Source organism: Furipterus horrens, unplaced genomic scaffold (genome assembly GCF_987537825.1).
Source record: "Furipterus horrens unplaced genomic scaffold, mFurHor1.1.pri manual_scaffold_8, whole genome shotgun sequence".
Lineage (NCBI taxonomy): Eukaryota > Metazoa > Chordata > Mammalia > Chiroptera > Furipteridae > Furipterus > Furipterus horrens.
In genome coordinates this window covers 108,731,056-108,797,932 of record NW_028327178.1, presented here as the reverse complement: position 1 = coordinate 108,797,932, position 66,877 = coordinate 108,731,056, and the positions used below count along the sequence as shown (strand labels likewise).

General features: G+C 57.5%; 5 protein-coding genes across 8 annotated transcripts; 3 read left to right on the top strand and 2 right to left on the bottom strand.

Annotated features, from left to right (window-relative positions):
• Positions 1-894: 894 nt before the first annotated feature.
• PRELID3B (PRELI domain containing 3B) lies at positions 895-8,115 on the top strand. Of its 2 annotated transcripts, none has more exons than XM_090286619.1 (6): positions 895-1,033; positions 4,216-4,384; positions 5,352-5,441; positions 5,790-5,860; positions 5,934-6,084; positions 7,317-8,115. In XM_090286619.1, the coding sequence occupies exons 1-6, from the start codon at positions 1,002-1,004 to the stop codon at positions 7,434-7,436; spliced, it is 633 nt and encodes a 210-aa protein (XP_090142745.1). In that variant the 5' UTR covers positions 895-1,001; the 3' UTR covers positions 7,437-8,115. The 2 variants fall into 2 exon arrangements, with proteins under 2 accessions (XP_090142745.1, XP_090142746.1); XM_090286620.1 differs by having other exon boundaries at positions 897-1,033; positions 5,982-6,084.
• A 1,748-nt stretch (positions 8,116-9,863) lies between these two features.
• ATP5F1E (ATP synthase F1 subunit epsilon) lies at positions 9,864-13,304 on the top strand. Its single transcript, XM_090286618.1, has 3 exons — positions 9,864-10,005; positions 11,693-11,819; positions 13,153-13,304. The coding sequence occupies exons 1-2, from the start codon at positions 9,974-9,976 to the stop codon at positions 11,814-11,816; spliced, it is 156 nt and encodes a 51-aa protein (XP_090142744.1). The 5' UTR covers positions 9,864-9,973; the 3' UTR covers positions 11,817-11,819; positions 13,153-13,304.
• Positions 13,305-16,504: 3,200 nt separating this feature from the next.
• TUBB1 (tubulin beta 1 class VI) lies at positions 16,505-21,289 on the bottom strand. Its single transcript, XM_090286617.1, has 4 exons — positions 21,065-21,289; positions 18,532-18,640; positions 17,964-18,074; positions 16,505-17,848 (listed from the first exon to the last, which is right to left on the bottom strand). Exons 1-4 carry the CDS (start codon positions 21,119-21,121, stop codon positions 16,770-16,772), a joined length of 1,356 nt encoding a protein of 451 aa, XP_090142743.1. The 5' UTR covers positions 21,122-21,289; the 3' UTR covers positions 16,505-16,769.
• A 10,332-nt stretch (positions 21,290-31,621) lies between these two features.
• Positions 31,622-38,958, top strand: CTSZ (cathepsin Z). Its single transcript, XM_090286616.1, has 6 exons — positions 31,622-31,913; positions 32,232-32,395; positions 35,241-35,420; positions 36,985-37,135; positions 37,415-37,577; positions 38,309-38,958. The coding sequence occupies exons 1-6, from the start codon at positions 31,768-31,770 to the stop codon at positions 38,417-38,419; spliced, it is 915 nt and encodes a 304-aa protein (XP_090142742.1). The 5' UTR covers positions 31,622-31,767; the 3' UTR covers positions 38,420-38,958.
• Positions 38,878-48,302, bottom strand: NELFCD (negative elongation factor complex member C/D). 3 transcript variants are annotated; one of them, XM_090286613.1, is made up of 15 exons: positions 48,175-48,302; positions 45,746-45,861; positions 45,425-45,534; positions 44,589-44,698; positions 43,562-43,669; positions 43,149-43,301; positions 42,675-42,805; positions 41,903-42,068; positions 41,514-41,648; positions 41,278-41,417; positions 40,531-40,645; positions 40,003-40,098; positions 39,791-39,931; positions 39,381-39,510; positions 38,878-39,288 (listed from the first exon to the last, which is right to left on the bottom strand). In XM_090286613.1, the coding sequence occupies exons 1-15, from the start codon at positions 48,259-48,261 to the stop codon at positions 39,254-39,256; spliced, it is 1,773 nt and encodes a 590-aa protein (XP_090142739.1). In that variant the 5' UTR covers positions 48,262-48,302; the 3' UTR covers positions 38,878-39,253. The 3 variants fall into 3 exon arrangements, with proteins under 3 accessions (XP_090142739.1, XP_090142740.1, XP_090142741.1); XM_090286614.1 differs by having other exon boundaries at positions 45,746-45,858; XM_090286615.1 differs by lacking the exon at positions 48,175-48,302 and adding an exon at positions 46,256-46,451.
• Positions 48,303-66,877: the final 18,575 nt, after the last annotated feature.

The window sequence follows — 66,877 nt, the reverse complement described above, 5'->3', positions numbered from 1 at the left end:
AAACTAGACGGCTCATTAATTCGCTCATTCCACAAGTAATCACTGATGATCAGCGAGGAACCCCGAGGAACCCCGGAGTCTCCTTATGCCCAAGGCACCGAGAGCCCTTTGTCAGCGCGACAGGCGAGGTCCTTGCCTTCAGGGGCTTCCACCGGGCGGCACTGGGGGCGGAAAGTCCGGGATGCCGAGGGAGAGCGAGCGCACGCGGCGACGGAGGAACGAGGCGCTGGGGGCCCTGCCGGGGAGGGCGTGGGGCAGGCCCCTAACACCCGGGGCCCCAAGGCTTGTCCTCCCGCCCACCTAGCACCCGCTCCCCGCGGCCACCCTTCCCGGGCGAAGAGCATTCTGTCCGATGCCGGTCTCTGTCTGACGTCAGTGTCTGTCTGTCCGTCTTCTCAGCCGGGGGTCGTCACCCCGGGAGGGCAGGTGGGATCAGCCTCCGGAGCCCCCGCCGCCCGGGGTGACACGGGAGGCCGCAGGGATGTTACTGGGGCGCCAGGAGCACCTGCCCAGGCGACCACTACGGGCGCCGTCCCCGCGATCGGGGTGACTGCAGCCGCCTACGGCCTCGCGGCGCAAGGCGAGCACGGACGGGGCGGGAACGGACCGGCCCGAGGGCGGGGCGGGGGCACCCGGGCGCGGGCTGGGCCGCGCCCAACTCTGCACAGAGGTCACCGCTCTCTGCGACGCCCGCGAGGGGGCGGGCCAGCGGCCGCGTGCCGCGCCTGCGCAGCACAACGCCCGCGCCGGCGGCGCCAGACGCTGCTCCCGGAACTGCGCCGCCGCGCTGCGCCCGGCGCTAAGGGGCGGGGCTTCGTTGCGCCGCGCGCAAACCCGGGCCGGGATAGGGCGCGGGGCAGTGCGTCGGGACGTCCCTGGCGTCGGGCCAGACGGCGCGTGCGCGCTGCGCGGCCGGCGGGGTGCCTTGGGGGCGGAGCGGGGCCCTCGGTGGCCTCTGTGCCTCTCTGCGCTGCCGGGACACCGCGGAGGGCGCCGGCACCATGAGGATCTGGACCTCGGAGCACGTCTTTGAGTAGGTGCCGGGCGTGGGGCGGGCCGGCGGGCACCTCGGGGCCCCCGCGGGCCGTAGACGGACGGGGCGGGCCCGGCGTGGGGGCGAGGTCGGGGCGCCCCTCAGGAGGCTTCCAGGCGTCGGGCCTAGTCGGGGAGCTGAGCCTGAGCCCCACGGGTGCTGTGTCCCCCGCGCCGCCCTGCGCCCCGGGACGGGGCCCCCAGCGGACATGGCCCTGACCTTGAAGCCGCCCCGGCCGGGAAGGGGCGCAGAGGCGGGGCACTCGCGGCCTGGGCCCCGCGGTGGTGGCAGCGTCGCAGGGCACGAGGTTTGGGACGACACTCGGGGTGCGAGCAGCCCTTCGTGGGCACGCCCGGCCTTCCGAGGACCCCGGCAGACGGGCGTTGCCGGCAGCCCCGCCGCCGTGTGGGCGGAGGCCCTGACCTCGGAATGGGGCCGGGCGGGTTCGGGCCACCAGGAAGCGAAACTGGCGGCGGCCCGTCGCGGGGCGGAGCGGAGCGCCTTGGAGGGGGCGCCCCAAGTTCAGCGCCGGCCGCAGAGGCCGCGCTCAGTGACGGCTCTGGGCGGAGCGGGGACTCAGTAACGGGAGGAGTGGGCCCGCAGCCCGTCGGATGCCGGGGATCGCACTCCTCTCTGGGCCCCCGAGGCCACGTCCGGACGAGCCACGGGTGTGAGCAGGTCTGTCGGTGACCAGCTCCCCTTCCCCGCGGGGCTTCGGGACGCCGCGCTTGCCCGGACCTGAGCCGCCTCGTCTGCACGTGGAGCCGGGCGCCGCACCGGGTCGGCTGTCGTAGCTCTGCGGTGTGTTTTAGTGCGGCCGTGCGGCTTCGTGAGACGGCGTCAGCCTTCCGCCGACGCGGTCCCGGGAACACACGCAGCATCCCCCGGGTCCTGGGCAGCGCTGCGTGGGGGACTCGGGGGGAGGGCCGCTTCCCGGGTCGTTACGGCTCTGCGGGGGAGACCTGAGTCTGTGCCCGCGTTGCGGCGGCGGGTTCTGCCGTGGGACCCACTTGTGGGCGTAAAGGCTCCGGCTGTTGGCATGGCGCTTCCTGGGCACGGCCCCCTGCCCGCCCCGGCCCCGGCCCCGCGCTTTGCCCTCCGCCCTCCGCCCTCCCCCTTCGGGGCACGTGCGGCTGGCCCTCCTGCCCAGCGCTCCATCGGCGCGTCCTAACCTCTGTGTCTCTCGTCGCCAGACTTCTCTGAGATCTGAGGGAGGCTCTGGGACTCGTCCCAGGAGACGGACAGGCTCGGACAGAAGCTGTGCGCGTGCGGGCCGAAGCAGGCCGGCCCCCGCCTCCCCCAGCATGCCGGCGCCGCTGGCACGGGCCCACGTGGGGCCCCAGAGTCTGGCCCTGGGCTCCAGCCCGTCTTGAACTTCACATCCTTCCTTTTGGGTCCTTCCAGGCCTCCTGCTCACACGCCCCGCGGGCGGTCCGCACTCGGCGCGCCTGAGACCGGAGTCTTGATCTCCCCTCCAACCCCCTAGACAGTGCCCCTCCGAGTGCCACCTCGAGGGGTCTCCTGTCCGACAGTAACCCCCACGCCGTCCTCCTGTGCTCGCGGCCCGGCGGTGGCCTCCAGGCCTGGCGTGCAGCTGGCGCCCGCTGCGGTCAGCCGCTGCTGCTCCAAGGGCCCAGGCTCTCGCTCCGGGCCCCGGCCTTTGGGTCGGCAGATCTGCTGCTTCGGGGGAGTCAGCAGGGTCCCCCCTAGTGTCACAGGGGAGGGACTCAGGCAGATCAGTGAGCCCCCACCAGGCTCTCCAGGCCCCCCTGGGTGCTGTCTTTGAACGTCTTCCGGTGGGAGGTCTTGTCGCCTAATTACACCGATAGTTAAAGTTAACTGCAGGAAGATTGTCCATCGCGATGGGCCGCCTTTGTAACGTTTGAGCTGGTTTTGGCGCCTAGAGCAGCCTTGGTTCGAGCCCCGTCATCCTCGGCGTTCTCAGGTTGGGGAGCAGAGAAGGACTGGATTACGGACGTGTGTGACCACCGCAGGCCATGCAGTTGCTCGTGTCTTCGAGGAGAGGGGGCAGAGCTACGTGCAGGGAAGCCAGCTGCCCCCGGGAGGGACGGGATGGAGGCGGGAAAGGGTCGGTCCTCCTGTTCGATCGTTGCCTTGGTAACAGGGCCCCGCGGGCCGCGCCCCTATCTGTAGGGTATGTAAAGGTTATAAAGGAGCTCTGCTTACATGGCTGCACTGATCGCTGAAGGGCCTGCGATTAAAAACAGAATGAGGTTCATTTATATAATGTGGCGAAAGGAAAACACTGAGTTATCGTCAGTGGTGTCGTCCAGGGTTCTGAGAAAGGAACGCCAGTGAGACCTGTCGGCGCGGAGGAGTTGTTAGGCTCCGTTCTCTGGAAAGTTGTCCCCTCTCCTGCTCGGTTTGGTCACTAGGGGCTCTTTCAGAAAAGGGGTCCTTTGTACGGCATCTTCTTCGTGTAAGGTGAACAAGCGTGCGTCACGTGGGAGGCCCCCAGGCCCGTGCGCTTCGTCAGAGCGACAGTTGCTGCGAGCTTCGTGTCAGTCCTGGGAAATAAGCAGGTGCTCATTAAGGAAGAATATTAGAAAATAGCATATTAGGAGCATCTTAAAGACATTGTACTGAGTGACCTTTTCAAAACAAACCAGAATCACTCTTTAAAGCAACGGATAAAGATTGGAAGGGGCCACCGTTATACCTTAATAGAGAGAAACACATTTTTAACATGGTGTTTAAGTAACGTTCTGAATCTTTGCAATCATTGTTAGAATTTACAGTGCATGTAAGCTACTGTGCTCCACACTTTATGGCTTCTTGGAATTGGGGTCAGGAGAATAAATGATGTAATAATGCTTCTGCCGCTTGTTTCTGTGGAATTGAATTTGGTTCTCAGAAACAATTTACCTGTGAACGTGGACGTCGTAAACAGGAAAGATGGTCTGAGAGATTGTGCTGTGATGCGCTGCAGGCCATTTCAGTCTTTATGGAAATTAATTGTACTGTTTAACCTGTGTGCTGAAAAAATACTGAAGCCTATGTATGTTTCAAATATAGATTGAACTCTCAAAATTACCTTTCAGTCAGGGTTTCCGAAAATAACTTGCCCCGAGCAAATGAAAGCACAGTTGTAAAGAATAATCCGATGGGTCATAAGGCGGGCCCCACATCTGCGCGCGGCTGACACTCGTGCTTTGCGGCAGGCACCCCTGGGAGACAGTGACCACGGCGGCCATGCAGAAGTACCCGAACCCTATGAACCCGAGCGTGGTGGGCGTTGACGTGTTGGACAGACATGTAGATCCTTCCGGAAAGCTGCACAGCCATCGACTTCTCAGCACAGAGTGGGGAATGCCTTCCATCGTGAAATCTGTAAGTACGTCTCATGCCCGCGGAAACGTGACTGCCGGGGAGCGGTTTTCTAAACCACACTGTCATTCAAATCGGCTGTGGGAGCAGATCCTGCATGTCATTTTTGCATCAGGTCAAACTGTATTATAATAAACTTAGTTATCTGAGTGTATGATGAGTTGGGAATATTATTACAGTCTTCGTGAAGGCACCGGTAAAGCCCCCTGAAGGAAGCCAGCTGGTGCTCTGTAAGCCAGGGGTCTGTTCTGCCCTCCCTGCCGTTGCCAGCGACCGGAGACCGGGGTGGGGTGCGGCCCGCACGGCCTGTGCCCGGGAAGGGGCAGCACGTTCCTGGGGCTTGGCCGCTGCCGCGTGTGTCCCGAAGTCTGGTGCTCCCCGTACACGTAAAACCTAGGTCTGTTCCGTCACAGTTCGGCAGGCTTTAGTGGCCTGGTTTGCCCGGCAGGAAACCGGGGTGCTTGGTATGCTAAGTGGGCCCGGTTTTCAGTTAGGGGCGCTCTTTCCAGAAGGCAGTCCGCTCAGGAGCCCAGAGGACACGGCCTCGGCAGGAGCGTACTGCCGGCTTCCTTCGGACAGGCCGCTGTCGCGGGGGCCGGGGTGCAGAAGTGAGCCAGGGGGCGCCGGGCAGTGGCCCTGGCCGGGCGTGACACCCTCCCTCACGCTCCGCTGCCTCCCTGCTCCCTCGCACGCTGCGGGCCCGGGCACTGCCGTCGCTGCGGCCGTTCCCAGCGGCCTGCGGGCTGCCTGCCTCTCGGGGGTGCTTGTGTAGGAGCCTCGGCCGTGGGCCGTGAATCCCGTGGCGCTCAGACGGGCCTCCTCTCTGTCCTGTCTGATGCCTCGTGTCCCTTGTTTTATACACAACAGGTGTTCGGTTCAGGGCCTGAACACGTTTTACTTTCAGGTGAAATATTGATATGCCTGTTAAATCCCTCCTCCTCTGAGTACTAACTGTGGCTGTTTTATTTAGCTGATCGGCGCGGCGAGAACCAAAACGTACGTGCAGGAACATTCTGTGGTTGATCCTGTAGAGAAAACGATGGAGCTTAAATCCACGAACGTAAGTTCCGGCTGCCTTCCGTTTTCATTTCAGACTCTTGGGCGGGAGCTTTCGGCTCTCGCCCTCCGGTGGGTTAGGCGGCCTTGGCCTGTTTGCGGCCTAGCGTCCTAGCCTCGCGCTCGCCGGGCGCTGGGTCAGGGGAGCTCGGCTTCTGTCGCGTCGGTGCTCTCGTCGCACTGCAGGGCTGTTCTTTTTAATGAGCGCAGAGTAGTGGGGTTTACACTGTTTATGCGGTCGCGGCAGGGTGGTCTGTCTGTTGTTTGTGTATTTAGCAAGATCTGGTCTTGTGAGTTAATTGTGAAAATGTTTCTAATCTTGGTTCCCAAAATGATTTTTTTAAATTTCTAGATCTCATTTACAAATATGGTTTCCGTAGATGAGAGACTTGTATATAAACCACATCCTCAGAACCCAGAAAAGTAAGTAAAAAATGTTTTAACCAACTTATTTTACAGTAGATGTTTTCATTCGTTTGCCAAATATTTCTTTAAGAAATGGAAGTGAGCTCACTCTGAAGCTGTGTGACTCTGCTTGTTCCAGAACCGTCCTGACGCAGGAAGCCATCATCACTGTGAAAGGAGTCAGTCTCAGCAGCTACCTGGAAGGGCTGATGGCCAGTACCATCTCGTCCAACGCCAGCAAGGTGTGTGGGGCTGACCCCAGCCGCGACACAGCGAGGGTCCCCGGGCGGGACCTGCACGGGCTCTCGGGCCCTGCACTCCCGAGCGTCCCGCGCAGGCTCTGACGCGCCCGCCTTCCCACCCTGGGCCATTCCGTTAGCCTTTCTGTGCTCAGCTGCCCGTCTGTGAGGTGCAGACCACTGCCCATCCTGCAGGGCTAGGCATGGAGAGAGAATGAGGTGACATGGGCAGGACGTGGCCCACGGCCCAGCACATGGGACGTGCTCGATGACGTTGCCGTGCTGTTATAAGGACCAGTTCTCAGCTTTTTCATTGTCACCTCACCCCCCATCCTAGATCCAGTGTAGACATTTTTTCCTAATTGCCCTACCTCCTACAGTTACGTAACAGGATAGATACGCTTTATACGTTAAAGGGGGGTTCCCCACCACCACCCCGCTAATTTTTGCCTCATTGAGCATGCGTTATTTAAACTAAGTTTATAGACAAAAGGCTGCTTAGTGCACTGTGTTAGAACACACTTAATGTCGTCACCCGGCAGTCAGAGACCCTCGTGGGTGGCTTCTCTGCGCCAGGCAGAGCACTAGGCTAGCCTGGCGCTGCCTCGGGAAATGCGGGGTGTGGGTCCTGCCCCGGGGGGGCCGCTCATCGGGCAGCGCACCGTGAGGCTGGGCAGGGCAGAGGGCCGTGAGCGCCCAGCGAGGGTTCGCCGCGTGGTGCTCCTGGGGGCTCTGAAGCGGGGGGTGCGGGGAGCAGGTTGTGGGGGTGCGCAGGGAGCATTTCAGGCAGGGACTGAGTGTGCAGAGGCCCTGAGACAGGGAAGTGGGGTGCTGCTTGTTCTTCTCCTCCGGGGACCCGGAGAGAGCCAGACAGAGGGGTCCGAGGGGGTGGGGGCCGGGTCTTCCAGGGTTCCGGTTTAAAATAAGGACATAAAAGAAAAAAAGGTTTGACCTCCCCCCCAGAAGGGGACGTGTCTAACCACTGTCCTTTAATGAGAGTCCTTTGAGAACATCTTCTGCATACAAAATAAAAGTGAGTTTATAGATAAAGCCAGTTGCTCAGGGCGTTTGGTGTTTGGTAAATAACAGCAGGGAGCAGCAGCGAGGACAGAAACGACCGGCCTGGTGAGGTTTCGTGACGCCTGCCAGGCTCCCGGCCGCCTCCTGCTGTGCTGGGGGTTTGGTACGTGCCTGCGCTCGCCCTCGGTAACAGTAAACGAACTGGGTTTTTCCAGGGCCGAGAAGCCATGGAGTGGGTGATACACAAGTTAAACGCTGAGATTGAAGAGTTGGCGGCCTCGGCCAGAGGCAGCATGAGGACCCCGATGGCGGCAGCGGCGTTTGCGGAGAAATGATGGAAGCTGGCACGCGACACCCGGTTCCCGACTAGCTGGCATTATATTTATTCGTTATTTAAAAAATACAACTGTATTTTAGGTAGAGTTTTTTTTAATAAGCTGCAGGAAGGCTATGTGACTTGATAAAAACAAAGCCACAGGGCTTCCAGAAAAAAGGGAGCACCTGAAGTTACTGGTGTTGTTTGAATGACTGGTTTTGAAGATGCCAGTATTTATGTGAAAATTTAACAATTTTTGAAAAGGCCGTAGAAATCGGTGTTTGCATATTAAATCTCCTCCAGGTGGAATTTTAAAGCTCTCCGTGCACCGGAGCTCTGCCTGACTTGGACCAACCCCGAACAAAGCCGAGCTGCGGCGCGGTGGTCTTCAGGGGGGTCACGCGGTCCGAGGACAGACGGCCTCGTTTTAGAAAAAACATTGAATTTGTATACAATAACTTGCCCTGCTATAAACCACATTAAAAACCAGTGTTCTAATTTCGTACTTAAATGACATTTTCAGAGTGAAAATCGTCACTCAAGTAATCTAGAACTGCAACGAAAGTATGACTTCATTCTCTAAAAGAGTACTGTATTGATTTGCCAAAGTTTTGTAACTTAGTGAAGGTGTTGCCGTCCTTGGATTTGCACTTGATGAGCTAGTGTGCTGTGTCGGGGGCTGGTTATGGCAGCTGAGAAGTTAAGTCATTGCCAGAGTTCTGCAGCACTCTGAACTTCAGGAGGAGAGCAGCTGTTCTCCTCTCTCGGCATTTCACCTTCGCCTAACTTCCAAATTGCCATGTGTCAAAATCATGGTTCTGTAATTGCTAAAGCATGATATGCCAGGTTATTTGAATATAATTACTTTCTGAAGTAATTGTGACCACAAAACATCTTTTACATGAGGAGCTGTACATCATTTGAAATTATTCACGTGATGTCTTGATCTGAGGCATAAATCCCAGGTACTTAATGTATTTAATAATCGTCTGCCGCTGCGGGGGAAGGGACGGTGGGGACAGAGAACAGCCCCGGGGAGGAAAGGCGCTGCCCTGCACCGGCCACTGTGTGAGCCGCTCTGCGGCCCCGACCCCCGGACGTCCTCGCTCTGGTGCCAAAGGGTGGCTGCCCTCTGAAATGCGCCCCCGCGCGTGTGCTTCGTTCATGTTCTGTAGCAGTTAATTATCACCCAGTAACAAATGTCTGATATTGCAGATGTTGCTTTGGAGTATTTTTGTTAAAAGGCGATTAGCTCTTGCATTTTATTTTACAGTGCTTATTGTGATAAAATTCTAGTCCGGTTTCCTATAAAAAGAAACTAGGTAACATGTATATAAACCACAAAAAGAGTATTTACCAAACTTGAAAAATTAGTGTTTTTCTACTTAAAATATTGTTTAGCTTAAAACTTATTTAGGGCATTTGTAAAAGCAAATGAAAATACGGTTTTTGATTATTTTTTGTAACCAGAGATGGTTCTTACAATTGAAATAACTTTTCAGCTAAACAGAACATTGCTAAATCCTGATATTTAATAAAAAGTTGCCTTGTATAATTTCTGTAAATTACACTTCTGAGAACGCTGTAATGTATGCCCTGACGATAAAAACATTTAACAAATTTTCTCTTTGACTTTTTTTTTTTTACTCTGATCTAATGATAAAATTCTCAATTTTTATTTCCCTATGTAGTTAAATTTCCCTTTTGGTTAAATAGCTGGTAGTTCATGGCTTTTACCGGCTGAAAGGTGAGCGCCCAGCGAGCACACCCGTGAGAAAGGACTGCAGTTGGAAGAGGGTTCCCGGGTCAGATTCTTGGGCCAGAGCATCTTGGCCTATTTAATATTAAAAGTGGATCCTACGCAAATTAAGAAGAAAAGTTCTTGTTAATAAAAACTCCCTTTAACTATGGTGTTTCATGATTATAATTTTTTAAATGTGAAGAGCAACGTGAATTTCTGTCCGGCGAAAAATATACTTCGTTGCCCCGGCTGGGACCCAGCGGCGCGGCCGCAACGTTCCCATGTTCCTCGGGGCCTCCCGAGCCTCCGGCCTGGTGGTCCCCATTTTTGTCCCCGCTTCCCTAACTGTGCCCCCGCCGTGCGGCCCAGGAAGGTGCCCGGCCCGTTCCCTCGTGCACTGTAACCCGGGTGTTCTCAGTAACACGTCCAGCCCCGAGGCGGGGTGCACCCCGACACTGTCCTCGGTCCTGGCTTCGCGCCTCGCGCCCCGATCCACGTGGCCTCGCGTCCCCTCCAGCTCTTGCCCCAGTTGCCCCTCCGGGATGCGGGGCTGGGGGTGGGGGGGGGCGGCACACGGGCGCCCGCCCAGCCAATCGGCAAGCATAGCCGGCCGGCCCGCCCGGGGATTGGCACTCGCGGCCCGGGCCGCGCTCCCCTATTGGCTCTCGGCGCCGTGGCGGCGGGATTGGCAGTGCGGGGCCCCGCCCCTTCCGCTTCTCAGCCTGACCTTCCGGTCGCTGGGTCGCGAGCTGAGGCGACATTGACGCGTCCTCGCGATTCGGTCGGACACCCCCCCCTCCACCTCTCGCGGCATCATGGTGGCCTACTGGCGACAGGCTGGACTCAGGTGGGCCCCCGGCCTCGGGAGGGGCGTGCGGGGAGGCGCGGGGCGGCCCGGGGTCGGAGGTCACGCTGGCGCGGCGGGGGCGGCGGGCGAGCGCACCAAGATGGCGGCCGTGGGGGCGGGGATGCCGGGCGCAGCCGGGGGTGCAGGCGCGTCTCGTGGGCCCTCTGCGCGCCCGCCCCGCGTGCCTGCCTCGGGGTGCTGCTGTGCACCTGGCGCGACGCTCTCCAGAGACGGCTGTTCCCAGGCGCGGGGCTGCTACCCTTTTCGTGACACTAGTGACACTCGTAAAAGTGACAGGGACGTAAAACTTGGGAACTGCGAGGACTGGGGAGCGTTCTCCTGAGGCGCCCACTGTCAGCGTCCCCAGGGGGCCCCGTTAAAGGTATCCCCTTCGTATTTCACCCCGAATTAACTTCTGTTGCTCATACCTGCAGAGAGCCCTGCGCGCAGGGGGCGTGGCTCCTGGGAGCTCGGGGCGGCACCCATTGGCGGACGGGGCACCCAGTGCATCGGGAGACCCAGGCGTCCCGGCCCCTGTGTCACCTGTCACACCCGCCCCCCAGGCGGGCAGCCGGGGTGCCTTGCGCCGGTGCTGCCCCTGGTCACCTGGTCACCTGCCTGAATCCAGTGTCCCCTCCTGGTGGCGGCTGCATGGGCGGGGACCTGGGAGACCCCCGAGGCCCCCCGCGTGCCTGACTTGGGGGGTCCCCCCGAGTTCCGCAGGGCTGGGAGAAGGCCCGCTCCGGGCCGGGTGCCACTTCCCAAGCGCCTACTGTGTGAGCCCCGCGGTGACTCACGCGTCTCCCGCTTCGGCTCCCCTCCTCCTGCCCCGCCGCTCGGCGGGTAATTACGCGTCTCTTTTATTCTATTGTTTCTCCGGGGAACAAACGAGCTGAAAAGATGGAACAGCCTGAAGGTCACCCAATTAGTAAGACTGGAAGCCGGCGCTGGAACGCCTACCTCTTGGCCAAAAAAAAAGAGCCCCGATCTGAGACACGGGAAAGCAGACAGGAGCGCCCACCCCCACCGCTTCCTGTTTTCAAAACGTGGAGAAAGCGAGCTGACATCTCCTGGAAAATAAGATGTTGACGGGAGGCCGTCCGCCAAACAGGAAGCGGGCGGTGGGGTGTTTGGCTGGAATTGATGATGTTCTCAAAGGGCGTCTCGGTCCAATTTGGAAACCTTGATTGGGAAGTGCTTTTAAATGGCAGGCTTGTGAGACAGGCCAGTGTTCTCAGAAACACCTTTAAATGCTTAATCTGAGGAAGAACTCTTCATTTAGAATCGTTTTTTCCTCTTAATTATATATGCTTATAAGAATAATAACAGGAAAAGTTTGAAGTAGAGAAATTGGGCGGCAATCCCTCATGTTATAGACTCCGTTAACATTTTGGTCGATTTCCTGCCCTCTCCTGAGGGATTTTTTTGAAACTAAGCATCTTTTACTTTAAACTAATATGTATGAGAGAGGAAAAGCAGTACAAAAGTAGAAAAACTAAAGACCACCCATCGTAACACCAGTGAAGACTCTGGTACATTTCATCCTAGTGTTTTTCTTGGTGGATTCTTTGTAGCACTAAGGCATTTCTCCATCCAGTTCTGTAACAGTGTAGCATCCACCCAGAACGCAAGCTACATGGCGGGGCCGTCAGTAACACAGTGTGTGTCGCCTGTCATGTCCCCCCAGCTACATCCGGTACTCGCAGATCTGTGCCAAGGCCGTGCGGGATGCGCTGAAAGCAGAGTTCAAGGCGAACGCCGAGAAGACCTCCGGCAGCAGCGTCAAGGTCGTGAGAGTGAAGAAGGAATAACGCGTAAGTGCTCGCTGCTGGACAGGCGCTGAAGCCTCACTATTCGGGGCACTTTCCAAAAAGACAGAGTAATTCGAGTTCTGAATGGTGTCCCTTGCTCGGTCAGTCAGTACACGGAGGAGTTGGCGGGGTGACACCTTCCGGCACGCGGGTTAGGCGCGTTCCGCGCGCGCCCCAGGGGCCGTGTGCAGGGCCCACGAGCGGGCGCCGCTGGTGTTCAGCCCGTTCAGCAGCGCCGTGGCGGAGGGCCGTCGTGTGCTCATTAAACTTGTTTCATCTGCACAGAGTCGTACCCTGGAGGCTCACCTCCCGTTCCCATAACTGCTGGTGGGGTTGCGTGACAGCTGAGGGGCACGAAATTACAGCCCTTTGTGTTTCTGGCCCCGCACCCCTGCTCCTGTTCTCACGGATCCCCGCCTGAAAGGGCGGGCCGCAGGGACAGGCCAGGGTCCTGCCGGCTGTCACGCAGGAGAATGGGCAAGACCCCACGGTGGGCCCGCCGTGTCCTCAGCGCGCGGCCCGTGGCCCTCCCTGAGGTGCTGGCCGTGGAGAGGGGCCTTCTCTGCAGTACCGGACGGCTGGGGGGTCGGCCTCTGGGCTCCGGCCTGCCGAAGGGGCTTGATGTCCAACCCACGTCTGTGACGTGGTTATTTCAAAGACAAGCGAGGCAGTTTACCAGAGACGTTTTTCAGATTTAGTTTCCTTGCTTTGCTGTTTAAAAAGCTTCCAATCTGCAGTAGCAGAGAAACGTAATAAATATTAATCCTTTGGCAGCTTGCGGTTATGAGCAATTTTACTTATTGGAACTGTGTCCCCGAAGCACTTTTCATTTTCATTTTGAATTAGTCAATATTTTATTACGAGCCGGAGCCGCGGTGTTCCGAATCCAGCCCTTGTCCTAGGGGCTCTGTGCTAAGCTCATAACTCTGAGTCATGGGACCCGCCTCTGCGTGAGCCAACAAAGCCACGGCCCTCCCTGCGGCCCCTGCTCGCTGGTCGCGCTCGCTCCCCTGACCTTGCGATCCCCTCGGGCCGGGAAGTGGTGTCCACTCCATGGATAAAGCCCTGCGTGCCCGCTGTGTGTCCTGCAGGGGATCCGGCCCCGCCCCAGCAGCTCAGGGTTTTAGTGTCTCAACAGCAAAGAAGACTTGCTGGGTGCGTGTTCGGTTTGACTCGGCAGGGAAGTAGGGGCCTGTTCAGCCAGGGTTCCCCCAGCCCCGGGCCCTGAAGCCGCACTCACAGAGCTCATTGTAAGGACTCTGTTCTCCCCCCTCACGGTGGGTTTGTAAGAAAACAGAGAGGACTAGAACTTTTGCATTTTCTTTTTCCCTCCTAGACCCTGGTTAGAGTTTGAAAGATGCTCTGTTGTCGAGGTGAAGATGTGTGGGCACACGCCATGGCGGACGGAGAGCAACCCCACCCTGCGGGGAGCAGGGCCTGTCCCTGATCGATCCACGGAGCCAATAAAGTGAAGTGTGGTTCCCTCGTGCTGTTGGTGCTGGTGTCCTTTGACCTTTGTCCTTTCCTGATAGGCATCGTGCCGCCCCAGGGTTATGACCGTGTGGACCAAGGTTTCTTACGTGGGCGAAGCAGGTTTAATATCTAGTGACCAAGGAGATACAGAAGACAGTTTGAAAATGTCTCAAAGTAGAAAGTTCTCTTTCTCATGACGTTGACTGACAGAGTGAGACTCCGTCACTGGGGCGCTTGCTGCCCCTTCTCTGGGTTGCAGAACCCAGGTTAGAGCCCCGTCGCTGCCCCCGGTCTCCCGAGGGGAGCGCTGGTTGGCCAGCAGCCTGAGTGAAAGTCACGGTGGGGACCCTCGGTCACAGGAACAGGGACTGAATTGCGGTAGTCGGTTTTTTCTTGCACACTTGAAACCTATAGGGAAAAACTGATGGGATTTATCAAAGCACGAGAAGCTTCTCGCTGTTTGACAAATGAATCTTTATATTCTGGGAACATTGCTCACAGGAAATGAGGCAAAGCTGTTCAATAACTGGCTTATCGCGTTGATGGCCAAGCTGAAATTAAAATACAGGGCTGTCGACTGCCGTCTTGGGGGCGATGATTAGGGCACTTGCGAGGTGATTCATTCAGTCATTAAATATTTACGGATGGAGGGCTGTTGCAAGTGTTTTGTTTTTATCTTCCTTTGAAACTTGGAAGCACTTGGCCAAGTAAAACTGCATTGCAAAGTTAACTACTTGATTTTAACTGTTTTTGGAGAGCAGAGAAATATATTTGAACAGGAAATTTTGAAACACTGTTTAGCTCCTGCACCAGGCCGGGGCCCAGTTCTCACCAGGTACTTAAGCTAATGAGCATTTATCAGGGCCACTTAGCAGAGCTCAGAAGGAGCCCAGAAAATGCCTTTGTTCTCTGCTGCAGAGGCGACTTCCTGCCCCTGGGCCACTTGACCTGCTGGTTTATTTAATCCTCAGCGCACGGCATGCTGGGAGAGCAGCAGCCTGAGTGGGAGAGCCGGCGCGGGCGCCCAGCTTCGCTTTGGGGGCCCTGGGCCGGGGGCTGTCGCCCTGCTGACCGGTCAGCGGGGAAGGCACAGGGGAGCTCCTCGTGCACGGAAGTCAGGGAACCACGGGCCGCTGGGCCTGCTGGGTAACCAGGCCGAGGAGCCGGTAGGCAAAGGGCTGCACTATTGCCAGCCAAGCAATGAGAGATAAGTCATGGATGAGGGAGGCAGACGTGATCATTAGAGGTGAGACTTGGGGACAGGGCTTGTGACGGGACGAGGATTCAAGGGCCTGAATACGAGACCAGTTTACTGCCAGCAAAGGTGCTCTGAGGCTCTTCCTCCGTGATTCAAAGATACCCGGCCTGATGGCTGATGAAATCAACTGCCCAGCCCTGCCAGGCAGCTGGCAGGACGCTCCACGTGACCAGGGACCCCAGTCATATTCCTTGTGGGTGTTGTCACTCGTTAGGGTGGTCGGGGGCTGTCAGTCCCTTGTTCTTGCAGGGTTCTCGGCGTAGAGGGAAGGAATCGGACAAGCGCTGACGTTCTGCTTTGGCCGGGTCAGTCTCAGAGAGACCAGGGTCCCCATAGCAACCAGAGTCAAAGAAGTCAGCTCTTCAAAATCAGAGGGCACAGGTTTCTTCCGGTTTCTAGATTTTGGGTTTTTGTTGGGGTTTTTTGTTTTTGTTCTTGTTTTTTTTTTTTTTTACTATTTCTACCATACAAAAGAGTAGGCTGGTAAGATGCACTTTGAAATACTTTTAACTAAATCAGTCTGGGTGATTAGACTCCAAGAAAAGGAATTTATTTCGTCTGAAATAAAGCAATTGAGCCATTTAAAATTGGATTTCTCTGTACTTTAACGATTACTATTGAGCAAACAAAAATCTGTACAGTAATATAAGTCAGCAGAAGTTTCCTTTTTTCTTTTTAATTTAGATTTATATCCTTCCTGCATCCAGTGAATTGCCTTTTTAGATTTGAGAAGGAAAGAGCTGGAGGAAGCACGCACATAAATCCTTACGCAGACACAGGCTGGAAGTCTCTGGCATCTGAGGAAGTTACAGACTTCAAAGTGAGAGCGGGCGGATGCAGTTTCTTCTTAACCCTGTTACTCTCTTTAGTGATTCTTGAACCACAAGTAGAAACTGTTTAAGCCTTTTATTTTGTACTTAAAGGCTTGTCCCGATGGCCGCCGCAGGGCTTTAATCTCCTGGCACTTTTAGTCCTTCTGCGTGAAGGGTGAGGGTGCCCAGGACGCACTCCGTCCACCTGCCTGTGCTGCCTCGTTGCAGGTTACGGGCGCAGACCTGCAAGTCAGCGTTTCCTGCGGGCGGGTGGGAGGGCCTTCCCGTTGCCGGCTGTGCGTGCACGCGACGGGGCAGAGCCAGGTGGTGACGGCAGAGGCCACTGAAGCCCTTGTGCCTGGGAGGAGGGCAGCGAGCTGTAACGGGACGTTACACATGATCTGATTACGCTCCCATGTCCTCAGCTCGGCTGTGAAGGGAGCAGATTAAAACCGTGTAATGGCTAAAGCAGTGTCATCGTGCACATATTTATGGCAACTTCTGTAAGTTAATTTGAACTGTGAAAGTTCCAGAGGCCACCACCGCCTAAGTTTTCTATCCGAGCAGTTTCCGGGTGTGCACTGCGCCCTTTCTGAGAGCGGAGGCCACAGAGTGGTGATGATTGTGGAACCAGAGGGTCCCTTGGAAGTAGCCCTTACGAGGATCACCAAGAGGAGGGCTCCTGCAGTCCCCAAGCGTGTCACTAATAACAAACTTAAAGCATAGAAGCGAGGCTGGTGAAACCCAGCTATTCAGAGTTTCTGGGGAGAGGGTGGGAGCACCCAAGTTTTGCTTGTCCCATTGGTGTGTGTTTGGGGCCAGGTATCGGTGTGGAGAGGGGAGCGCTTCTCTTCCCTCCTCCCCTTCCCAGTCTGGCCGCACTGTGACCTGGGGCTACTGGCTTCCTCAGGCCATCACCTCACCTTGGCCGCGAGGCTCCCCCACCTACCAGTCACCTGGCTGTTCTAGAAGCCAGCGAGCGTGGAAAGGTAGGGTGCTGGGCAGTCTTAGCAGCCCGGGACCCCAAGTCCGGAGTGCAGGCACGTCATGGTGCTGCTGTGCGCAAGGTGACACCCTCCCCACGCAGGCACGCGCTGTGTGTACAGTGAACGCCCAGTAAACGTGTACACACACACACGGAGTGCTTTGCCAGGAATTCACTTTACTGCTAACAGGCGTGCAGGTTGTGTGCATTAAACACGGTGCGGGCAGAGGACCCCAGTGCCCCTGTGGCGCCGCGGCCCCGCCCACGGCCCCGTGTCACCGCGGAGGCGCTGGCCATGCGGGTTCGGCGTGCTGTGCCGCGGGGAACCAACCAGCTGGGGCTGCTGCCGGAGGCACCCGTGTGCGGGGACACTGCGTGTGAGTGGCTGCGCCCGGCGGCTGGCGCGCGCTCAGCTCCCCTCGGGGTCAGTGTTCCTTATTTTCCGCTTCCGTCTCTGCCTCCCCCGCGACCTCTTCATCCTCCTCCAGCGCCGCTCGCGCGTCTTGAAACTGTTGGTACTCGGACACCAGGTCGTGGACGTTGCGCTCGGCCTCCACGAACTCGCCCACGTCCATGCCCTCGCCGGTGTACCAGTGCACGAAGGCCTTCCTCCGGAACATGGCCGAGAAGTGCTCGGACACGCGGGAGAAGAGCTCCTGGATGGCCGTGTTGTTGCCGATGAACGTGGCGGCCATGCTCAGCCCCCGCGGCGGGATGTCGCAGACGGCCACCTTCACGTTGTTGGGGATCCACTCCACGAAGCTGCCGCTGTCCCTGGTCTGCACGGTGAGCATCTGCTCGTCCACCTCCCTGGTGGACATCTTGCCCCGGAAGATGCAGGCCACCGTCAGGTAGCGGCCGCGCCGGGGGTCGCAGGCGGCCATGGTGTTGCGGGCGTCGAACATCTGCTGGGTGAGCTCCGCCACGGACAGCGCGCGGTACTGCTGGCTGCCCTGCGCCGTGAGCGGCGCGAAGCCGGGCATGAAGAAGTGCAGGCGGGGGAAGGGCACCATGTTCACGGCCAGCTTGCGCAGGTCGGCGTTCAGCTGGCCCGGGAAGCGCAGCGACGTGGTGACGCCGCTCATGGTCAGGGACACCAGGTGGTTGAGGTCGCCGTAGGCGGGCGTGGTCAGCCGGAGCGTGCGGAAGCAGATGTCATAGAGCGCCTCGTTGTCGATGCAGAAGCAGGCGTCCGCGTGCTCGATGAGCTGGTGCGCAGACAGCACCGCGTTGTAGGGCTCCACCACCGTGTCCGACACCTTGGGCGACGGCATGACGCTGAAGGAGTTGAGGATGCGGTCGGGGTACTCCTCGCGGATCTTGCTCAGGAGCAGCGTGCCCATCCCGGACCCGGTGCCCCCGCCCAGCGAGTGCACCAGCTGGAAGCCCTGCAGGCAGTCGCAGGCCTCGCTCTCGGCGCGCACCACGTCCAGCACGCTCTCCAGCAGCTCCGCGCCCTCCGTGTAGTGGCCCTTGGCCCAGTTGTTGCCGGCGCCCGAGTTCCCTGCGGCGGGGGCGGGCGGCCCGGTGAGCTCGCCCGTGCGCCCTGGGCGGGGCGGGGCGGGGCGGGCGAGGAAGGGGCGGCACCCCCGGGGGGCTGGGGGGGCAGGAAAACCTACCGTGGACGAAGCTGTCCGGCTGGAAGAGGGCTCCCAGCCTGCTGGACCGGATGCTGTCCATGGTGCCGGGCTCCAGGTCCACCAGGACGGCTCGGGGCACGTACTTCTTCCCTGCGTGGGAAAACGGAGAAGTCAGCAGACTGTTGTTTTTCTGAAAGTTAATGTTTCACCCAACTAGAGCCTTGGGATACTGGTCCAAAAAAAGGCGTCTTTGGTAGAAAGAGTTTGAACTTCCATCCTGATCGCAGAACAATCACACAAATCTATAAAATACCCTAGAAATTCTCCCGTTATTTTGTTTTGTGTGTTGCCCACGACACAGATGCTGCTCCTATCGGAAATGCTCCCGGTTTTCATTTAAAAACCAAAAAAGGAAGGTTCGTACTTCAGCTGCTCATGCTAAGACGCGCGCCCCCATTCAGTGACTCCTTTGAACAGGGCTTGGGGACCTGCTGCTGGGGAGTCTGCTGCTCTGCCTGGACATGACTTCGCTTGACAGCTTGGGGTCCCCCTCTGACCACGCGCCCAGGACTGGGGGTCGCTGCCTGCCCAGAGCGGGGCGTCCTACCGTGGGCCTCGTTGTAATACACGCTGATTCTCTCCAGCTGCAGGGCGCAGTCCCCGCCGTAGCTCCCCGCCGCGTCGATCCCATGCTCCTCACCAATCACCTCCCAGAACTGAAAGGAAGGGGGGTCGGTGTGCGGGGGGACCCTGAGAAAGGCCGTGTGGGCCCCGGCGCGCCAGGACAGGGGGGTGGCCCTGGGCCTGTCCTCCCAGTTCTGCACGGCCATCCCTTCCCCACACAGGCTTTCTGGACCCTGCCCTCCCCGAGCGTGCTGTTCGGTCCTTTTCATAACTGTCCCCTTCGCGACGTCATTCACTCTGTGCCTCTGCTGCTCCCAAGTCTGAAGGCTGCAGGCTGTGCCCACCTGAGCCCCCAGAGTGAGCTGTCAACACGAGTTATTAAACTGGATTTGGCTCTGATTAAATTCAGCCTGTTGTATACATTAACGCTATTGTTTTAGGGTTTCACATCAGACAATGTATCTGTGATCTCTCTCTATAGGGCTTCAGGCTCCTCAAGTCCAGGCTCCAGAATGAAAACAGACGGGCCTCTTAGCTGATTCCACAACGATACCTCATTTCACTTGGGAGGTTTGTTTTCATGCAGTTTACCCAAAACCCCGCAACCAGGACATGTATGTGCAGTTCAAGCCATGTGCATTTTCGATGATCAGGTGTGCACACAACTCAGGACCACGCACAGCTGATTCTGCTGTAACTGTCTGAAACATCACACTCCCAGTCACCTGCACAGCATTGAGTATCAGCGACAGAGCTGTGCGCCAAGCCCTTACGCTGGGGACGGTTACTGAGGCGGCTTCTCTTCCTTGCCCTGGAGAAGCGCATTTATGTGCAAGTCCTCCCGGGCTTTTTTCCCAGACATATCCTGTAAATACTGGCTCTGGTCTGGCCATGGTCTTCTTTGTGGTAAATTACCAGCACTATTCAGGGTGCAGAAGAGTAACTAAGTTTAAGTTCTGTGGCACCACAGACGCAAGTTCTTAGGGGCCCCGAGTGACGAGTAGCTGCCAGGGCTCTAATCGCTGGGCCACGCAGCGCTGGAGGGAGAGCGGGGACACTATCTAGGCCCGCACTCCTCCTCCTCGCAGGCCCCTGTCTCTGCTGTCTACCAGCCTCGAGGGAGCAGGGGCCCGGGCCTCCCACCTCGCCGTGTGTCTTCGGTTTGGACACCTTATCACTGCGGCACGGGGGGGCGCTGCCTCTCCCCCAGCAGCAGTATGCTTTGCCCCGGGTCTTCAGCCCCGGCGGTAAAAGACTCCTTTTGCCCAGGCGCGTCCTTCACAACAGCCAAAAGTGGGACAGAACCCAGGTGTCCGTGGGTGGTGCATGGGTGCAAGGCGGTCCATCTCTACAAGGGGATAGTCATTCCGCAGCCTTAAGGAAGGAAGGGCGTTCCGACACCTGCTACAGCGTGGAAGAACCTGGCGGGCATGCTCGGTGGCACAAGCCAGTCAGCAAAGGACAAACTGTGCGATCCCACTTCCAGGAGGGACCTAAAGGAGTCAGTCTGACAGAGGCAGAGTAGGAGGGGGAGCCAGGGGCTGCGGGAGGGAGGAAGGGGGGTTCGTGCTTACTGGGGACAGTTTCAGTTTCACAATGTACCCTGAGTAACATACTTTAAAATGGTTTTATGCTCTGTTTTACCACAATTTTTTAAAAATTTAAAGATCATTTTGATGCATTTCATACTTGTAAAATTCACTTTAAAATAGCAGTGAGAACAATCAGGTACTATAGAATTGGTCGTCTTAAAATTAGGGTTGGCGCCCTGGCTGGGGAGCTCGGTTGGTTAGCGCGTCGTCCCGATGCACCAAGGTGGTGAGTTCAGTCCCCGGCCCGGGCACCTACCGTGAATGCACAAATAAGTGGAACAACAAATCGAGGCTTCTCTCCTCTGCTCTCCTCGCCTCTTTCTTGTTCTCTCTTCCTCTCTCTCTCAAATCAATAAATAAAAGTTTCTAAAAGCTAGGGCTGGAGGCATTGGCTTCTGTCATCGGTTTTCTCAGTGTTAGCCAACCGAACCGGGCCCTTCATAGAAAAATTTAAGGGGGAAGGGGAAAAACTCCTGTATGTTCCAGAGGGGGTATTTTAACTCTTTTTGCTCCTGTGCACAAATCTTCTAGATTTTCCGCTTTACTCTTCTATTGCACGTTGAACGGAACAGCACGTAGGTGATCTTTTTTAACTTTAGAGCATAGACGCAGAAGAGAGGGGAAAGGTAGCTTACTGATACGGTGTCAGAAGTTACCCAGCAAACCTTGGGAAACTGGAGACAAACTACTGGTGTTGGATGGGAAACGTTCCCTGCTGAAGACGGTACAGGAAAAACGGGTGACGTGTCTGTCACCCACATGGGACCTGACAAATTAAATTAACCCTTTAAGCCTCCGCTGTTTCCTGAGTCTCTCTAATGAAAGGCATTAATAACCCAATTCTCAGCCAACCGCAGCCGCGTCGGGGCCGGCAGCACCTGGGGACCGCCGTGGCGCCGGCACTGGGAACGGGCGGCTCCTTACCTTGGCCCCGATCTGGTTGCCGCACTGGCCGATCTGGATGTGCACAATTTCCCGCATCCTCGCTGGCGCCCAAGCTCAAGACCTTCACGGGGCCCTCGGCCTCCGGGGGAGCCTCCTTCACCGCGTGAGCCCAGCACGACTCTGGCCCGAGCAGCGATGGGACCGCTGACCCAGCCACCCTCCCGGAGCAACCCAAGGGTGTGTCCAGCCCAGAGGCCCAGCCTCCACCCTCTGAGCTCCCTGTTATCATCCTAGCGAAGGGGGTGTTTTTTTCTCTCTCCCAACACAGAAGATCGCCCAGTCATTTCCTAGCGTTGGAGACCGAAGGCAGCCTTGGTGCACGGCGCCTGGAGTTCAGGCCCCCGGCGTGGGCCTGGCGCGGTGCACTCGGGGCACCAGTCAGTGAGGTCCCTGGGCGTCACAGCGAACCGGGGCTCCCCGCTCACTAGGTGACCAGAACCACCTCCAGCGAGCGGCCCCGCCCAAGCCCACTGCATTATTAGAAATCCTTTTGTCTAACTTGACAGATGAGACCGTGTATGATCTCCCAGAGCATGAAGTGACGTCCCCGCAGCCACACAACCGGCAAGGCGTCGCCCTGCCCTCGCATCCCAGCCCGCGTGGCTCCCGTTGTCTTCAGCCGTGTCTCCTAAGGAGGGGCCCGAGAGCTGACAGCAGCACTGGGAGTCTGGGGGACCCGAACCTCAGCCTGCCCCCGTCCCTCCCCAGCCCCTTCTCCAGGCCTGGGCCTGCCTGGCCCCCCCAGCACCCTTCTGGCCCTGCGCTCGTCGTCCCCCTCGCTCTTGTCTCACTGTCCCGGGGCGTAGGGCTGGCCCGCGGCCCCCTTGCGCAGACCGTGTGCCCTGAGGGCCCGGCAGACTCCCAGCCTCATTTCGCTACGGCCGGCCCGAGGGCTTCACTCGGGGGACTCAGAGGGAACCGCGCTTGCCAGGTCCTCAGCTTGCTTCCCTGGACTCCCAGCAAACAACCTGCAAAACCAGGCCCAGGCCCCCCATCTGCTCCCGCACCCAGCCCCGCCCAGCAGCACAGCGCTCTGGAGGTGCGGGGCCCTGGGCAGGCCGAGCCACGGCTCCATCCTGAAGCCCCCGACACCGGGGCCCACGTCCCCGGTAAGCACCTGCCAGGCACGCTGAGGTGGGCCCCATTCACAGAACAGCCCCCAACAGGGACCTGCCGTGTGCCGGGCGCACGCACGTGGGGGGCTGGGGGCTCGGGAATGGAGCAGGTGGGTGCACGCAGCCCCTGAGCTCAAGGACCTCTGCAAGGAGGTGACAGGTTTAGGAAGACACAACCCCCAGCCCGTGGACTGAACTGCACTCAGATCCAGAGTCCCCGGTCCCTGCCCTCCCTGCCTCTGACCGGATCAGTGACACCAGCTGAGGGGTCTGCCCTGCCTCCCAAGCCCTATCCTGACCCTCACCTCCTAAACCTGTGCACTGTCTGCGGGCCTGGGAGGCTCAGGACGTGAGGTCAGTGATGAGGGCAGGAAGGTTACTAACAGTGGACTTTCGGGGGGCAGTAGCCTCTACCTACTCCCACAGGCATTCATCCGCAGCATGCAGGAGCCTGGGCTGCACGCGGCAGAAAGGACTTTGTCCCCAGGGCCAGCGCGGGGCTGCGCTGGACCTCCGCTGTGCGCGGAGGACCAGAGGCCCCCGTGTCAGTCCTGGACCAGAGCAAAGCTGCTGTGAAGGGCACCGGCAGGACACCTCTGGGCATTTGCGTGCCCTGTGGATTGAGTGATAACACATCCCCCGCTAGAGTTCCTCCAGGTGACCAGGGCCTCGGGCTTATGCAAACGGAAATCCTTGTTTTCGGGAAATACTACGAGGCATTCAAGGCAGGCCTTCAGGCAGCTCAGTGACATGTGACACTCAGAGAGAGAGAAAGTTCACGTAGCAAAGTGTCAGCAACTGCTGTGACCGCCCCAGGTGGCCCAGGGTCAGTGCTCTCCTAACACTTCTGAGTCTGGAATTTCCTTCCACTCGAGTCTGAATGAGCCCAGGCATCCCAGACACTTGTGGTTCAAGCCCTGCCGCCCCCAGTGGGGAAGAGAAGAGTGTAAATTCAAGACGAAGGAATTCGCAGGTGCCGGCAGTACTTGTCACAATTTGCAAGATAAGCTTCAGCTTTCATAGAGTTCACCCCATCCCCCTTCCCTCAGGCCCCTGCTGCCCTCCCTGCCTTCCCCTGCTTCTCTGACTCCCACGAAGTCCCGGGCAGCTCCACTGCCACCCCCCTGGGGCTCCGTGACCTTCCCCATGACCTTGCCCGCAGCCCCTCCGTCATGGACGCCCCCCTCCTGGGGACCCAGCACTGCACTTCTCTCTGTTTGTGAGTTACTGCTAGGCCTGCCTTATCTGCCCCCAGCCTGGGAACTGCCGCTCTTGTCCCCTCCGAGTCCCCCGCCTGCCCGTTGGGGACAGGGCCTCAGCAAATGTTTGCCAAGCGAGCACACACCTGGCAAGGGTGAGCGGCAGGTGTTCCTAAGGGCAGTGATGTATTTATTCAGGGTCCGTCCTCACGGAGGGTGGGACTGAGAGCCGAGGGCTGTCTCCAGTGTCCTCTAAGAGGTGGTCTCAGCCGAAAGGACAAACTGTTTCAAGGACCCTGGATGCCAGGAGTGGCCTGTGGCCTGAGCAGCTGCACGTACACACTCCTCCGGGAAGCGGGGGCTGCGGGGGGCTGCTCAGGTGGGCCCCAGGGCCTGGGCCCGAGGGAGGGCGCTTCTGATCTCCCGGGTTCGTTCTTGGCCTTGTGAGCAGGAGCTCCCGTGGTCAGTCCCCGCCCAGGAGCACATTCCTCCTGGTCATCAGTTTGCTCAGGGGGGGCAGGCCAGGCTTCCAGAGAAGCGTTTAAAAGGTTTTTCTGTTAATGGGGCAGTTGGCAAAAAGGGGGAAAGAGAGGACCCCTGTTTGCTTTGACTCCCAGCCCACTGGCAGTGTTTACTCAGGCTCAGCGCTGCCCTGAGCTTTGGACGCTGCCGGCAGGGGGTTGGCAGGGCTGGGGGAGGGGCGGGGGCGGGCAGAGGCCACCTCCTCCCTGAACCCGCATTTTCTCAGTGGCCGTGCGGGATAGTGGCCCCGGGTGGCGGTGAGGGCTGCGTGCCTTCGCAGGCCGCGTTCCCAAGTCCGCTTCCCAGGGCGCTAGAGGCTGTGCTTCACTGTATCAGACGGCACCTTTGTTTCCAGGCACCGAGCACCTACTGGGTGCCAAGCTGAGCCGGCCGTGGGCACAGAGGCCTGGCTAGAATGGAGTGGCAGGCCCTGCATAGGTCTGAGAGCGTCCACTGTCTGCTTTCCTTTGTCCTTCCGACGGAGGCGGCTGTGTCCCCTGGGGAAAGGCTCTCCTCCGACGGCCCACTGCGGGAAGACAGGGCCGTGGGGAGTCCACAGGGCCTTCTCAGACCGACAGCCGTGGCCCTTCACCGGGACACAGGTGAACCGTGTCCCCTGAGCGACCAGCGTCAACCAAGCTCCGCTCCCCTGCTAGGATAAAGGTGACCCCGCCCAAGTCCTGAACCGCAGCGAGGAATTAAAAGTGGCTGTCTGAGATGAGGGACAGTCCTTTGTCCCCTGCAGGAGGGCTGTGGTCAAGGCAGGTCAGCAGTGACTGTGCTGGAGCTCCCAGCTTCAGCGAGCATCACCCCGGAGGGCAGAGGGCAGAGGGCAGAGGGCAGGAGCAACAGCACCCCTGAGCAGGCATGGCAGGGACATGGCCACACGACAAGAATGCCTGCTGCCTGAAGACACTGAGATGACCACGCAGGACCGGGCCGGCCCTGAGTGCAGACCCCCTCTCCTCCGACCACTGTCAAAGTCCATGGGGAGCTGCCGAGGTGGCCAGCCTTTTCCTGGACATCACTTAGGTCTGTTGTGGGCACAAAAGTCAGAGGATAAGAAAAAGCAAGTGTCATCCAGAAACCCCAAATCAGCCGCTCCCAGACTTCCTCCAGGAGCTGTCCCTGCTGCTCCCCGCCAACCCCCCCCCCCGCCGCTGCTTTGACAAATGAAATGTAATTAGGAAAAAAACAGGGCTCGCAGAGAATCCATTGATTCCGTCCGCCCCTGATCTTCCTCTGCTGAGCACATTGAAGTGCCTTGAATAACTCAGAGAAGGTTGTTGAATTATAGTGTTTGCTTGTGATTCAGAAGCAGAAATTTTTCCAAATGTCTTCGCAAGAAAATGACATCTGAGGAGCCATTATGAGTGACTCAGCGGGTGTGGGCAGACCATCAGATGAACTGGGAAGAAGAAAGTTCTGGGAAGAAGAATACGTAATTATAAGAGAAAAGGAACTAGAACATCGCTGTGTTTCCATAAGGCAGGCTGTCCAGCTTCACAGAAGTTTTAAACCTTGTTCCTCAACCCAAACGCCCCATGGCACCCGGGCCACGTGACTCCACAGGGACACAGTAACCTTCCCACCGCACCTCTCCCTCTCACAAGGTGCAGTGGCAGAAGCAGAGGGAAGCGCGATACGGTCAGCCCTGCAGCTGAAATCAAGCAAAAACATGTGTTTCTCCAAGCCCAGTGTTTGTCTAAGAAACCGCTGCTGTTCGCATCTCAGAAATCCACTTCTTTATCCAACGAACGATGGCTGCGTGCTCCCCGGGGGCTGGCGGGGCCTCAGAAGCAGGGAGACGGACAGCCCTGGTCCCCTTTCCACAGGCCGTGACCAGGTTCTCTGCCACCTCGTTTAGGAACCTGTGGCTCAGACAGGACATCAGCTTGCTCGAGTCCCAGGGGGCAGCAGGACCAGACCCAGGCCAGGTCTCCGCATCCAGTGCGAGGTGCTGAGAGGCAGCCACCAGCCACTCACCGCCCCTTCCTCCTCACGCCTGGCCCATCCCTGGGTCCTGCCAGCCCCCTCTCCAGACCGGGAGCCCCGTGTGTCTGCTGTCACCATCTCTCCAGGGGCATTGCCACCAGCTGTCCCATCGATGACCACAGCAGCCCCCATCACTCACCTCCTTCCCTTCCACCCTCCCCATGGCCACCAGAAGAATTTTTTTTAATTTTCATTTACTGATTTTAGAGAGAGGAGTGGGGGCGGGGCGGGGGAGAGAGGGGTGGGTTTTGTGGCTCCTCTCATGTTTGGGTTCACCGCTTGATTCCTCATGTGCCCTGACCGGGGATTGAACCCACAACCTCATAGCATCGGGATGATGCTCGAAGCAGCTGAGCCACCTGGCCAGGGTCACCACCGGAGGGACCTCGAAAACATAAATCTCTGACTTCCGGCCAAGATGCAGGTGTAGGTAGACACGCCGCGTCTCCCTCCACTACTAAGAAGGAACACAACTACCTCAGAGCTAGAGACAACCAGAAGTTCCAGAAAATCAAGCTGCATGGAAGTCCAGCAAACAAAGGTATAAAGAAGGAAGACTCATCCAGACAGGCGGGAGGGGTGGGGCGGGGGCAGAGAGGACGTGGTGTGACAGTGGCTGTGGCGACAGCAGCTGTGGCGGGCCAGCAGAAAGCACAGTCACGCATTATAAAAGTCAGGAGGGACACCTGGGGAGCGTTCCCAGCTCTTCACCAGACCACGCAGCTCATGGTCCCAGCGCCGGGGAAAATCAAGCCTCATTGCTTCTGACTGTGCAAACCAGCGGGGGTTGGGGTGGAGGCAGAAAGTGCCGGACTCTCAACAGAGTCTGCTTGTTTAAGGACCCGCACGGTCCTAGAATGTCCTCAGACCCACCCACTCTGGGAATGACAGCCAGGGCAATAGCTAGAGGAGTGCCAGTCCCATACAGAAGTGGAAGAAGTGCCTGGAAAAGGGGTGAGTGCTGAGCAAGTGGCATTGTCCCCTCTCAGACCCCTCCCCCACATACAGCTCCACAATGTGGTGAAACGGGTCACCCTGCACTGACAAATAACTAGGGCTCCGCCCCTTACAATGTAGCAGGTGCTACAGCTCTACCTAAGACACAGAGGCAAACAAACACAGGAGCCTGTCAAGATGAGGAGACAGAGAAGTATGGCCCAAAAGAGGGAACAGATCAAGGCTCCAGTGGGAGAACTAAGTGATGAGGAGATAGCCAACCTCACAGACTCAAAACACTGGTGATAAAGATGCTCACAGGCTTGACAGATATGCTTGAGTACGGCAAACGCGTAAGGGAAGAAGTCAAAGCTATGCCAAATGAAATGAAGGAAAATCCACACAAAATCAATGGTGAAGGGAAGGAAATGGGGGCTCACATCAATGACTTGGAACATAAGGAAGAAGAAAACAGTCAACCAGCACAGAATGAGGAAGCAAGAATTGAAAAAAGTGAGGAGAGGCTTAGGAACCTCTGGGACAACTTTAAACGTGCCAACATCCGAACCATAGGGGTGCCAGAAGGAGAAGAGGAAGAGCAAGAAATTGAAAACTTTCATGAAAAAATAAAGAAGAAAAACTTCCCTAATTTGGCAAAGGAAATTGACATACAAGTCTAGGAAGCACAGAGAGTCCCAAACAAGCTAGAGCCCAAGAGAACCACACCAAGCACATCATCATTAAAATGCCAAAGATTCAAGATAAAGACAGAATCTTAAAAGCAGCAAGAGAAAAGCAGAGAGTTACCTAAAAAGGGGTTCCTATAAGCCTATCAGCTGATTTCTCAAAAGAAACTTTGCAGGCAAGAAGGGGCTGGCAAGAAGTATTCAGTGTGATGAAAAGCAAGGACCTACAACCAGGATTACTCTACCCAGCAAAGCTAGCATTTGAAATGGAAGGGCAGACAAAGTGCTTCCCAGACAAGGTGAAGCTAAAGGAGTTCATCATCACCAAGCCATTATTATATGAAATGTTAAAGGGACACATTTAAGAAAAAGAAGATCATAACTATGAGCATTAGAATGACAACAAACTCACAACTATCAACTACAGAACCTAAAAAGCAAAAACAAACTAAGCAAACAACCAGAATAGGAGCAGAATCATAGGTATGGGGATCATTTGGAGGGTTATCAGCTGGGAGGGGGGAGGGGGAGAAATGGGGAAATGGTGCAGGGACTGAGAAGCATAACTGGTTGGTACAAAATAGGGGGGCGGGGGGGAGTTAAGAATAATACAGGAAAGGGTGAAGCCAAAGAACTTACATGGGCAACCCATGGACATGAACTAAGGGGGTGGGATTGCTGGAGGGAAGGGTTTCTGGGTGGAAGGTAGGAAAGAGAAACGAAATTGGGACTACTGTAACAGCATAATCAATAAAATATACTTTAAAAAATAAATAAAAATGTGAAAGTTAAAAACAACAAACACGAATCAGACCCTGCCTGCCACACTTCAGGAAGCTAGCTGCCACCAGGGTAAAACCGCCCCTTCCCACAGCTGGTGTGTGGTTCAGAGCCTCAGAGGAAAACGCCAGGGAGGGGCGGGAGGGAGCGTATGGAGCCTGAGATGCCCGGCAGGGGAGGCCTGCACCAGGGGGACCCGGCAGCCCGCGGGCAGCGTGGCCGGGATGGCCGCAGCACCCAGCAGCCGGCCGCCTGTTTGCAGCCACCTCTGCTGCCTGCTCCGCACCCGCTTCCCGCAGGTGAGCGCGCCCCCCAAGGACGTTTGCGCGCCAAGGGCTCTGCCTAGTCTCTTCCTTCTGCGGAAGAGGCCCGGCTCTGAGCCGGTGAACGACCACGGCCCCTCGGAAGGAGTTCAGGGGCCGCTCCCGGGCGGGCTGTTTGTCATGGGCCAGGCTGCGGCCGACGCCTTCTGCAGGCGATGCGGGCGGGACAGACTAGCCACCGGGCCCCTCGGGAGGCGCGTTCTCTCTCCAGCAAGTGTGTGCAGCCCGGAGAGGGGGGGACGGCGCCTTTTGGGGACAGTGCCCCACCCAGCAGGGGGTTTCCTCCGCTGCGGTGTCTGGGATTCAGGCTGAGCACCGCCCTCATGCCTCAGCCATGGATGGAGGGGACCCCGCAGCGGGCAAGAGCGCCACAGGGCCTGTGGGGGCCCACTCGCGGGCACCGCCAGCACCACCAGCGCCCCTCCAAACAAAGCCGGTCCCCAGGACACGGCCAGGCTCAGGGACCTGGGGGGACAGGAGCAGTCCGCAGCCTGCTGGCGGGAGCCACACGACAGGGCGTGAAGGAAGAGGGGATGAGGACTCTGAGGCCATTCCCCAGCAACCGAGTCTCAGCCGGCTGCTCTTCTCCTTCCGGCTGGGAGACGGGGCCCGCCCCGGCCCATCTGTAACGCATGTATGCTCTTCGTTGGGAGGAGGGCAAAAGTAACCTTATTTTTAGAAACAATCGGTTTTTGCGTTGCGGCCTTGGGTCCCGCGTGTCAAACTTTATGGGGTAAAAAGAAGGGGGGGGCACTAGATTCCAAGCTGCCTCCCAGGAGCCCCGTGTGAAGCACAGGCCTCCCGACTCTCTGCAGCCTCCGTCTCCCTGCTGTGAAATGGGGAGAGAGCCTCTGACCCCCCCTCGTAGGGCTGTGCTAACATCCAGAGGACAGACACTGCCCAGGCTGGAGACTCTTCCAGAATGGCACCGTCTCTGCCTGCAGCGCCCCAGGGAGCAGGTAAACCCAGTGGCACGCAGAAGGAAGAACTCGGGGCACGAGCCCGGCTTCCAGGGAGAGGACTTCGTCGTGATGTCAGGGGACCCCAGGGCTCCAGCACCTACTACGATACCCGCCTGACGGGACAGTGGGGGCACGCACAGCATCAGAGGGGGCGGCTGGAGCCCAGGTCAGGCAGGGAGGGCCCTGGAGGTGAGCGGCCGGGGTGCTGCCGGGGCCCCCCGATCTGAGCTGGGGGACACGTTGCACCAGGATCACAGGTGCCCGGTGTGCACAGGCCCCGAAGCGACGGCTCAGGTGCATTTATTTACTTTGAGGAGAGGCCGGCCCCCGGGGCAGCCGGTCCAGCAGGTTCCTCGGGGCCTCCGTCCTCTGCCCTCTCGCTGAGCCTGTCTGCGGCTGCCCCGGGGCTCCGGGCCGCAGCCTCCCCGACCAGGCACAGGACCGGGCCCTAACGCAGCTCCGGCTCCTGGCGGCGGGCAGGCCCTCGGCGTGGCTTGGCCCGCGGCCACCCCACTCACAGCCGTCAGCGCCCACTGGCCGCAGCCAGGCTCACGCATGAAGAGGAGGCCCTCGGTCCATGTGTCCTCCTCGTCACGGGGGCCAACGAGGCTGAACTGAGCACGTCGTCACACCTCGCTCCCTCACTGGCTTCCAAGTCACGGTTTCAAACGTCCGGGCTCCCTCCCCGTCCTGCTGACTGTTTCCCCAGCGTCTCCTGGGTGTGACCTGCTTCTCTGTCCGGGACAGCCTGGGGGGCCGTGGCCTGTCGACTCCGGAGGCTCTGCTCGTCCTACTCCTGAGCAGCCCAGATCTGTCCCCACCGCTCCCCCCAGGTAACCTGCATGACGGGGGGCCGCCAGAGGCCCCTCTGTGCCTTGCCTGCGGCCCCAGCCTCGGAGGTCGGGATCAGCCCGGCCTGCTACAGAATTTGTGGGGCCGCAGCGTGGCACCAGGCTGGGGCCTCGGAGCCCAGGGCCCTGTGTGATGGCAGGTCACCTGCTAATGACAACTGAGTGACGTAAGGGTTACCAGGCACCGACTTTCCAAGAAGAGAAAGAGCATGTAGCTCCGTGGCAGCTTTTCAGGAACAGGGACGGAAACTTCTGGGCAGACCCAGCAAGCAAGGCCCGGGCTTTCTCTGGGGCCTCGTGCTGCTCCGTCAGCCACTGCCCGCCCGGTGTCCCTGCCCTGCTGCGGTGCCAGGGTCACCTCCACGCTTCCAAGGGTGGCCACAGAGATCGCTGGAAGCCCAGGAGGCCGTGCGGGCACAGGTCCCACCGGGGGGGGGGGGTGGTCAGGGGACCATGGCAAGTGCCCACTCAGAAGGGGAAGAGCAGTAAAGGTCTCCGAGGACCCCTTTCTTCCCCAAGGAGGAGGCCGTCCTGCGGTTTGAGCAGCAGGAGGGAGGGGTGACTCCTCATCATGCCACCGCGGCCAGGGGTCCTCACTTCTGCTCTCGGTTCCCCATTTGACCACGAAGCGTTGTGTTAGCAGGAACCGTCTTCCAGCCTCTCTGGAAGTCAGAATGCGGAACTGAAGACTGCTGCGCCAAGTGGGTGCCCCCAGGGGCACGGCCACCCCTCTCCGCGAAGGGTGATCATCCCTCCGGAGGGCCCGCGCCTTTGGAAAGCCAGGCCAGGGCATAATTCTGAGGGCTCGTGACTCTTCTCCAGGATTTGGGGAGATCCTGCCCTTTCCCAGGGAGGCCTGGGCCCAGGTGGGATGGGAGGACAGGGGTCCCAAGAATCCAAGGCTGGAGGGGACCATTAGACCCTGCTGTCCCCACCCCCACCCCAGGGCCCTCGAAAGCCTGACAAGGATGTCTGTGCTCAGTCAAGCCACCAAGCCACGTGGCCAGTGGCCAGCGGTGGGGTCAGGCCCGGGGCCTGGCTGCCAGCCCAGCAACGTCACCCCAGCGCAGGCCCCGCCCCCGCCCGGGGCGCGCAGGCCGCCAAACGGGGCCAACTCCGCAGGGTGGCAGGGCGGGGCCGGGGTCACCGGGGGCAGAAACGGGCGCCCCGCCCCGGGGTGTGTCCGGGCACCCGCGCCACCACCTCAAGGGCCGGGTGGGGCCGGGGCCAGAGCGCGGGGACCGGCAGGGCGCGGGCGGAGGGGCCGAGCGCGGAATTGGAATCGGGACCCGGAGCGGGACAGGCGCGGAGTCATGGCGTCGTCCGGGCCGGCGGGGCCGCCGCTGCTGGTGCTTCTGGTGCTGCTGGCGGGCACGGCGCGGGCCGGCCTGCACTTCCGCCCGGGCCAGGGCTGCTACCGGCCCCTGCGCGGGGACCAGCTGTCCACCCTGGGGCGCAGGTCGGCGCCCGCGTGGGGGGCGGGCCCTTCCCCGGGGCTGCGCGCGCGCTCCCGCGCCTGCGGGACCCTGCCTCCTCCTCGGGGCGCCCTGCCTCCGTTGACCTTTGAGGGTCAAATCTAGTTTGGGGGTCTCTCTTCCCTTTCACACCCAGGGGAGCCCCGGTATTTGCGGGGCTGGACACGCGTGAGGCGCGCTCACATGGCCAGGGCGCTCACTCCCCCTCCGTCTCAATTTGGGGATGGGGGCGCCTAGGGAGTCCTGTCTGTGCCCGGGGCCTCACGCCCCAGTACTGACTGTTTGTGGCGGCCTCTCCCCAGGACATACCCGCGGCCTCACGAGTACCTGTCCCGTGCGGACCTGCCCGAGAGCTGGGACTGGCGCAACGTGAATGGGGTCAACTACGCCAGCGTCACCAGGAACCAGCACATTCCCCAGTACTGCGGGTCCTGCTGGGCGCACGGCAGCACCAGCGCCATGGCTGGTAAGTGGAGGCCCGCGCCCCCCGCCCGCTGCGGGCCAGGAAGGCCTGTCCGGGCTGCCTCGTCAGCACAGGGTGGCCCCAGTCCGGGGTCCCGGGGGCCGGCCCCTCCGTGCCAGGACTCGGCCTGGGATGGCGGTGTCTGAGCCCTCGGGCCGGGGAGAGCCAGCCTGTGCCCCCTGCTGCAGCCAGTGAGGAGGCCAACGTGGAGCAGGCTCCACTGGGCAGGGTGGGCCTGCCTGGGGCCTGCGGGGGGCCGGCCTCACCAGGACAGGAACCCAGTGACAAATGGCTCCCAGGTGCCTTCTGTCCCCAAGCTTGTGACCTCGGCCATTTGGGATGGAGCCAGAAATGCAAACTCGACCCCCACCCCACCCCACCCGCCTGTGTCTGGGGTGCAATGAAGCCACTTTCCGCCCCCAGTTAACAGTGGAGGTGACTGCCTGTCCTGGGGTTGGAGCGTTAAGCGAGACTGGTTCCCCTTTTCTCATCTGGGCCTTCTCCCTCCTGCCAGGGAGGAAGGCGGGTGCTGAGGTCCCAATCGCTGGAGGAGGCCGCTGGGCCTGCCCTTGGGAGAGAGACCAGCCTCGGGCCTTATTCAGCCCCAGGCCTCCCGCCCGGCTGTGCGCGGGAGGAGCTCCTTGTCCTCAGTGGCAGCCCGGGCTTCCAGGAGCCGGCCTCCCTCTGGAAGTCCCTTGAAGGAGGGACTCCCCCACTGGGAAGCTACCCCAGGGGCTGGGCACCGTCTCCCCCCTGACGTGGGGACCTCACTGGGCAGGCCAGCTGAAGGAGTGGCATCTGGTGGGGTCTCCCTGGTGGCCTGCCTGATCTCTTTTGGGGGACTGGTGAGGAGACGCCTCGGGGCTTCAGTAGATACCTGTCCCCGCAGGAAGGAGCAGGAAGGGGCAGATGGGCTGAAGCCCCGGGTGCCCCCTGCGGAGCCGGACCGACAGGGCCAGAGGGTCAACAGCTCCAAGCAATGCGAGAGGAGGCCCGCGCGGGCAGGCAGAGGGTCAGGGCCAAGGTGGGGCAGGAGGGCAGGGATGGCGCCTGACCCCACGCAGAGGAAGTGAAAGGGCCTGTGGTGGTGCCTGGTGAAGCCGTGAAGGAGCCGAGAGGAGTCACATGCCCATATTTGCATCTGTGCAAGGCTGGGGGGCTGGGGTGGGGATCTCTGGGCCAGGCTTTGACTGGTCCCTTTTCTAGCGGGTCACGCGGCCAGTTCCAGCGGGGAATTTCTCTCCGGGGTGGAGGACTGCTGCTCCTGCTTTCTCCTGAAACCTCTAACATTCCCCCCAGTGGCAACAAGGTTCTTCCTCTTTCGATGAGAAAAGAAAAGTCCCAGAAGGGGACTTCCATGGGCGCCTGGCCCCGCTGCCACCCAACGCAGCTGGCCATGGCTTTTGCCTTCCCTCCCGTCCCTAGCATGTGAGTGCCTGGCCTTGAACTTGGCCCTCAGTGTGAACAGATGAGCAAGGGTGTGACACCACCCGCTGCTCCCCGGAGAGGTGTCTGTCTGCGGTCGCTGCTTCCTCTTCTCCAGTCCTGAGCCCACTGCGGCCTCGCTCTCTGGGCACCAACCTCGCCAAGGTCACCGGCGAGAGGCTGCCGTGCAGGCAGGCCTGGGGGTCAGCCCGGGCCCCCGCCTCCTGTGCGGCGCTTCATCACCTCTCCCCCTAACGCTCTCAGCACCCGCCCGCCCCCTCTGCGTTCTCGGGGCTCCTCATTCTCCAGGTTCACTCATGAAGGTCAGGTTCACCAGGATGGTCCCTGGCTCCACTCAACCCTCCACCCACACTCCAGCTTTACCCCCAGCCGCCCACTCCCTGCTGGGACACCTGACCCCTCAAACCTTGTATGTTCAGGTCTGAACCAGCACCCCCACCCCTGTGGACAAAAGAACATTCCAACCGCTAGAGGATTTTAATGAGTTTATTTGGGCCAAAATTGAAGTTCCCAGGAAGCAAGATCTCAAGGGCTCTGAGGACAGTGTTACAGCTTCTTTCATGCATATGGAATTCAGGAGGGAACAGGCAGAAGATTCCAGGGGCGGGAATGCAGGTCGGAACTCTGCTGCAGGATGGTCAGCAAGGCCAGGGGCTCCCTCGTGGGCGGTTTCACATGAGGGCTCTGAAAAGAGACCTTTCAAAGGCGGGTTAACCTGGATGCATGGAAGCAAAGGGCAGGGCTGGCTCAAGGCACAGGTCAGTCCTTACCAAACAGAAGTTAGGCCCCTGGGGCTCGTGTACCCACCATCAGCTTCCCAGCTGGGAATTTATGATAAGCTCACCCGTGAGGTTACTTTCCACAGACCCCCTTTTTCGTCCACACCCCACACCCCGCTCTTCTCGCTCAATGCAAATGTCATCCTGGCCACCACTCATTTTGCCAAAGGCCTTGGTCACACCTGATACCTGTTTTATACCCTCACGTGATCCTGCCACAAACCTTAATTCACAATGTCTTGCAAACTCCTCTGCTTTATTTTTACTTTTATTTATTGAGCTTAAAGAAAGTGAGAAAGAGGAACACCGATACGTTGTTCCATTCATTTACACCTTCACTGGTTGATTCTTGCTTGTGCTCTGACTGGGGATCGAACCTGCAACCTTGAGCTACCCGGCCAGGGCATATCCTCGGGGCCCGGGGCCCTGCCAGCCTCCCCGCGGGAGCTGGGCGGCCTTCCGGCGCAGGTGGTCCTGGGCGGCACGTGCTGGCGGAGGGGCCGGCCTCTCTGTGCCGCTCAGCAGGCACGGGCCGCAGCTCTGCACCTCCGGGCCGGCGGAGTGGGCCGGCGTGGCCGTGCCGGGGAGGCCTGGGGCTCACTGCTGTGGGCGCTGCCTTGCAGACCGGATCAACATCAAGAGGAAGGGGGCGTGGCCCTCCACGCTGCTGTCGGTGCAGAACGTCCTGGACTGCGCGGAGGCCGGCTCCTGCGAGGGCGGCAACGACCTGGAGGTGTGGGCCTACGCGCACCGGCACGGCATCCCCGACGAGACCTGCAACAACTACCAGGCCAAGGACCAGGGTAGGCCCGCCCGCCTCCTCCCAGGCCTGGGTGCTGGGGGAGGCTCGAACCCCGTGGGTTTGGGGAGCGGAGAGCTGCAGCTCCCAGTCCCAGCTGAGGCCACCTGGGGAGGCGTGTCTCCAGCCTCGCGTCCCTGCAGCCGGGGCTGGCCGTGGTTCATGGTTCTGATGCGTTGGCTCCTTGGTGGTTTCGTGGGCCTCCGTGAGAGAGGCGCAGGTGGTCATTATCCAGGACCAGGTGCTTTTCCGGGAGCCGGGTGGGGAGCGCAGGCAGCCCAGCGGGAGGACCAGGTGTGGGCCTGGTTCCCACCCCACTGCCCGGGCCCAGCGTGCTCAGTGCCTCCGGAGCCCTGGGGCCCTGCTGGGACCGCAGCCCCAGGCTGGCCTGGAATCCCTGAGGTCGGCACATTCCTTCAGGCTGCCGCCCTTGGACCTGAAGGGAAAGAGAGTCCAAACCCCAAGCCCATAAGTGGCAGTTGGAAGTCACCTGCCTCTGCCAGGGCTCCCTCAGAGTTGGAGCAGAGAGCTGGGCCCACCCCAGGGTCAGGTGCTCTCCCACCCGCCCTCTCCCCCCCCACATACGATCACCCAGCCCTGGGCCCGCTCAGGGGGCTCGGGCGCCTTCCCACAGCCGCGGGCCCTGGCCTGCCTCCTGACCTCACTGCCCAAGCTCAGAGAGTTCCCCCAGGCTGCTCGGCCGGCAAGTCTGGTGGAGGTGGGGACCGCGGCCGGGGTCACAGAGCCCCGGAGAGAGGGGCCGATGAAGGGAGGAGGGCGGAGGGAAGGACGGCCAGCAACCAGGAACCAGGCAGGCGCTGGGGCCTCACCCCGCCGGGCTCAGGCCTGAACTGGCCTCCTCCGGCCTCAGCCTCAGCCCCTCTAACGCACCCGGTGGGCAGGGCGGGCCCATGGAGCTCAGGAGGAACCCGTTCGCCATGAACAGCCTGGGCCTTGCGTCAGCAAATGTGGCCCCAGACCCAGTACTTTGCAGCTGTGCTGGGCATCTGGTGACCAGAGGGACACACAGAGCTAACTGAACCTTCCAGGTCAGTGTCCCGGTGAGGGAACCGGACAGAGAAGAAACTGGAACAGCGGGGCGGAGGGGCTGGAGGGGCACAGGAGATGGGCGGTCTGGGCTCACAGAACTAAGGCTGCATTTTTATTTAAAAGCCTAATTCTTAGTATCAACTCAAAGCAAAATAATCAGAAAAATGTTATTTTTTCCAAATGATTGGTCTGTTCACCAGCCAGCAATGGAGTCATCTTACTAAGAACTAACCATTTAATTACACGGTTTTCCGCTGTGGAGTGTTGGGGAAGGGCCCTTCTCTGGGCTTTGTTCTCCCCTTTCGGGGCCTTTAGAGGAAGAGAAACAAGGCTGTCTCCTGAGTGCCTACTGCGCGCTGACGCACGGCCGCTCACGTCCCTTTGCGGCTGAAAGAGCAGCTGATTGAGCGGCAGGCGACGGCGCCGCGGCCCCGGGCACTGGTCAGCAGCGAGCCAGGCGCTCGGGGTCTGGGCGGTCCGCGGGGCAGGGACTCACGCCGACCCTGCACGCCCCGCAGCCTGTAACAAGTTCAACCAGTGCGGCACGTGCACCGAGTTCAAGGAGTGCCAGCCCATCCAGAACTACACGCTGTGGAAGGTGGGCGACTACGGCTCTGTGGCCGGGCGCGAGAAGATGATGGCGGAGATCTACGCCAACGGCCCCATCAGGTGAGCCGCTGGCGTGGGGGGCCGGCCGCAGCCACTGCACCCCTTTCCTGCCACCACCAGGCTCAAGGCACAGCTGCCGCGAGCTTTCCCCACGGGAAGCTGCCCTGAGTGGTGGGCCCCTGGGGGGCTGGGAGTGGAGCGCATGGTGGCGGGAAGGCCCCCGGGCTGCAGCGCGTGCGTGGGCGGCACGGGCAGGCCCTGGGCGGAATCAGCGGCCTGCGCCCCCTCCGCCGGCTCGCTCTGCCATTCACACCGCGTGCCTCCTTTGCCCGCCCCCAGCTGCGGCATCATGGCGACAGAGAAGATGGTGCGCTACACCGGGGGCATCTACGCCGAGTACCAGGAGAAGAGCTACATCAACCACGTGGTCTCCGTGGTGGGCTGGGGCGTCAGCGACGGGACCGAGCACTGGATTGTGCGGAACTCGTGGGGCGAGCCGTGGGTAAGCCGTCCCGCGGGCACCCTCCCGTCGGGGGCTCCGGGGGCCCCGGGTGAGCAGCAAGGGGTCGGGAGCCAGGCTGCCCCGCGCCTTGTAGTGGGGTTGGCAGCGCCTGGCTTCTGCCAGGTGCCAGCGAGTGCTCCTCCCTGTGCCCTGGGGTGACAACCCAAACCGCCTCCAGACACGCCAGGTCCCCTGGGGGAAACGGCCTGGTGGGGACCCGGCTCAGTGTTTCAGCTGCTTGATTCCTGCACTGCCACCTCATCTCTTCCCACCAGTCTTGGCTCAGTTCAGTGACCCTGTGTCGGTTTCCAAAACTCCTTGTGGTTTGGGCCCCAAGTCCCGGGGCGACGGACCGGGCGCCAGATTCAGTTGCAAAGACGTGGTGTGGACCACGAACAGTTTCACACATACACTCACTGTTACAAAACGGGGGAAAGTGATACATGGCGAAGTGACGAAATGTCAATATTTCCTATTAAATGACTATAAATGGAGATATTAACAGGCAATTAAGTCATCAGGTCTGAAGCAGCCACATTTTGATGGCAAGAATTAGCTCTTGGCATGCAGGGCATATGAACCAAATGAAATGGTTCACAAAAGGTGTTTGCAAGCAGGGGAGCCGCCCAGGAAAGGGAGGGGCGGCAGGCAGTGGCATCTGCACTGGGGAGGGGGCCGCATGTTGAGGGGCGGGGGGCCGACACGCTAACACAACCTCCTACTTCCCACAGGGCGAGCGAGGCTGGATGAGGATCGTGACCAGCACCTATAAAGGCGGGAAGGGTGCTGACTACAACCTTGCTGTCGAGGACAGCTGCACATTCGGGGACCCCATCGTGTAAGGCAGATGTCTCGGCGCCGCGACCAGAGGGGACCCTTTCGTTCTGGGCACGGGGTCGGCACTGCTGTGACCCGGAGGACCTGGGGACTGACATTCAACCTGCTTTGCTGTCTGACTGGTGAGGACACCAAGCACCCAGAGGGGCGCCACTCCAAACGCAGACCAGGCGGCCCTGGCTAAATGCGCGCCCAGAGCCAAGTCCCGGGACGGCGCCCCGCGGGGCTGCGGGGGACCATCTCCCTGCCAGGGAGGGGACTGTAAGACGTTAATTATGTGACTGCCATCTTCTCCGATTGATGATTTGGCATTTTCCCTTTGGCAACTGTGGTCTATAATGTGGCGTTTGTCATCACTCCTGTCACCATGCATGGAATGGGGGCGGGGGGGGGGTGATGAATAAACATGGGACTTCAGCAAGAACGGCGCCTGGGGCTCCCTCACACAGAGCAACACAGCAGCTGGGGCCAACCCAGAGGAAGAGCTTTGCTTTATTTGTTCTTGGGAAATTAGAACGATTAAATAAAACACCCGCTGACCTGGCTCCTGTGAGAAAGCTTGCGTCCCCCCGCAGCAGCTCACCCTGCGTTCCCACCACCGTCCTGAGCGGGAGCGCAGACCTGCTCCCTGCCTGGGGGACGCGTCCTGTGAACAGCAAGGGGCAGGGCCGCTCAGAAGAGCCGTGTGCGCTTCTCTTGCCAACAGGTTTCTCTCTAGAAAGTCCGTCCACCTCTTCCCCAGGCCACCCCTCCGAGGTGCTGCCTGAGCTCCATTCGGGAAAGGGCTGTCCCAGCCCTGGTCTGGAATGTTCCGCGTCGGCTCTGGTGGGCGCTGGGAATCAGTTCACCAGGATGAAGTTAGACTTGCAGTGAGCTTAACGGACAGGAGGAAGACAGTCCAGTTAGCCGCAGGCGGTACCACAGGGACACGAATGACTGCGGCAAAGGGACCCGCAAAGCCCCCACCTATGAACTCCGCCACAGGGTCGTGCTCGCCCTCAGTCTTAATGGTGCCGGCGATGCTGTCGTTCTCCAAGATGGGCAGGAAGAGCTGCACGAAGTCCGAGGTGTACGGGGGGGCTATGACATCCAGCACCTGCGGGCAGAGGACAGCAGCGTCGCTCACAGGCTGACGTGATGCCGGTCCACTGCAGAAAGCCCCCCCCCCCCACTTCCTGCCCCCTGGCGACAGCAGCCGTCCCCAACACCGAGACGCCCAGGTGGCAGGACGGGCTTGGAGGGCTGGTATCGGCGCCCCACCCTCCACGTGGTTACCAGAGAGCCGCTCCCAGGGCTGGGTACACACCACGCTGACGAAACCCAAAGGGTGCGACTGGCAGACAGTGGGAAACGGGAACCCCGGGCGGGCTGCTGACCTCCGTTACGAAGTAGCGAATGAGCGAGATGTCAGTGTCCAGCTTCTCCAGGCACTTCCGGACGTAGCTGACCACCGGGAGCACGTAACCACGGCTCAGCAGGTGGACCATCCTGTCCAGCAGGGTCTTCTTCAGCTCCAGCTGCAGGAGTGGACGCAGGGCCGTGTCAGGGGGGCACCCGCCCGGCACGCCTCGCCGCCCCGGCCACTCACCTGCTCCATCACGTCCAGCTGGGAGTGCTCGGTCTCGAAGAGCTTCACCAGCAGCTGGAGGACCTGGGGGTGCAGCAGCTGGTGGCAGGTGCTGATCTGAAACAGGCCAAAGGCAGCCCTGCTGGGCCCGGCGTGCAGCCCGGGGTCGCTGGCTCCTGAGCCACCCCTCATCCTTCCAGGGCCACCTGATCAACACCGACAGCTCCCCAGCCAGTGAAATGCGCCCCTTAGGAGGAACATCCTCGTTCAGAACAGAAACCGCCAGCCTCGAGGAGGAGACCTCCTGAGCGCACTGGACAGAGGTGCCAGGACTCGAGGCCCCTATGGCACAGGCACACGGGGACAGGGGGGCAGGAGCCCGAGGAACGTCCAGGCAGAGTCGCTTCCGTGTGACACCGACAGGGAGCTGCAGGCACCCCGCCCGGGTGCACACGCGTCAGCCTATGGCCAGGTCTGCTTCGTGGGGCTCGTTCCCCTGCGAGTTCCAGCACCCGCCCACGGCCGGCCTGCTGTGTGCTGCGCCCCTACCTCGTCCAGCAGCGCCAGGTGCACCGGGGTGTGGTCCGTCTGCAGCTGGAAGTATCGCGGCTCTGACACGGTCCAGTCCACCCACTTCAGCACACCCATCGCTACCACCGGAAACCTGCCGCGATAAGGCCCCGCGCTCCCTTTCAAACGCTTTCAAAAACAAACTCAAACTAAACAGGAAGGGTTAAAAGACGGGGATGAGCAGCCCAGTCCGTCCCATCAACTCTCTCAGACCTGCTCGGAGGCGCCTGCGCAAGCGCCCCCGCTACCGCCGCGAAGAGCCGCCCGCGGCCCCCGCTCCTCCCACCGCTCTGCCCCCGGGAGGGCCGCAGGCGGACGCTGCCGGGGGAGCTGGGGGACGGGCTCCATTCCCTGCTGCCCAGCAGGCCCTCCCCTTGTCCCTGTAGCAGTAGATTCAAAGGCCTAGAGAACGCCTCTTTGTAAGCCTTTCTAGTGAATTCCCTGCCGTAACTGGCATAATCGCTGGTCTTTTACTGTAAATATACAGATTATCCTGAATCGGTGTTTGCAGGTCCGGCTGCCCTCCCTTTCTGCTAGTCCGAGCCGTGAACAGACCTCTGCCCAGCCCCCCCTGAGCATCACCCACACTGCTCACACTGCTGCCAGCTCTACACGCTCCTGAATACAGTGACTTAAGTATCCCTGCAGCTCTGAGGGGCTTCCTCTGAACTTTCAGTGGGAAAGGCCAGCGACGCCCCCACGAGGCCCACCGCCCGCCCCGCTCACCGGATGCACTGGTACAGCGTGCTCAGCTCGGCCACCAGCTCCGAGGCCCCCTTGTTCTCATTGCAGCACAGGCCGTGCACGGTCTCCACCGCCTTCGAGGTCGACTTCAGCTCGTCCTTGTTGATGCTCACGCGCTTGTTCTGGAAAGCACACGCCGGTCGTCAGCCACACGGACGTCAGGGCGGAGGGGCCGCTTGTGCCCCCGAGTGCCCGTGCGCTCGCCGCGGGGCCGGCACCTTCTTCCAGGTCTCCACCACGCTGGCCGCGTAGGCCAGGATGTGGATGTACTTGTGCTTGTGGTCCTGGTTGATCCTGGCCCCCGGCTTGAAGAGCGACTGCATGAACAGGTCCAGGAAGGCGGGCACCCGGATCTGAAACACAACCCGATGCAGAGGCCGCCGGGGAGGAGGCGGGGCTCCACACGGCAGGGGGCGGGGGCGGGGCCGCGCCACGCCCGCAGGCACCGGACACACCCAGGCCCTCTGGGAGGGGCCAGACCAGGAGAGGCGCAGAAACGGTTCGGAGGTCTGCACGCACTGAGCTCAAGGGAAGCAACAGCAGCACAGGCTTCCCCAGACCCCCTTCCCGTGGGGGTCCTGCTTTGTACTAGGCAGGACGCACTCACGAGCTCCACGGGTGGCGGGTCCATGCTCGTGAACATCTTGAAGAGCACTGTGATGTCGGCGGGGTTCAGGGCGCCTTTGGACAGCATCGCCCCAAGGGCCTGGCAGGCCCGGGGGTAGGAGGCGGCCGTGCCCAGCGCCAGCGTGATCTGGCTGGCGTCGTGGCCTCTGGGGGAAAGGCCATGCGGCGCACTGTTAGGAAGGCGGGCAGGTCGTTAACAGCCCCTCCCTCCCCCCTGCTCCCTTTCTCCTCATTTGGTGCTGTGACTTGGAACCCCGGGGTTTCCTGTTTCTGCCCTCCTAGGCGCACTGACCGGCTGACCCGTGAGAACACCATTTGGAGCTACCTGGGGAGGGATTTCATACAGCCCGCAGCCTTTCTAAGAGGAACCACACACTTTAACTACCTTGTTAAGACCCCACTAGTGGAAAATAAAGACAAGAGCTCGTTTTGTTCTGCTGCACGGAGTACAACGAGACTGCTGAATAAACCATTCCAAAACCCCTGTTACTGGCTATCGATAAATCCCGACGCACGAAAACACACGCTCATAAACCCAGGGAGCTGAACAAGCGTCGAGAACGCCACAAGGGAGGCGTCAAAGCGACACTTCGGGGCGCAAGCTCTGCGCGCGCACGTGAAGCCCGCTGCGTGGGCGGCAGCCTGCCTGCGCGTCCAAACGAGGGGACCGGAAGCTTCGGCTGCGCACGCAGGGCCGCGGGGGTCTCTTGGGGGCCCGAGCGGGGGCAGGGTGAGCACGGGCGCCGCCTCACTTCTCCTGGGCGAAGCGCTGCACCTCCTGGGCGACCCTGCGCACGGCGGAGCCGCCCTGCTCCTCCTGGGCGAGCACGGACATCATGGCCTGGGCGAACAGGTACGTGTGCTCCCCGTGGCACACCATCTTCTGCAAACGGCAGGGGAGGGGCGGGGTCACGCCGCAGCCAGGGCCCGTGACGTCAGGGGAGAGGGCGGGCGTGACGTCAGGGGAGAGGGCGGGGTCACGCCGCAGCCAGGGCCCGTGACGTCAGGGGAGAGGGCGGGGTCACGCCGCAGCCAGGACCAGTGACGTCAGGGGAGGGGCGGGGTCACGCCGCAGCCAGGACCAGTGACGTCAGGGGAGGGGCGGGGTCACGCTGCAGCCAGGACAGCGTGGAGGAGCAAGCGCTCTCTAAAGGGAAGGGGCGCTTCACACTGACCCCGCGTGACCCAACTGCCTCCTGCCAACCTGAGACAGATGAAGAACTTACGGCAAACTCCGGGAGATTCTTTTCCAGGTTTTCTTCTCCCCCGTCCAGGATGGCGGCCAGAGAGGTGCGCAGCACTCTGGAGAACACCTCCAGCTGCTGGCAGGCGGTCGACACGCTGGTGATCTCCCCCTGGTAGCCGGCGTCAGAAATGAGCTGCGACACAGACAGTGCCACCGTGAGGGCCCGCACGTCCCTGCCAGACCCGAGCGGCACCCGACACAGCACTCCGAACCACAGACCCTATCACGTGCTTTTCCTCCTCAGTGTCGGACTTGCCAAGGTGACATGAAGCCTTTGCCAAAAAAGCAAAGGTGACCTTTCAAAGGAGAAAGACCACCCACCGCCCGACAGACGGGAATCACCCTGGCTCGTCGACGCTTTTGTCTCTTCTTTGCCGCCAGCCCCCCTCCTACCTTAACAGTGAAGTTGAGCATCAGACAGTCCGGGTGGGCCTCGGCCAGCTTGTAGAAGAGGTCTCTCCACGTGGTGTGTGCGATCATCTGCTCCAGCCAGGCTGGGGTCTGCCAACAAACAAACCAACGGCAAGGGAAGAGGCCACGCTCCAGCCTAAGTGACGGGCACGTTGTCTAAACAGTCACAGAAGCTCCTGCTGAAGAGCAGGGCCCTGTGAGCGCCCAGATGGTGGCCCCGCAGCCCCAGAGCTGCCAAGCACCAGGGCAGGCCGGGGCACTTCCTAGAGATTTCCGCGAGTCCCGGGGCAGCGTGCACACAGTGGGGTGATATCACACGCACAATGACCTCGTGTGAGATCAGCTGGGTGTGCGCAGACTAAATGGCGACGTCAGTCGTGATGGGGCCGTGAGACCAGCCTTCCCACTCCCACTGTGTGGCTGCCGGAGTGGGGCTGCAGTCTGAGCCTCCCTCCCCTGCGCCAAGGCCAGGGTCCCTGACGGAGGGGCAGGAACCGGGGTCAGACCTGCTCCCAGGACACACAGGCTCCAGCGACAGGTGACTATGGTTTAAAGACCCTGTGGTGACATGGCTGAAACTTCCTGACAGCTGCACTGTCGCCCGAGACCCCTCCTACCCACTGCCCTCCCATGTCTTGTCTTCAGGGTCCGACTCGCATCCCGGCTCCCCTCACAGGGGCGCCCTCCAGAGTCCCTGCACTAACCCTTCCCGCTCCCACTTCTCGGGCACCCGCCATGAGGACAACACGCCACCCGCGGAGCCCCCACCCGAGGCGGCAGGACCCGGGGGGGAGTCCGCTGCTCCTCTGCAGCTCGGGGCCTGTGAGCCTCTCCTCCAGACCAAGGGTGGCATTGAAAGGGCCACCCTGGCTTGATGCCACTTCTGTGTCACACCCTCATTTTATCCCCCAACTCTTACATTCCTTACAGAACGCGCCACACTCCACTGTCCACGTGGAATTAGCAAAAGGCTCTAGGAACTGGTACGAAAAAAAGCAAGACCGCTCACCTCTCCTTCTTCAGTAAAAATAGAGTCTGCTTTGCGGGGGTCAAAGTGTTTGATCAGTAGGCTCTTCAGGTGATTCTCCACGGTCTCCTGCACCTGCACGGGCTCCACGCCTGCAAGAAAAGGGCGCTCTCGCAACCGTGTCCCCCGTCTGAGAAAACAGGCGGGTCCGGGCCCACACGCGAGCCAAGCATGGCCTCGGGGTGGGACCACCTGTAAAAATTCGTATTAACCATGGTCAGTGGAGCAGAACACACGAGGCTGCTGTACCCTTGTCTACACAGACAAGCCAACATCTTGAAAACCTCACCAAGGACAAGGACAAATGGCCAGGACAGACAACAGGATGGAAAGGCACACCCCTACAGGGGAGCAGAGCGCAGATCCCAGCCCGGAGACGCCTGCGTCTAATCACTGTAGCGGCCACGAGAGCACTAGTTTCCGGGAAGTTCTCAGTGACGTCACCTGCACCCAGCTCAGCAAGTGACAGCGAGGCTCTGCTGTGCCCGTACCAGCCACAGGCCGCACGCAGGCTCAGCCCCGAACGGGCGCCCTTTGCCGCTTCCCACAGCGCACCTCTCCGAACGCGCCGCGTGGCCGGCCCACCACCCAGGCCCCTCGGCGTGGCCAGGAGAGCCGCTCCGCCGGAGCTCCGTCAGCGAGTCAAAGACGAGGATCAAGCAGATGAAGGCACTAAGAAGCTCAGTTCTGACTTACTTAAGTCTTCAAAGCCAGAAAAACAAAGCAGCTTTCCCACTTATCAGCATTGTAATGGCCCAAAGGTCTTAAAAAAGGGGGGGAAGGTTGATGACAGCCAGGACAGGGCCCCCACGAAGCACCTGTCTGAATGAGCCACTCGGCGAGCAGGTTGACGGTCTGGGCCACGGCTGTGTAGTTCTCCGACAGGAGCTGGATGACGTTCTCTGGGGACCCTCCTGCCTGGAAATACCTGGCCGGGAAACAGATACGCTCTTCCACCAAATGCACGGGGCCAGACACAGGGACAGGGGCAGCAGGGAGGTGGGTAAGGGGGAAGAGGGGCTATTAGATGTTGAAGCTGGAGGGGACCCTGGGACCCCCCATCCTGTCGCATGCCGTCCTCGGGGTGGGCCACACGGCTGTCTCCAAGCCACCCCCGCCTCCCGCCGCAGCGCCCTCACCGCTTCAGCGTGTTGAAGATGGAGGGCTCCATGATGTAGTCACGCGTGGAGAACGTGCGCAGGCACTCCTGCTGGACCTCGGCGTCGTCTTCGCCCTCCGCATACTCGTCCTCCTGCTGCGGGAGGCGCCACGGGCTAGGCTGCCGGTCCAGGGCCACCCCCACCCCCGCCTCCTCACTGCTTAGACCCCCACAACCCTGTCCTTCCGGAGGCACCCCGCCCACATCACCACTCGGGCGTCCCTGGGAACCTCAGGAAGCAGCTGAGCACGGCACCACCGTCCCCCACAGTGGGCCTGCCCTGCGCCTCCACCCTGGAGGACGCCCCCCCCCCCCCCCCCCCCGCGGTCACACAAGTTGCTGCAGCTCCGGGACACTCCCCGGGAGCAAGGGCCATCAGAGCCCCGACGCCCATGTGGCTGCGCTGAGCGCGGAGCCGAGCACAGTGCTGACATCTAGTAAGAGCTCGACAGGGGTTAGCTACTCCTGTGTCTGTCTCTGTGACTGTTACTTGTTTCTGTTACTGTTACGTCGTCCGAGCCGGTTCGCACTTTCCAAGCGAGTCAGCGGGTTCTTGGAGGCACACCCCACCCACCGGCTGTTAGAAAGGAAAGACCCCCGGCTGGCTTCCAACAAGCAGGCCTGGCTGGATCCCAGCCCCGGTCTGCATGGAGACCACTGTGAGCACGTCCCTGAGCCCACGAAGATGTGACACCGGGACCGAGTGGCCCGAGGGCCTGTCCAGCCTGAACGCTGTCGTCCTCACTCCCAAGCATGTGCTTCTGAACACTCGCGACGCGTTGAGCACTGTGCTCAGCACCAGGGAGCCGAGGAAACCACGGGACAAGATATGTCCCCTCCCACCAGGGGACCTACGGACTAGTGAGGATATGATTACTGAACCGAGAGAGAGAAACATCGATCGGTTGCCTCCTGTACGCGCCCCACCCGGGAACTGAACCTGCAGCCTTTTGGGCACAGGATGACCCTCCCACCAACTGAGCCACCAGGCCAGGGGACACCTCCGCTTTCTAAAAGCAGTCTCCATGGCTGCTTTCCCCTGCAACAGCAGAGCCTAAAAGATTGGCCATCTGGTCTTTACAGAGGCGGGCGACCGCCCCTGTGGACACCGGGCAGTCCCGAGCCCTCCGCCACCCTCTCTTGGGCTGTGCCACCTCCCTGCCATTGATCTAGGGCTGAGCCGGGTCCACCGATGGGTGGACGGGCGGGCGGACACCCACTGGCTGCCTCTCCAGCCTCAGGCAGTCAGCAGCCCTCGCTGCTTTCCATTCAGGTGCCCCACCGGTAACTCCAAGCTCACGGCATCCAGGACCCACCCGTGATTTCCATCCAAACACATCTTTCCCCCGCGGCCTGTGTTTCAGTAAAAACAAGTCCCCATCCCCTCGCTACCCCACGCCCGCGAGCCCAGGCGCCACTCCACGCCTCCTCGCTCACTGCGCGCCAAGCTGGCACAAGCCCACCCGTCCCGCTCCGCGTGTCCGTCCACAGGCACCTCCCGCCATCTTTCCCTCCTTATTTCACGCGAGCCTCTCCAGCACCTTCCGCATGGACGCCACCAAGCGCGCATCTCCCTCTCGCTCAGAAGACCTCCGAGCCCTGGCACAACGGCGACCTTCCACGTGCTCACCTGGCCGCTCCCGCCCTCGCCCCTGCGGCCAGACTGAAGTGTTGGCAGGCTCCCGGCTCCCGCCTCGGGGACATGCGCAGACTCGGCCCCCGCGGACAGGGTCTGGGCCACACCGATGCACCCGCCGCGGCCTCCCCAAACCCAGTTCGTGCCCACCCCCGGGCATCGTTCTTGCCGTCCCTCTCTCCCCTGGGCAGCCGCCGGCAGGAAGGCCGTGGAGGGCACGTCTGGTCCACCCGCCCACCCGTGAGAGCCCCTCGGGTCGTGACTGCAGCTCTCGGGCCCGCGTGTAGACCCACTGGGCCATGTCCTGCGCACGGGCGCGGGAGCTCAGTCTATCCGCGGGGCCGGCCAGGTGGCCCCGGCGGGCCCCGATCTGACACTCTGGGGCTCGAAGACGCCACGTGACAAGCGCTGTGGCATGGCGGGCAGCACGCTCCACACACCCACACCCACACGTGTCCTGTGTACCACGTGGGTGGGCCGCCGTTGGACACCGTGGCAACAGAAGCTAGGGCACGGGGTCCCTGAGTCTGGCCCGGGTCAGAGGTCAGCTGGTGACCCCGCGTCACGGCCGGCCCCGCCTCTCGCCCCGACGCCGGCTCGTCGCAAGTGCTGGAGCGGGGCCCGGACGCCGCGTGCGTGACCCCGGCGGGCAGGGGGCGGGCCCCACCGGCCGCGGGCGGCGGGCGGCAGGCGGCAGGCGGCGGGCAGGGCGGCGCGCTGTGCCTGCACCGCAGGGTGACGGCGGCTGGCGCGGCCGCCCGGTGCCCTCTCACCTGGCCGCCGTCGGCCTCGTCGCCCCACTCGGCCGCGCTCCCGAAGTAGTCTTCCTCCATGATGGCGCCCGGCCCGGCGCCCGCCATCCTGTCCCGCCAGCAAGCGCGCCAGCACGGCGCATGCGCACGGGCGGACGGTAGAGCGCACGCGCGGCCCCGCAGCCGGATCCCCTGCGGCCGCGCGCCTCAGCCAGAGCAGGAGGCTGGGGCGGGGCGGGGCCAGTGGCGGGGCGGGGCCAGTGGCGGGGCGGGGCCAGTGGCGGGGCGGGGCGGGGCCAGAGAAGTGCCCGCGGCGCGCTGATCCAGGTGCCCGGGGCCGGGTCGGAGTCGGGCGGGGTGCGGCCGGATGGAACTTCCTGTGTTGGCCCAGGAGCGCAGCCTGGTTGGGAGGTTTGAGCTGGACTTCTGCTTGGCCCGGGTTCCCGTCTCTTCCCCGTCCTCCCTGCGACTTTCAGCCCCGAAATCATCAGTTTCCTGATGGGACAGCTGGCCACACAGCAGGGCTGATGATCAGACAGTGTCCAGGGCCCACGAAATGTTTTATTTTTTAATCAGAAGAAAAATATTACAATGAGTGCAGCCTGGATTATATTAATACAGAGTACGTGCAAAACTGGCATAAAGAACCGGTGGAGTGTATGTATAATTTAACTTTCCGTGTGAAAGAAGGGCCCACAAGCGTCACCACGCAGCCTGCAGAAGGGGGCCCGCCCCAGCCGTGGCAGCTGCGAGGAGCTGCGGTGACGCTTTTCCAGTCCACGGCGCGGCTCCCAGCACACAGTAGGTCCAAAAGCAAGAGCCTGACGGCCATCACGGGAGACTTTTGTTTTTTGGATCACGAAGGGTGTTGAGCAGAGACCTGAACGGCACCTGCCCTGGGTGGTCTCAGAGCGTGGGAGACGAGAGCCCTCGTTCCTGACCAGAGCGGCGATCTGCCGGCGGGCGCTGTGCTTTTGCTCGTTCCTCCTCCATCCCCGCGCCCCTGTTGGCGAGGGCCCCTGAGCGCCTGCCTCTGTGCCACGCCGGGCGCCCACTGGTGAACAAGATGGACGGGGTCCTTACCTGGGGGAGCTGAATAAGGGGAACAAATAAAATAATGACAGATGAAAATGCTAGTGTTCTAAGAAGGCTTCTCTGAGTCACATGACCAAAGGAGTCAAGCAAGCCATGACCAGTAGGGGACATTTTAGAACAGAGCTGCCTGCCGTGAGTCCTTGGAACCCAAAGGCCGTGGAAGCTGGGCCCTGGCTGTCCAGGGAGAAGCCCAGGTGAAGTGGACGAGGCAGGCAGGGCCAGGTCCCGGCAGTGAGTTAGGTTTTAACTGAGGGCTTGTAGAAAGTATTTAGAGCCTGGAGCATGGGGCTTGCACACAGTAGGTGCGCAGTCTTAGTCACTGTGATGGGGGCCTGGGTTTGCATGCTTTGAGGGAGTGACAGGACCACGCTGGGCTTCTGATGCTCTGTCCCACAGCTGACGGGGCCCGCCTGACGCTGGGGAGCTTGGAGGCGGGCAACGGTGTGAGGAGGCTGCAGTGAGCATAGCAGGCGGGGAGGGCAGCTGGTGACCAGTGGCTGCTGTGAGACTGGGGTTCAGCCCAGAGACAGGCAGCCTTTGCGGGGGCTGCACAGAGCCTGCCGGGGCGCCGCAGAGGCGGGAAGCCCAGGAGAAGGGCAGGGGTCTGCAAGGGGCCATCACGAGCTCAGCCAGGGATGCGCAGAATTGGAGGTGCCGGGGCCGTCCGAACCCCGCCCTCGGAGATGCCTTGCAGGTGGCTGGAGGGGCAAGTCTATGGCTCCAGGTTCAGTGACTGAGTTTCGGCTTCTGTTCGCAAAAGGAGAGTGTGCTCCGTTAATGAAGCCCTGCTGATGGCGTGTTTCAGGTTCACCCGCACGTGCGTTGTGGGGTGTTGCAGAGAGCGGGTGGCTGCTGAACTCCCTCCTCCTCTCCTGTTGGATTTTCTTTTTTAAACTAGTGCCCGAGTTGAAAGCAGGCAAATGAATATCTGTATAACTAATTGCTCGTATTGAAGCAGGGATTACTTAACCCGCCTCTCCCTCAAAGACAGTTACTCATTACATGGGTTAACAAACAACTCCTAATGAAAGCATTACCTTCGGAAGTTGCAGTAATTTAGCATAATTGTGTCTGCGGGTCTTGCCTTCTGAGATATTGTTGACTTGTTTCCGAAAAGCCTATCTAAAATGTCCAAATTAGCTTGCATTACTTTAACATAAATACTCTAACGTCATTTAAGATGTTTTCCTGTTTAAGAAAAACTCTGGTGGAAAATTCCCGCTGAGATGAGCTCGTTTCACCTAACCTGTCCGAGGGACATTTACGGGGCGCCTTCTCAGGGCCGTGGGCTGGGATGTAGCTGTAACCAGGGACACACGTTAGCGCTCAGGTCAGGAAAGAGAACAGCTGTCTCTCAGGACAGGAGAAGCGCAGAAGGGAGGGGGCCAGAGCGCCCGGAGCACCCAGGAATACCTTTCTCGGGGGATGATATTCAAGCTGAGGCTTCAGGCTCGAATCTGGAGAACAAGGAACAGAAGGCACAGGAGAGAAAGTAAAGGTGACGCAGAGAGGAAGTGGCCTGAGTGCAGACCTGAAGAGGGAGGAGAGAGAGAGATGGCAGAGAGGAAGGCAGAGCCGATGACCTAGCCGCACGCAGGAGGTGTGGCTCCCCTGTCCGCCCCTCGCGCCCCGCCATGGGCCTAGGTGGCCGCCGGGAGCTTTCAAACACGAGAGGGGCAGGATCAGGTGGAGGGCTTTGAGACGGGCATCTGGCTGCCATGGAGAGGGGTCCGAGGGGAGCAAAGCAGAGGTTGGCAGCCCGGTTGGGAGGCTGTTGACAAGACGTCCGAGTGAGGCATTGGTAACCGGGGTCACGGCAGGCTCGAGGTGAGATGAACACTTTTGGGCAAGGCTCAGGAGGCCAGCGGACAGGGTCTGAAGGGTCTCACCTGGTGAGTGCGTAATAAACACCCAAACGTGTAAGTCTTCCGTCTCCTGTTCAGGCACCCGCCCACTCCCCTCTTCTGTTCCCTTCATGCCACCGGACAGCACCTGCCAGTGCCAGCCTTTTTGCCACATTCAGTGACCACGTGTCTTTGTTCTAATGGACCTTCCAACACTCACTGGCGCAGACAGCTGTGACCCTCCCGTGTCCGCAGCACTGCACCTGCCTGCTGGGCCTCCCACCTCCACAGCTGTTCCTTCTCCAGCATCTTCCCCTGGGGTCCCCGTACATGCCTGCTAAGGGCTTTCGTTTCTCGGGACCTGGGCTTGGAGTCCTCCTCTCTCCTCCTAGGGCATCTCATCCCTCACACGTCTTCAAAACCATCTATGTGCTGAGAACTCTCAGGTCCGTACCTCCAACCCTGGGTCTTCTCTGATCCCCGGACTTGTGTAGCTAAGGGACCTAACTGCCCTGGACTTCACCACCGGGACCCCAACACGGTCCTTCTGCAGGAAGTGGGGCCGCCGGCTCCACAGTTACCAATACCGTTGGCCTGGAAGTCACCCTTCACTTCTGTCCCCCGTGCAGTCCAAGGGCCCTTCCCGGGTCAGTTCTGCGTTAAAAGCGCGCCTCCCATCTCCCCACGTCTCTCCTCTGCTGCCTCCTTAGCCCGGGTTTGCACCGCGTCTCACCGAGTCCACGGCAACAGCCCGGAACTCACCTGACCACGTCCATCCTCACTCTGTTACAGTCCATTCCCCGTACACCCACCAAGTTTTGCCTTTTTTCATTTTGCTAAATCACTTTATCATTAAAAAAACCGTCAAAGATTGCAACACTCCCCCAAACTCCTCCTGCTTTTTGCTACAATTTCTGTCCCTACGATGCAAGTACTGTAAACTGGACAGATACTTATGGAAGTTCTAGATGAAGCGGGAACCGGGAGGCCGAGGTGAGTATGAACAATGCCATCAAAGAGCTGCAAACCCAGTGGGTCGTATAAATCGTTGAAATGTGCAGATAAAAATGACATACTGCCAGAGATGTGCTGGTAATGTTTCCCGGAAATCTGGAAGAGGAAGATCTTATTTCCGGCTGAGATGGTAGGGATGTGTCTGGGAAGAAGTGGCTTTTTGAGCAGGTACTTAGAAGGGAGGCAGGATTTGAGCACGTTGAGGTTAGAGAGAAGGGCATTTAGGGGGAAGGGACAGGAAGCCAAGGGCATTTGGGGAATAAGGAACGACTCAGTTGATCCCTAGGAAAGGGAAAAGGGCCACGAAAGAAAATCTGAAAGTCATGTTGAGATCTTGAAATGCCTTCGGTCACGTGCTGGAGACGACAGCCTCTTGTGCTATGGACGCAGGCAGCGGAGAGCGTGGGAAGTTTGAGCAGGAGAATCACACGCACAGACTCACCGACGAGAATAATTCAGTGACTGTGCATAGGATGGTTTAGAGGGTGTGCACGTCCCGTCCCTAAATTTCCGATCTGCTGCCCCAAAGGTGTTCACGACTCCCCTTGTCAAGAAGTAGAGCTCAAGCATGAGACATCACAGGCTAGGCCGTAAAAAGACCCCGTGACTTCCGTCTTGGTCCCACTGTCCTCGGATCACTCGCTTTGGAGGCAGACAGACGCCAAGTCATGGGCAACCTTACGGACAGAAGCACGTGGTGAGGACTGAGTCCTGGGCCAGCCAAGGAAGAGCGGCTGGATCCGTGGGGATGTCCCAGCTGACATCGGGAAGGTGAACTCAGGCGAGACCGTGACACAGAGCCTCCCAGCTAAGACGCAGCTTTCTGACTGACAGGGACAATGAAATAATGGGGGGGGGGGGGGAGCGGTGTTTTAAGCCAATACGGTTGGAGTAATTTCTTCTGCAGCGATGATTAACTTATACAAGTTTCAAGACTATTATTTGAAAATGTTAATCAGATTAAGTCCCTCCTCTGTCTGATACCCTCAGTGGCTTCCCATTTCAACTGAAAAATAAAATCCAATATTTTCTCCTCTGTGGCCTGATGACAGAGCGAGGTCAACAAATCCTGCCCCCCCAAAAACTGGACAAAACTGAAAACAGCCAGTGCAGCCTTCTGGAAATTGATCAAAGACTTACAACTAACCGAGAAGTGTTTGTAAGGACAATGACTAAACTTCAGGTGCAAACAGCGGGAATCCGTGACGCTCTCACCTGTGTGCGCTCCTGTCCTTGAAAGCAGCTAGGAAAATACAATTCACAGCTAACCTCTCCTAGGAAATGATGGCGACCCAAGGCAGGGCTGTGACACGCTCAGTGTGCTGACATTAAACATTGTCCGGCAAGATTCTATATCCGGCAAATATAAGAAATGAAGGGAAGTAAGGACATTCTCAGGTGAACTAAGTTAGACTGGAAGAACGTGCTGCTGGCAGACCTGCCTTACAAGAAGCAAGAAAGGACGTTCTTGAAGCTGAAATTAATACTAGACATGACTTGAATTCACAAGAAGAAATGAAGATGACCAGAAATGGTAAATATTTAAAAAATTCTATAAATAGATTCTATTTCTTCTGTTGCCCTTTAAAAATATATAAGTTTGGGGGACGGTGAAGGAGGGTGTGGGTGGAAAATAGTGACGGATGGAGACCTGACTTTGGGCAGCGAACACACAGTACAGTGGACAGATGACGTGCTGTGGAATCGTGTACCTGAAACCTGTATAATTTTGTTAACCAGCATCACCCCAATAAATTCAATAAAAAGGATATGTATGTATAAAATAAATCATTGGACCACTGTATGGTTGGGTTTATTACAGCCAAAAGTAGAGGGGAGAAAAAAATGAGACATGTTGGAGCACAGCTCCTATATTTTACTGAAATTAAAGTAGTAGTATTCTGAAGTAGATTTTGCTAAATTCAGATGCGTATTATAATCCTGAGGGCCATCACTGATAACGTAACTCGAAAAATAGTACAAAGAAGAGGTCAACAGATAGATCGAAGGGGCTCATGAAGACAGTCACCATAAAGGAAGGCAGTAAAGGAGGAGAGAAGAGACGTAGACAGCCGGGGGACAAATAGCCAGGTGACAGGCACAGACCCCGCTGTGTCGGGAATGTAAGGAACGGAGAGCAGATTAGCCACCTCGGAGGCAGAGACCGTCAGACTGGATGGAAACGCGAGACCCGGCGACCTGCTGTCTGCAGGTGGAAGCACCACGGCTTCAAAGGCGCGCGGGGGCGGGACACGAGGGGGTAGGGAGGAGGCGCACGTGCAGCCGGTAGCCCTAAGGGAGCTGGAGTTTTTAGGTTCCTCTCAGACAAATAGACGTGAAGACTTAAAAACAAAGCATCATGATAAATGGGCCAATACCGGAGGTAGATAACAACAATTATAAATGTATATGCACGTATCAACCTCTGCTGGTTAACCTGAAGTAAGTGAAGGGAAGGGTGACTGAATCGAAAGGAAAAGCAGACAATTCAACAATCATACCTGGGTACCTCCCTGTCAACAATTAATAAACAGCGGGACAAAAAAACGTCAGCAAGGGTAGGACTAAAAAATGGTGCAATAGCTATGGAAAACAGTGTGATAGGTCCTCAAACAATTAAAACTATAATTACCATATGATTTCGCTTCTGGGTACATAACCCAGAGAATTGAACACAGGGTTGCCAAGACTATATTTGCACACTGATGTTCAGAGCAGCACTATTCACAAGAGTCAAGACGTAGAAGAAACCCAAATGTCCATTGATAGATGACTGGATAAACAGTGTGGAATATTACTCGGCCCTCAAAAGCGAGGAAACCCTATCACCTGCTATAACACGGGGGAGCCCTGAGGACACTGTGTTAAGTGAAATAAGCCAGTCGCAAAAAGACGAGCACTGTGAGGGAGCATCCCACTTATAGCGGTACCTAAGCAATCAGATTTGCAGAAGCAGAAAGGAGAATAGTGGTCACCAGGCGCTAAGGAGAGTGGGGAAAGGGGAGTTATTGTTTAAATAGGTAGAAGGCTTCAGTTCTACAAGGTGAAAAAGGTCTGGAGATCTGTATCCCAGCAATGCGAATATACCTAATGCTACTGAACTGTGCGCATAAAAATGGTTAAGGTGGTAAATTTCATGTTCTGTGTTTTAACCACAATTAAAAAAAAAAAAAAATCAACAAGGGGTAGGAGACTTGCGCAGCATTGCCAACCAACTTGACCTGACATTTACGGAAAACACCCAAAGGCTAAAGACTACGCATTCTTTCAAGAGCACAGGCAAAAACATTTTTCATAAATGAGGTCAGAATTTTAAAGGTTAAAATGATACAAAGTCCATTCTCTGGTCAAGACAGAAGGAAGATGGAGGCCCACAACAGAAAGAGGCTTAGGGAAACCTCACGATTTCCCGAATTAAGCAACACGTCTAACTGACTCCCGAGTCAAAGAAGAAAGCAGTCACAAGGGGGGGAAAGACAGTCTTTGATGAGGATTCAGACAAAACCGCGACATAAGGAGGTGTCTGAGCTGTGGCCGGAGCGGGGCGTAAATGCCCGTGTTGGAAAAGAAGGTCTCAGACCGATAACCTAAGCCCCCCCCTTCAACGAAGTAGGAAAAGAACCAATTACACCTAACCCGGCAACGGGAGGAAAGCACTGTAGACCTTTTCTGACCAGAGGGAATGCTCGTGTCCTGTGCTTTTTCAGCCTCCGTGTCAGAAAGCGTGGCCACCAAAACCTCCCCACTATTCAACAAACTGTCCAGGTGAAGACTGCGACACCATAGCGTTAAGTCCAATTTCGCGAGTGGGAGACTCTGATAGCTAACACGGCCTGGATGAGGGGTCCATCCCTGAATCAAGAAAATGTGACTTTGCCACGGCTGGGTAGCTCAGTTGATTAGAGCATCCTCCAGATAACCCAAGGTTGTGGGTTCGATCCCCGGTCAGGGCACATACAAGAAGCAACCAATGAATGCGTGAATAAGTGGAACAACAAACAAGTCAATGTCTGTCTGTCTGTCTCTCTCTCTCTCTCTCTCTCTCTCACAAGTCAATAAATAAAAATATTTTTTAAATGTGACCTGGAGCCAGAGAGTGCTATCACATGATGCAACATGGCTGCCAGAGGTTTTGTGATGAATGGGTATTAGATTTTGTCAGACTTTTCTTCTGTCTCTATTAATATGATCCTGTGATTTTTCTTTGTTTTTTTTTTTAGACTGTTGATGTGCTGGGTCACATTAATTGATTTTTGAATGTTGAACCAGCTTCGCCTACCCGGGATAAATCTGGTATGTGATTCTTTTTGAATTTCCATTTGCTAATATTCTGTTGAGAATTGTTGGGTCTCTCTTTGTCCCTGAGAGATAGGGGCCTGCAGTTTTCCTGTCCTGTCTTCCTCTGGTTTGGGGGTGACTGTGACGCCGGCCTCACAGTGTGAGTTAGGATGTGTTTCCTGTGCTTCGAGCCTCTGAAAGAGATGGGAGAGAGTTGGCATCATTTCTCTCTTAAAGGCTTTGTAGAACTCACCATTGAGCTATCCGGGACTGCTGTTTTCTATTCGGGAAGGTTATTAATTATTGGTTCAATTTTTCAAATAGATACAGGCCCATTCGGGTCTATTTCTTCTTGTGGAGGTTTGGCAGATGGTATCTTTCAAGGAATTGGTCCATTTCATCTAGATCATTATGAATTTGTGGGCATAGAGCTGCACATAACACTCCTTCCTCACATTTCACTTCCTCTATTATAGCATTAATTCCGTGGTATCTGTAGTGAGGTCTTCTCTTTCTTTCCTGATAGTAGTCTCTCCTTTTTTCCTGGTCAGGCTGGCTAAAGACGTATCAATTTTATTAATCTTTTCAAATGATCAACTTTTGGTTTTGTGGATTTTATCTATTGATTTCCTGTTTTCAGTTTCATTGATTTCTGCACTCGTTTTTACTATGATCCTTCCCACTCTGATTTAATTTGCTCTTCGTTCTCTAGGTCCTAAAGTTGAAGCTTCGATCATCGGTTTCTCATCTCTCTTCTCTTTAAATACAGGTATCTGATGCTGGAAACCTTACTCTACGCTCTGCCTTCACTGCATCCACACATTTTGAAAACTTATATTTTCGTTTAGTTCAAAATATTTTTAAATTTCTCTTGAAAAATTTTGTGACCTCTGTATTATTTACAAGTATGTTGTTTCACCTCCACATATTTGGGAATTTTCCAGCTATCTTTCTGTTAGCAATTTCTATTTTAAGTCCATTGTGGCCTGGGAGAAGACATTGTGTGGTTTTTATTTTTTAATGTCTGTTTTATGGCCCAGAACATGGCTTGTTTTGTAAGTTGGTGCTTGTTTTTTTTTTTTTCCCAGCACAACACTAAAGACTTGGGTCCACTCCCTTCTTGTTTGCGTGACTTCCGAGAAGCTGACAGAGTTCTTATCTTTGCTCCTCTCAAGGGAAGATGTGTCATTCCTCTGCCATCTTTCAACATCTTTCTTTATCTTTGATGTTCTTAAGTTGGGACCTGCCAGGCCTGGGCTTAGTTCAGGGCGTGTATCCTGTCTGGTGTTCCCTGTGCCCCCCGGACCTGTGGTTTGATGTCTCACATGAATTTGAGGAAACCCTTGGATACGCTTGTTTCAAATATTTTTATGTCCCTTTTCTTCTTGCTTTCCTTTCTAGAATTCCCATCACAGGGACGTTATGCCTTTTGTGGGGGCTGCGCCCCCTCCCTCCAGCATTTTCTTTCTCTTTGCTTTTCAGCTGGGGACGTTTCTGGGGCCACATGCCCAAACTCAGGGACTCCCTCCTCGGCTGCGGCCAGGCCAGGGCCGGGCAGACCTCAGAGGTGGTGCTGGCTTGGCTCTAGAACACGGGGAGCTGGTCCTAAGCTGACGGGGGCAGAGTCTTGCCTTCAGTTTGTAAAAAAAAAAACGCAACATCTTTGAAACGTAGTAACACGAGGACTGCCCGTGCCGAGCCTGTCAGAGGCCTTCTTTCTCGACCCTCCAGCATTCTTCTGTTCTCTCAGAATTCCCTTATCTCTGCTTGCATCATCCCTGTGCTCTTGCGTGCTGTCTGCCTTTGCCTTTAAACCTGTTAGCTTATTCATCATAATTTTAAAAGCCCCTCGTCTGATCATTCCGACCTGGTTCTGGTGTTTGCTGTCTCTTTAACTTGTATTTTCTTGCCGTTTACTGTGCCTTTCAGGGCCTTTTAAAAAGACTTTATTTATTTATAGAGAGAAGGGAAGGGAGGGAGAAAGAGAAGAAGAGAAACATTGATGTGAGAGAGAGACCAGGATCAGGTGCCTCTCATATGCCCCCAACTGGGGGCCTGGCCCACAACCCAGGCACGTGCCTGGGCCAGGAAGGGACCCAGTGACCTTCCCGTTCGCAGGAAGACCCCCAACCAACTGAGCCGCACCAGCCAGGGCCCCGCTTTTCCGTTTTCTGTTGGAAGGTGGGCACGGTGTGCGGGGGAGTGGGAACTGCGGGCTCCGTGCCGTTGGGGAACACTGCAGTGCACCGTGGAGGGGTGGGGACTTCTCCAGCCCCAAGATCGGGTCCCAGCCTTGGGGAGTCTGCGCCCATGGACCAGGAACCTGGCCGCATGTCTGTTTTGTCCTTCCTCCTCTCAGGTGGGACGGGGTGGCTTGGGGGCTGTAGTGGGGTGTCCCTCTCTTCCCACTGGCAGGCCCATGCCCGCAGAGTTGGGTGCTTCCCACGCCCCGTGGAGGGCAGGCTGGATGGGGGAGCAGCTGCTTCGGGGCCGGGCCTGCCTGGGAGCCGGAGAGCACTGTCCTCAGATCCTTCCTGGAGGACCTGGTAAAGCTCCTGGAGGCCAAACCCCAGAAGCAGGAGGGCTGGAGCAGGGCTGGCTCCGTAGGAGGTGTCTGCACCGAAAGTCGTCACAGACCAGTCAGCCTGCGCGTCTCTCTAACTCGGGGTGGCAGCCATTTGTCCTGTGATCCACCCTGTGGTCTAAGAGTGGTTGATCTTTTCGTTTGTCCAGTTCTTTCCCTGTTTGGAGATGTCTAAGCTCCTTCCACACCAGACGGGACACCAGAATAATAAAAATAAAATAATAAAAATAAAAATTTTTATTTTTAAACTGTATTTTGCACTTTTCATATACATTTTATTTTATTATTTTTATTTATTAACTTAGGGAGAGAGAGAAAAACGTAGATTTTGTTGTCCCACGTATCAGTGCATTCATTGGTTGCTTCTCGTACGTGCCCTGACCGGGGACCGAACCCGGCGGCCTCGGTCTAGCGGGACGACGCTTCAACCAACTGAGCGGCCCGGCCAGGGCCTCGCGTGCGCTTCAGAGTCAGCGTGTCTGCTTTCACATCAGCCTTCCCAGGATTTTGGTTGGTATCGTACCGAACTTACAGCTCGGCATAAGTGGTATTTCCATCTGGAGAACACGGAGGGTCCCCCTCACAGAAACGGGGCCTCTCTCGGGTTCCTGAGGCCGGTTGGCTCCCTTTCACTGCTGGTGGCTCGTCTTCAGCCTGCGGGGCCTGGACACGTGTGGTTAGACTTCAGCCTGCAGGCTCCGTGACTGCCCGTGCGCTTGTCAACGGTACTTCTGCATTTTTCATTTTGTGACGGTTCATGGCACGTGTCTAGGAGTCTAATGGATGGAATTGGCCTTCTGTGCTGCGACCTGGCTAGATGCATTTATTAATTCTAGAAGATCTGAAAGAAGAATCTCTTGTATTTTCTACATGGACAATCATGTCATCCCTGAGTCGAGGGTTGTATTGTTTATCCTGAAGCTATAGACTCTTACCGTTCTTCCCCCGGCGAGGGCCCTGGGAACACACACGGGGACAGTGGACATCTTTGCATTATTCTCTCTCTCTTTGGTAACGTGAATGTGCTTAATATTTGCAGAGAAATGACACATGTGGAAGTAAACTTCTATCGGGCGGGAAAATACATATTTTTGTTCTGTTCTTGATTTTAGGGGACAGCCTTCAGTTTTTCAGTGAAATATAATGTTAGTTCCAGTGGTTTGTTCACTGCCCCTGGTATTCCTGGTGTGTAGAAAGATTGTGTCGTAACTTGGTGCTGAATTTTGTCAAATGCTTTTACATTTTTCTTTTCCTTTTGCTTGTACCGAGAGGTTCATATGAGTCTTCGGGTTTTCATCTTTGCTTCACTGAGTTACATTAATTGCTTCTTGAGTGTTGAACCCATTTTGCATCCCTGAGTTCATCTCCTGTTTGCTACGATGTATTATTCTTCTCGCGCATTGTTGAATTCAGTTTGCTGCTATTTCATTTCCAATTTTTGTATCTATGTTCATGAGGAATAATGGTCTGAAGGTCATTTTTTTTCTTGTAATATTTATTTCAGATTTTGGTATTGGGAAATGGCCTCAAAAATGAGTAAGGAAATAATTTCTTCTCTTCTATTTCCTGGAAAACTTTCTGAGAACTTGTATTATTTCTTCCTTTGGCGTTCAGTGGAATTCAGCCCTGAAGCATGTAGGCCTAGACTTTTGGTTCTTTTTGGTTTTCTTTTAAACAAATGCAATTTCTTTAGTATATGTAGGACTAGCTGGATCACCTCTTTCCTCTTTAGTGAGCTTCGGAAGTTTCTGTCTTTCAAAGAATGTGTCCATTTTATCTAATTTGTCAAATTTATAGCTATAATGTATTTTTGGTTTTTGGTTTTTTTTTAAGATTTTATTTATTTATTTTTAGAGAGAGGAGAAGGGAGGGAGAAAGAGGGAGAGAAATATTGTTGTGTGAGAGATACGTTGATTGGTTGCCACTGGTACGCCCCCAGCTGGGGACCTGGCCTGCAGCCCAGGCACGTGCGCTGACCGGGAATCGAACCTGTGACCTTTTGGTTTGCAGGCCGCCACTCAGTCCACTGAGCCACACCTGCCACGGCTATAGCTATAATGTTTAAGATATTACTTTATCCTTCTAATACTAAGATCCATAGTGTAAGATCTTTCTTTCTTTCTTACAGTGCTGACTTATGTCTTGTTTTTTTTTTTTCTTAACCAGGCTAGACGTTTATAACTTTTTTAAAGTATATTTTATTATGTTGTTACAGTAGTCCCAATTTCTTTCCCCTTTGCTCCCCTCTGCCTAGTACCCGCCTTCCCTCCAGCAATCCCACCCCCCTTAGTTCATGTCCATGGGTCGTGCATGTAAGTTCTTTGGCTTCACCCTTTCCTATATTATTACTAACTACCCCCCTGTCTATTTCATACCAACCGATTATGCTTCTTAGTCCCTGCACCGTTTCCCATTTTCTCCCCCTCCCCCTCCCAGCTGGTAACCCTCCAAATGATCCCCACACCTATGATTCTGTTCCTGTTCTGGTTTGCTTAGTTGGGTTTTGTTTTTATTTTTTTAGGTTCTGTTGTTGATAGTTGTGAGTTTATTTTCATTTTAATGTTCATAGTTTTGATCCTCTTTTTCTTCAATAAGTCCCTTTAACATTTCATATAATAATGGCTTGGTGATGATGAACTCCTTTAGCTTCACCTTGTCTGGGAAGCACTTCACCTGCCCTTCCATTCTAAATGACAGCTTTGCTGGATAGAGGAATCCTGGTTGTAGGTCCCTGCTTTTCATCACATTGAATACTTCTTGCCAGTCCTTCTTGCCTGCAGAGTTTCTTTTGAGAAATCAGCTGGTAGTCTTATAGGCACCCCTTTGTAGGTAACTCTCTGCTTTTCTCTTGCTGCTTTAAGATTCTCTCTCTATCTTTAACCTTTGGCATTTTAATTATGATGTGTCTTGGTGTGGTCCCCTCTGGGTCTAGCTTGTTTGGGACTCTCTGTGCTTCCTGGACTTGTATATCTATTTCCTTCACCAAATATGGGGAGTTTTCCTTCATTATTTTTTTATATAAGTTTTTAACTTCTTGCTCTTCCTCTTCTCCTTCTGGCAGCCCCACAATTCGGATGTTGGCATGTTTTAAGTTGTCCTAGAGGTTCCCAAGCCTCTCTTCATTGTTTTCAATTCTTGTTTCCTCATTCTGTGCTGGTTGACTGTTTTTTTCTTCCTTATGTTCGAAATCATTGATTTGAACCCCAGTTTCCTTCCCTTCACCACTGATTTTATGTGGATTTTCCTTCATATCACTTAGCATAGCCTTCACTTCTTCCCTTATGTATTTGTCATACTTAAGCACATCTGTCAAGCCTGTGAGCATCTTTATCACCAATGTTTTGAATTCTGCATCTCTGAGGTTGTCTATCTCCTCATCTGTTAGGTTGTCTGTCTCCTCGTCGCTTAGTTCTCCCACTGGAACTTTGATCCTTTCCCCCTTTTAGGCCATATTTCTCTGTCTCCTCATTCTGACAGGCTCCTGTGTGTGTTTACCTCCACGTCCCAGGTGGAGCTGTCGCTCCTGTTATGTTATAAGGGGAGGAGCCTTAGGGATTCGTCAGTGCAGGGCGACCCGTTTCACCACGTTGTGGCACTGCATGGGGGGGAGGAGTCCAAGAGGGAATAATGCCATCTGCCCAGCACTTGCCCCTTTTCCAGGCACCTCTCCCACTTCCGTATGGGACTGGTGCCCCTCTAGCTGCTGCCCTGGCTTTTGTTCCCAGAGTGGGTGGGTCTGCGGACATTCTAGGACCGTGGGGGCCCTTTAAACAAGCGGACTCTGCTGAGAGACCAGCAGTTTCTGCCTCCATCCCAACCCCCACTGGTCTGCACAGTCAGAAGCAATGAGGTTTGATTTTCCCTGATGCTGGAACCGTGAGCTGTGGGTCTGGTGAGGAGCTGGGAACATTCCCCAGGTGTCCCTCTCAATTTATTTTAATGTATGACTGCGCTTTTCAACTGCCTGCCACTGCCACTACCTCCACCGCCACCGTGACCACACCAAGTCCTCTCTGCCCCAGCTCCGCCCCTCCTACCTGTCTGGATGAGTGTTTCTTCTTTATACCTTTGTTTGCTGGATTTCCATGCAGCTTGATTTTCTGGAACTTCTGGTGGTCTCTAGCTCTGATGTAGTTGTGTTCCTTCTTATTGTGGAGGGAGATGCGGTGTGTCTGTCTAGGGCTCCATCTTGGCCAGAAGTCCACGAATTTACTTTCTCTCTCTGGATTTCCTGGTTCTGGGCATTTCCTACACAGGGAATCATGTCATATGTGGCCTTTTCGTGACTGGTTTCCTTCACTAAGTATCTCGTTTCCAAGCTTTATCCCCGTTTCGGCAGGTTTCGGAATCCCATTCCCTTTTCTGATGAAACAATATTCTGTTGTGCGGAGGGACCACACCTTGTCTATACGACCACGAGCTGGTGGACATCTGAGTTGTCCCCACGTTTTGGCCGTGATGACTAATGCTGCTGCACTGGGCGTCCGTGACAAAGTTCTGTGTGAACACGTTTTTGCTTCTGTCGGGTGCAGACCTGGGAGTGGAACTGCCGAGTCCTTGGGCCGTGGCTCTGAGTTTCACTCGTTGAGGAACGCCAGCCCGTTTCCCGCAGCGGCTGTGACAGGTCGCGGTCCCGGGGGCAGAGCACGAGGGGCCAGCCCCCCAACCTTGCCAGCACCTGTAATCGCCCGTCTTTGATGAGTGCCATGCTGGCGTGGACTAAGTAGAGTACGTTACCTCTCATGGAAACATGAAGAGGAGGTGTCCCTGCGTGCAATAGCTTATGATTTTACAGAGTAGCCCCGGGACATTACAGGAGGCACTAGCAGCCCCGGTTGCCCGTGGGGAGGGGAACTGGGGCCACTGCCGCGGTGGGAGGGAGCGTGTATACTCTACACGACGTTGTTCCATTCTAGGTCATGTGGAAGTACCGCCTGGACAAGTAACTACATTAGTCTGAACTTCAACACGAGTGGAAAATGACACGTGTTGACTTATAGCCAGAGTTGGCACCTGCGGACCAAATCTGACCTGCTCCCCACTTTGGCGGGTGGTCCATGAGCTAAGTAGTTCTTCCATTTTTAAACACTTGAGAAAAAAACAATAAAATAAGAGTTCCGTAGCACATGGAAATTACTTGAAATTCAAATTTCAGGGCCCACCAATAAACTTTCGTTGGGACGCAGCCATGCTTACTTTCGGTGGGTGTGGCCGTGCTCCTGTGGCCGAGGGGCGTCAGCGTGTCAGGGACTGGGTAGGCTGCACTCGTCACGGTCCTGCTGGGGACAGTCCAAAGTGCACTTAGTCATAATTCAGTGCCATTTTAAGTGTCACACAATATTGCCATAATGTGACTTTAAAAAAAGTTACCGCCTTGGCTGGTGTGGCTCAGTAGATCAAGCAAGGCCTATGAACCAAAAGGTCACCGGTTCGATTCCCAGTCGGGGCACGGGCCTGGGTTGCGGGCCAGGTCCCCCTGCTGGGGTGTGCGAGGCAGCCAGTCCGTGGTTTTCTCGCACACGGATGTTTCTCTCCCTCTCTTTCTCCCTCCTTTTCCCTCTCTCTGAAAATAAATAACATCTTAAAAAAAAAATTACCAGTGCATGTTCTTGTCATCAAAACAAGAAAAAGAAGACCAAAGTGGAGAGTGACTGCCGTGTTCATAATGCATGACGCGGGGTGGATTATGCTGTTACCGAGTGACACGGCAGGACGTCACGTTTCTTGGACCATGACACTGTCGCTGGGCTGACGGTGCCAGGGGCACCGGCAGTACCAGCCTGAGCCGTCCGCGAAAGATCCCCAAATCGCAGCAAATAAGGGTCAGAAAAATGACAACATTTCAGGCAATATCTCATGACAGACGTCTTCACGCAAATAAGAAATGAGAAATGAGAACGGCTGCCGAGTGGCTCCTCGCTCGGCCGAGGAGGAAAGCCGACGTGAGTGCTAAGTTTGTTCTGCGGCGTTCGATGCAGCAGCTGAGCACACGCGTCCAGGAGAAGAGCCACTCGTTTGGGAACGTGAGCGTGCGTTGGGCCCTGTCGCGGAAGAACACAGGACTCTGAGGGCGGCAGCAGTTTATCAACGGGGCAGGCGTTACCCCTCGGCTGCCATTTATTCGAGAAAATGTGAGTGCGCAGCAACCAAAGAATTAGCCTCTGTGACCGGTCTGCGCTGGACAACTGCAGGCGAGAATATTCCCGAAGAAGGCGATGTCTTCTCGCAGAAGCAGGTCTTTAATTCCTCTGAACGATGGTAATAGGGTACTGAGTAGCCCCGCTTGGACAGGGATGATAGTAACGGTAACAGAAACCTCGTGGCCGCCGGCGGAGGGCACTCGCGGATGAACGTATTGCTTAGAAAACCGTCAATAACGCGGCAGACGCTGGCGCTGGCCCGGCCTGGCCCACGCACCCTGCGTGTTTGGGGGGCCAGCGGCCGGTGAGTGGACGTTTTCTTTGCCAGAAGCCGTCCTGCTGCCAGGCGGAGAAGAAGCGCTGCCCTCGTCTCCAGGCACATTTCCGCCCCTGACGACTTGACGGCTGTAGGCACTGAACCTCGGTCGTGTTGGTCACAGAGAAAACCGGGCGTCATGTCCTGGCTGGTGGGCATGAGACAGCACCACCTGCGCGTCATCTGGCCAAAACCAGACCCGGATCTGGTGACGCCCTTAGGGCAGCGGTTCTCAACCTGTGGGTTGCGACCCCTTTGGGGGGTCGAACGACCCTTTTTCCCAGGGGTCGCCTAAGACCATCGGAAAACACATGTATAATTGCGTATTGTTTTCGTGGTTAAGCACTACGCTTTAGTTAGGGTTGGGGGTCCCCACAATATGAGGAACTGTATTAAAGGGTTGCAGCATTAGGAGGGTTGAGAACCTCTGCCTTAGGGCCGAGGGGCGTTAGCCGGCACCTCGGGGTTCAGGCAGCAAAATCCAGGAGCGGGAAATAACGGTCTCAAGGAAGGAAAAATGGAGATGGGTGAGGGGCCCACAAACTCAAAGGAACTGGACAGTTACATCCAGGAATCTAGTTTTGCATCTTTAGGTGTTATTTTCAGAGCAGTTTTAGGTTCACAACAAAGCCGAGCGGAAGGTACAGAGATTGCCCCGTAAGCTCCCTGCTCCCCGCGTCCGGCAGTCCCGTGCGAGGCTCCACCAGCGTCCGTGTGGACGCGAGGCTTCAGCCCCTCGGGGTGAACGGCAAGGAGCGGCATGTCCCTAAGGGCGCTGTGCCGCGGAGCAAGGGTACGGTTTGCTTTGGAGGAGCCGACACGCCGTCTTCCAAGGGGCCCTCACGGTCCTGCGGTCCCACCAGCCCCGGATGGGCGTCCCGTGGCTCCGCCGCCTCGCCAGCTCGGGGCCGGGGCCGTGGCCGGGGCTTTGCCCGTTCTGACAGGTGCGCTGTGGCATCTCACGGCTCGGGCGTGCGCCTCCCTGTGGACGTGACGTGTGGGGCTTCTCCCCATTTGCCTGTTTGCCGCCTGCCAATCTCCGCGGCTGAGTTAGCGGTTAGGGTCTTCGGCCGTTTTTTAAATCATTTCGTTTGTTTGTTTTGTTTCCTTATTGTTAACTAGTAAGAGGGTTGGGGTTTTTCTGTTTGTTTTTTGTATATTTTGTAATTTTTTAAATTAATTAATTAATTTGTTTATTTATTTATTTATTTTTAGAGAGCGGGGAAAGGAGAAAGAGAGGGAGAGAAGCATCACTGTGTGGTTGCCTCTCACTCGTGCCCCCAACTGGGGACCTGACGTGCAACCGAGTCATGTGCCCTCACTGGGAATCGAACCAGCGACACTTGGTTCGCAGGCCGACTCTCAATCCACGGAGCCACAGCAGCCAGGTCTTTTTTTTGTATATTTTGAATAACAGCCATTAGCAGATGTGTCTTTTGAAAATGTTTTCCCC

What these genes read in the sequence shown, in the direction of transcription:
- PRELID3B (XM_090286619.1), top strand. Translation starts at nt 1,002, where the DNA reads ATGAGGATCTGGACCTCGGAGCACGTCTTTGA. An exon ending in TGGAGCTTAAATCCACGAAC is followed by an intron (nt 5,442 to 5,789) that starts GTAAGTTCCGGC and finishes TTAAATTTCTAG; the next exon opens with ATCTCATTTACAAATATGGT. An exon ending in TCTCGTCCAACGCCAGCAAG is followed by an intron (nt 6,085 to 7,316) that starts GTGTGTGGGGCT and finishes GGGTTTTTCCAG; the next exon opens with GGCCGAGAAGCCATGGAGTG.
- ATP5F1E (XM_090286618.1), top strand. Translation starts at nt 9,974, where the DNA reads ATGGTGGCCTACTGGCGACAGGCTGGACTCAG. An exon ending in TGGCGACAGGCTGGACTCAG is followed by an intron (nt 10,006 to 11,692) that starts GTGGGCCCCCGG and finishes ATGTCCCCCCAG; the next exon opens with CTACATCCGGTACTCGCAGA.
- TUBB1 (XM_090286617.1), bottom strand. Translation starts at nt 21,121, where the DNA reads ATGCGGGAAATTGTGCACATCCAGATCGGCCAGTGCGGCAACCAGATC. An exon ending in GTATTACAACGAGGCCCACG is followed by an intron (nt 18,075 to 18,531) that starts GTAGGACGCCCC and finishes TTTCCCACGCAG; the next exon opens with GGAAGAAGTACGTGCCCCGA. An exon ending in GCCGGACAGCTTCGTCCACG is followed by an intron (nt 17,849 to 17,963) that starts GTAGGTTTTCCT and finishes CCCCCGCCGCAG; the next exon opens with GGAACTCGGGCGCCGGCAAC.
- CTSZ (XM_090286616.1), top strand. Translation starts at nt 31,768, where the DNA reads ATGGCGTCGTCCGGGCCGGCGGGGCCGCCGCTGCTGGTGCTTCTGGTG. An exon ending in CTACCAGGCCAAGGACCAGG is followed by an intron (nt 35,421 to 36,984) that starts GTAGGCCCGCCC and finishes CACGCCCCGCAG; the next exon opens with CCTGTAACAAGTTCAACCAG. An exon ending in ACTCGTGGGGCGAGCCGTGG is followed by an intron (nt 37,578 to 38,308) that starts GTAAGCCGTCCC and finishes TACTTCCCACAG; the next exon opens with GGCGAGCGAGGCTGGATGAG.
- NELFCD (XM_090286613.1), bottom strand. Translation starts at nt 48,261, where the DNA reads ATGGCGGGCGCCGGGCCGGGCGCCATCATGGAGGAAGACTACTTCGGG. An exon ending in ATCTTCAACACGCTGAAGCG is followed by an intron (nt 45,535 to 45,745) that starts GTGAGGGCGCTG and finishes TTTCCCGGCCAG; the next exon opens with GTATTTCCAGGCAGGAGGGT. An exon ending in TGCTCAACTTCACTGTTAAG is followed by an intron (nt 43,302 to 43,561) that starts GTAGGAGGGGGG and finishes TCTGTGTCGCAG; the next exon opens with CTCATTTCTGACGCCGGCTA.